The sequence below is a fragment of the Cyprinodon tularosa genome, unplaced genomic scaffold (assembly GCF_016077235.1).
Source record: "Cyprinodon tularosa strain WSP-4 unplaced genomic scaffold, ASM1607723v1 ctg9, whole genome shotgun sequence".
NCBI classification, from domain to species: domain Eukaryota; kingdom Metazoa; phylum Chordata; class Actinopteri; order Cyprinodontiformes; family Cyprinodontidae; genus Cyprinodon; species Cyprinodon tularosa.
In genome coordinates this window covers 70,944-125,562 of record NW_024039673.1, presented here as the reverse complement: position 1 = coordinate 125,562, position 54,619 = coordinate 70,944, and the positions used below count along the sequence as shown (strand labels likewise).

At 36.8% G+C, this 54,619-nt stretch overlaps 1 protein-coding gene across 2 annotated transcripts; it reads left to right on the top strand.

Annotated features, from left to right (window-relative positions):
* The first annotated feature begins 15,519 nt into the window (after nucleotides 1-15,519).
* Nucleotides 15,520-52,854, top strand: mtus2a (microtubule associated tumor suppressor candidate 2a). Of its 2 annotated transcripts, none has more exons than XM_038273966.1 (15): nucleotides 15,520-17,723; nucleotides 19,565-19,823; nucleotides 23,611-23,868; nucleotides 37,869-38,036; nucleotides 40,775-40,873; nucleotides 44,330-44,508; nucleotides 44,594-44,719; nucleotides 47,487-47,553; nucleotides 47,961-48,175; nucleotides 48,265-48,370; nucleotides 48,454-48,527; nucleotides 48,621-48,719; nucleotides 50,559-50,678; nucleotides 50,819-50,916; nucleotides 51,774-52,854. In XM_038273966.1, the coding sequence occupies exons 1-15, from the start codon at nucleotides 15,714-15,716 to the stop codon at nucleotides 52,195-52,197; spliced, it is 4,302 nt and encodes a 1,433-aa protein (XP_038129894.1). In that variant the 5' UTR covers nucleotides 15,520-15,713; the 3' UTR covers nucleotides 52,198-52,854. The 2 variants fall into 2 exon arrangements, with proteins under 2 accessions (XP_038129894.1, XP_038129893.1); XM_038273965.1 differs by having other exon boundaries at nucleotides 50,816-50,916.
* The last annotated feature ends 1,765 nt before the right edge of the window (nucleotides 52,855-54,619 follow it).

The following is a 54,619-nucleotide window of genomic DNA, read 5'->3' as shown; positions in this document are numbered from 1 at the left end:
AATAAATAGTTTCTTTTTTAGATTCTTAAATGTACACAAGTCTATCATGTTTTATGGGATAAAGGAATCCAGATATATCTATTGCTTTTTGGGTTATGGACTGATGATTGATAAGCAAGCAGAATTACTTGGATTACTGTTGTTGCTTTATTTGTTTAAAGCAAGAAATAAGAAATTTTATTTTAATAGCTTCTTATAATATTTTGTGTAGTTATTAGTATTAGTATAATTTAATTTTGTTAATGCTTACAGCAATGTTGCTTCTCAGAGGGCCCAGGAAATTGAGTTCAACTGGAAATACTGGAAAAATACCTTTGAGATGCTTTGAATCAGGATTTATGGTTCTTAGATGATCCTTATATCCAAATTTAAAATCTGCCTGTACCGATATGTTCCATCTATCCAGACAGTGTTTACTAAGAAATGATTGGTGTGCAAAGTATGAAATATTAAAAAAACTAATAATAAAATAGAGCGTACACCATCAGCTATGCTGTTGCAGTATGCAATCCTACATTTAGTTGCATAATTATTTAGAAGCCTTATAATTGTCTAATTAGCCCTCAGAACAACCATGACTCCCTTTAGTTTATTTCCTGCAGCTGTCTGAGATAGCTGAAAGTTAAAAACCTTTGCACATCAAAGTTTTTCGTTTTGATCAGAAAAAGCTCTGCTGTCTTTCTACTGTGCATCATAACAGCTTTTTTTTTCTCTGAAAACAATACTGGTTTAAAAGGGGTTCCTAACTGAAAAGATTTCAAAAACACAAACGTCTCTCTTCTGTGCAGAATAAATAATGTATTCTGCCTGTATTAAGAAGCCTTGACACATTTGGAGTAGAAATTGAACATAGAGCTTTTGCAGGAATGCATGTAGTGTAATAATATGTACCCGCTTCTAGAGACAAGACAGCAAGTTTATAAAAAAAAAAAAATAGTTTATACTTTTGTCTTGTGCATGGTGATCACAGAAATGGAAAAATAAATAATATCTTTGTTGCTTCTCTGCAGAACTGCAGGGCTTTCTGCTAATGTAAAAGAATACCATAATAGTTTGAGTTAAATTTTGACACTTACAATATTTAGTCAAAACACAAGCATTCTCTAAAAAGGTGAAACCGGGTTCCAGAGTACTCACTCTGCAACAGACTGGCTGATTCTGAATTGGGAACAGATAAGCTTCCCTTCTTCATAGCTCCTATCCCTTCAACTTGTAAGGGGTCAACAGTGAGAACACTATTATGGGTAGGAAAGGAGCTCGGTCCTGCTGTGCTGAATCCGGACAGCCCTAAACCTCCTAGATGTCATTACTAGACAAAAATGCCCTTGGAAGATGACAAAAGCCTTTTGAAAAAGAATTACAAAAAAAAAGTAACACAAATGTTTTGAAAGGGTGAAGCTCTTCATTATAAAACTCAAAACATTTGAAGTTATGTATATCTGCTTACACTGAACTACATATGAAGAAAAATTGTATTTATGTTCAACTCCATGAGGTGAGCTTTATCTTTATGTCCTGTAGCATAAAGTACTGTGGGAATGCGTGAAGCTCGTATGCGTCAGATTTGAATGTCAGGAGCTCCCTATGCTAAAGACACTATGGAAAGGAAGCATCCTGCTTCCTCTTCCTACCTCCTTCCTTACTGCTGGCACTATTCAGACTTTGTTTATTACGATGGAGTATTAGGGCCAGACTAGAGCCAGACTTTTTTTTTATTATTTTAAATTCTAGAATAAAGTCATAATATTATTAGAATAAAGTCACAATGTGAATAAAATCATAAAATTACAAGAAAGGGAGTCCTAACATTATGAGCATAAAGTCGCAACATTACAAGAATTAACTCTTAAAATTACCAGAATAATATCACAACAAGCACTAATATTACGAGAATAAAGTCTCGGTTGTATTTTATGACAACTCTTGCAAGAAGCACTTTCTTCCCTAAAATGAGGAATGTCGAGCATTATGTGAAGTTTTACTTTGGCATCAGTTTGACAAATAAGGAAATCTTTCAGCACACCAGCATTAAATTGTGCAGTATGTCAAAGTGAACTCAGTTTGCTGTTTGTGTGTGCTGGTCATGCGTCATATGCCGGTTGAAGCTCAAAGCTTTCTTTCTGAAACAGGTTGTGGTATGATGACTCTACTCTCATAAGTTTTCAACTTTGTTCTCGTAATTTTATTACTTCATTCTCGTAAATGTACGACTTTATTCTCATAATGTTATGACTCTATTCTCTTATTTTATAAAAAGTCTCTTGCCTGGCACTGATACTCGTAGTTCATCATGGCGACTGCTGACGCACTTAAAATTTGGCCTAAATGTCCTCACCGATTTGCCCATTTCAGATGAAGCCACTCTCAGTGGACATTCTTCCGTAAAAACATATGACCCATATTTAAATAGAAAAGTAAACCCAAGCTATCTGTCAGACCTAAAGATACACACCTATTGATGGTTCAAAGATCTATTTAAATTCAAATTAGAAGATAAACTGAATCACAATCAAATTATGACCTCTAGCGACATAAGATTGTGCTGTTTGGACTAGTGACCCAATTGAAGATATGTGTCGAAGCCGAGAGTACCTTTCTCTGTACAAAACTTTTATTATTTTGAAATTATGATGACAGAGTCAGGATTTTAATGTAATTAAATAATCTATGTTGCTTCTTTTATTCAAGTTATATTTTTATGCAGATTTAGCTATTAAATGGAGAGTATAAACAAAACAAAAAAATCAGAAAAAAACATGGATAATATCAACAGGAGAACAGTGGTGCTGTGATGCTTGATAGGTTTAACTGGAGCTGAACAAGATTCTGCCCGGGGCTTTATACAACCTTGGTCCAGCTCTGTTGGGAAATCGTTAATTAAGATGCTACCTTACTGTCGAATACGTTTTGCTTTTCCGTGCAGGGAAAGCCCAAGGCATTGATGCCCCATTTTTCTGTGTTACACACTTAAAGCAAACCTGTTTCAACCTGTCTATTGTGTTGCTTCAAAACATTGAGAGTCAAATGGGTTTGAGTTGAAGCATCGAAAAACGGCTGAGTGATTTTGTTTCACACTCCAAAGTCCCTCTAATGGTCGATTTGAGACTGATAATTATGTTGTCCTTGAAATCGTGAGGAGCACTATCAGACCCACTTGACCACAGTTCTTGTATCTTGCTCTGAGATTGCAGGTGTTTAAAGCCACTTCACTTCTGCAATATTAGCATCTTTTTAATAGAATGTGTTACTAATAAATCTAATTCTTAGAGTTTCACTGATTCCAGTTTTAAAAGTATATCATATTTTTGCGTCCTCTAGTACATATTAGCAATATGAAACCACAGCTATCCCTTCCTGTCATGTTAATGTGGAGCCTGACACCACGCTGCCTGTGACTGGTCTTTCAACTGTACGCCTGTCTACTGTCGTTGCCTTTTTGGACGCTGACACCTGCATGATTGATACATTCTGTCTGACCTCAGCTTTGTCTGAGCTGAGATCAATTCAGCAGGAACACCACTTACAGCTTGTGTGTCTGTGTGTGTTGTGCAGAAGCGATCTGATTCAGATATCATATAAACGTGTGTTTGTGTTTCTGAGGGGAAGAAAGCTGTGGGTAAAGCCCAGGACTATTGCACACTGCTGCAATCTTCAAGGATATTTGAAAGGGGAGTGCAAAACAAAGCAGAATGAAGAGAGGTCACCGTGCAAGTGTGACTCATTGTATGTAATAAAGTTTGTTTGGATTACACAAGAACCAAATCCTGTATGAGGAACCATGCTTGTGTTACTTTTCAGGTCTATAGTAGGGGGAATGGCAGATTTTAGTGTTGAGCTGTAAAACATATAAAGTGTATTTTTCTCTTAAAGATTCAACTTTTACACTACATCATGCACATTGTAATATCAAAGTTCTGTTTCTTATGTGAGTTCATGAGACATTATTGTCCTCCACTGGATTAACAATGGAGAACAATAATATCAAAATCAGAAAAAAATTTGTTATTTGCAAAGTAATATTTTACTCATTTAAGGAATTTGCTTTATTGATAATGTGCTACATGAATGCAGTTATACAGCTGTCCCAAGTAAATGTGGAAATACATAATGAGGATTTAGAAATGCAAGCTTTATAGGAATATAGATCGTTGCAAAATATGGAAATAAAAAAAAATAGAGAAAAGTATTAAAGACCAAAAATAATCCTGCATTCAATCTATATTTCTAATAATGCTCATTTAAGATATTTTAAAGAAGAATCCTCCAGCTGCCCAAGAGTTGTTCATATAAGAGTTTAAAAGCAGGCTATGAAATTGCTGATTGTTTGATGATTCCAACCAGGGCTGAGACTGTTTGTGAGACACTTATTTAGAAAAAAAAGGAACACGCTGTTAAACTAAAAGTTTTTGTGGCATTTTCTGGAATTGGAAATGTGTCCTTAATTGATGAAAGTAATTAAACTGACATCTGAGGATGGATTTGTGTTTGCGGTTGTTTTTTACCCTATTTGGATTCTTTTTTGAAACTATGAACTAATAATTATCTAATTGGCCAATACAGATTTCTTGCCTTTTTGTTTTTTGTTTTGTTTTTTTAAGTACTGTATAAAATTAAATAGCAGTTTTAGATCCAAAAGAAAATGAATCTAATACAAGATTATCCTCACCTACAGTATGCAACAAAGGACACAGAATGTCTCTTAACCTTTTAGAAATAAGCACTAAGTTAAACAGCAATTTTACTGATTTGTTTGCAATAAAGTTACTTATTCATTCAGCTTTAATGCACTGAATTAATAAATCAACAATGGTTACAGTTCATGTTTTATGCAATTCAAGAATAGAAAATAATTCAGACTTTACAGCATTTTCTTGCTAATTTCCTATTACAGTAAGAAATTGAATAATTGACCAACTGTGGCTGATTGATTCATGCATCTCTAGTTTCATTGTTTATGTTTTGTTCAAATACATCCTTTTCTTTAATAATTAAGATAAGGACAAAGATTTTCCCAGGTTTTTTATAATCACCTCCTAGCCCTCTTTTGTGAGTACAGGAATAAATCTGAGCATATGCTTGCATGTGATCATGTGCAAACTCAGACAAATCGACGTTTTCAAATTCACGCTGCTTTAGTCTGCGAGTCGGCAATGAGCCTGCTGTGGCTCCTCCCATGCAGTCATGGCTAAGACATGAGGGATGATCAGGGAGAGACACACCTCCTCACATACGCACATGCATGTCCCTGTCCTGTGGAGAGTCAGCATGAAAACCTTTGTTTCACTTGTGTGCAACCTTTAACAGAATCTCAGCAGTCAGTTCAAGGACATAGAGTCTTCTCTATACTACTATAGCAAGTGAACTGGAGCCTTTATTTAAACAGTTATTTAAATGTTTGGAGCTCCTTGAAATGATGTTTTATAAATCAGCAAAAAGAGCAGTAATCCTTATGATCAATATTTAAAAAGCCCTCTTCAAATTCGTCATCCATCCTTCTCTGTTTTTTTTAGCTTTGTTGCCAAAAATAAAATCCTTCATCAGAACAGTGCTGCATGTGAAATGCCCCCCCCCTCCTCCAAGGAGTTCATTGGTGTGTTCAGCACTCTTTCCTCTAACACATTTTCCCTCCATCCTTCCTGAACTCTAATTTAACCGATTTCTTTCACTAACCTCTCACCAGTCTTCCCTCCCCCACACCTCAAGGGTTTTCACATTACACGTTCACATTTACACATAACAGTGCTAACTAGAATCCTCTCTCACCCCCACTTCTTTCCATCAAACCTCTTTCCTCTCTGCAGCATCCTCAAATCTATATTTTCTTAAAATAAAACAAAGGTGACTCAGCCTTCCAGCTTTATGTCTGCAGCCTCCTCAGACTCCAACAAAGAATGCAGCTCCCTTTGTTTGTAACCTTCAAAGCTTCGATATAAAGCACTTTTGTCCACTCTTTGTCCATTGCAAACAGTCTCAGGCATGCAAGAGTTAACGTTTCTCTCTCTGCGACAGGCATTAGGGTGGTGGGCGGAGGGGCTTTGTTAATAATAATGCAGTGTTACCAGCGACCGGTGTGGACAGACACTCTTGTTTCTCACCTCCTGCATGTCACCACAAGTGCATTTGATGTTAGTCTGTGTTTTGACTGGCTTGTTACTACCTCCTCTTTCACCATTTTCTCTGACAAACTGTGAGAATATGCTTATTTGTAACCACGCCGGTCTCTTGGCAAATATTGCTTTGTCCCACTCCCACCTTAATAACTTATCCCCCGTTTGATTTTCTCCTCACACTCTTTTAGTTCTATATGTATTTCATCACCTTGCAAAGTGTGTGTTCCATCAAAATGATGCAGCAATGCTTATAAACAGGAAATTGACACTCAGCATTGCCATAGGCAAGACTGAAAGCAAAAACCATGAAGCACAGAGGACCGTTTTTGGATTCATGGCTTTCAAGCTTTCTAGATGGGAAGCAAAATGTCTTCAGACTTGGAAAACAAAGTCCAGTGGTTTGTTTTTTATTTAACTGTTTTGTAATGACTATGACCTGGATTACTGAGAATTTTCCCCAGCATTTTGGCTTCAAGCCATTAACTTCTAGGTAGTGATGGTTTTTTGGGTCAACTACAGCTGTAGGGATGTAGTGACATGTCCAGGTAGTTTAAACCTTAACATAAACTTTAATGTGTTTCATTATAATAGTCTGTGGCAGTCTAACATAAATCAGAACTTTATTGTAAACTTTGAGAAAAAGAAGCGTTGTTCTTTAAGGCTTTTAATACTAATGACCTGAAAAGTGTGGTGTGCAAATTCATTTACCCTTTTAAATCTGATCTATCACAATAACCAAAACAAAACAGTGACACCAACTGTCTTTAGGAGATACTGGGATTATCAAACTGACCTATCCCTCTTACTTTAGCATAGATACAGTTGGTCAGTGAATATATTCTGTCATTTATGTGTATGAAAACACGGCACCCATGAACACATGAGTCCCAAAGGGAAACCTTGTGATGGCAGGATCAGGCAATAGGGAACCCTTTCTTCCAGAGGGACAGAGAAGCTGAGCGAATTTGATGTTAAAATGACTTAACCTGAATATAATGGTAAACCAAATCCCCCAAAAAAGGCTGCAAAAGCTTGAGACTGAGACAAATGTTTACCTTCCAGGAAGACACCACCGGTGTTGTTCTTTTTTATGAATACGTCGTTTAAAAAAAAAAAAAAAAGAATATATAAAAACTGAATTGGATCACTTGCATGAACTGATTCTTAACTTTCTCAGTTTAAAGTCAATGCAAAATTAAAGTTCATGAGACCTCCTGTGTTCTGTAACTCGCAGAATCTACCTCTAACAGCTAACTCCAAGCTAATATTTGCTAAGACTGATTTCAAGATTTTCTCATAACCTACTGGGCAGACTAAGAAATAACACCAGTAAATGATTTGAATCAATCAGGGTGTGATAGGGACTGTGTTTCACTTACTTATTTAGAAAAGACTCAGGGCAGGATTTGTTCACTCTTTGTGTCAAAATTAGCTGCTTAGCGAATAATGCGCTAATTCAATCACTTAGTGTGTGAATCAGGCAGTGATTTGTTTACACTCTGCCCACGCTTTGCTAGGGAGTGAATTATTCACCACATTTCTAATTCATATCATGAACCAATAATGCCTTGAATCATGCCCTGAAAAAAAAAAGTTTGCACATACTGTTTGCTAAATTCTAAAGCAAATAACTTTGCACCTTCTTTAATAATGTGCTCTGTGCATAAAAACATGTTTGCACATGTTTTAAAATGTGTAAACCTTCTGAAGATTACTTAACACTTAAGTTACTTAATTGTACTGCTAGTGGAACTTTATCCTACAAACATAGTATACCAGCAGACTGAGGTAAGGAGACATGATTTGGAATAGATAAGGGGATTTATGTAATACTTGTGTGACCAATTGTGCATTTTTAAGTGTGAATTAAGAGAAAATATGGTTAAATGTTTGATTTTAATGCAACCAAATTCATGCAGGTTTCCCAATTTAATTATAAAACTGAAAATGTTGTTGTATGAACTGAATGATTCAATGAAGCCTTTGAACAAATCAATTAAACAAATTCATTCTAGTAATCAACTTCACTTAAAAAAATTGTTCCCATTACTACCTTAAAATCTATAAGAAAATAAAGTTTTTCAAGGTTTATTAATAATTTGGATTTAAAATTAGAAATGTAAAAAATACAAATGGAACAATTTTGGGGGATTTAAATAAGAAAAAAAAATTTACAATTAGGGAAATTTTTTAAAAGGCCTTATTTTCATAAGAAAGACAAGGGAAAGTATCATCAATACTTGATCATTCTTATTTGCAGTTAAATATTTTCCTCCAAAAACACATTCATGCCCTACCATTGTTCTGTCTCAAGGAAAATGCATTAAAGTTTGTGGTTAAAATATGAAACATTTGTAGAAAGAAAAAGTGAAAGTTGCCACAAACAGAGCTATGAGTGGTTTTATGATAAAGCTGGAAATATTTACTGTTATTGTTTTCTCCGAATAGAAACAAATTGAGAAAACAATACTTCTGATTTTTCCTGTTGCTGTTTCAGAATCTCTCTTCAGATTGCATCGTAATAAACTCTTAGTATTGTGAGCTGAAATGAGACAAAGCATGTGCATGAACATGTGTTAATGTGTGAAAGTGTTTTTACATTCAGCCATTTCTGAATCGTCTGAAAAAATCCCATTTTTAGCATTTTGTGAGTTTCAGTCAAATTTAGACTAGGTAGAAAACAGCATGCCTGCACACAGTGAGGAGATAAATTGGCCTTTATTGCAGATGATCTGATTTCCTTATCCACCCTTTATTCACTTAAATGTGACCACCCACTCTGACCCAGGATTCTCCATAAATCCTGTTACTGTCCCCCCCTGCGATGTGGGAATCTGGTTAGATAGATATAGTAGCTGCAGTTTGCTGATGTGTCACCATCTGATGATGGATAAAAGATTGAGTGCCTCACTCTGCCCCTATAAACACTTCGTTATTAACATAGAAGTAATGGAAGAACAGGAGCAAGGAGGAAACCAAATTATCGTATAAGGAAAGCATAACGCTGCAGAGCCAACGCTCTGAAAATGTTTCAACCATCCTTAGATGAGCAAATTGTAATATTAGATTTTTTTTATGTAAAACAGAAAACCATTTTAAATCTACAAAGAAAATAAAAGCAGAAAGACTATTGATATATCTTTTCCTGCACTGTTTCGGTGATCTTTTGTATATGATGGTAAATCCCTTGAGTTATTCCTTGACTCAACCTGAGAATGCTCAGCAACAACGCAGTGAATCATCTTGTGAGATTCTGCCGACGGGGTGTCTATTGTGCAGTGATAATGAAGCATTTAGTTCGTTCCACTGCTATTTCTGTCTGTATTGTGTTGCAGACAGATATAGGAGGAGCAGTAGGTGATTGTCTGATGATTTTCTGAACCTGTTGGATAATTTTAAAGAAAATTCAGCATTTATTTATTATGTCGAAGTCTGTCTCGTATGCTGAGCATGAAAGTACAAGATTTATCATGTCAATGCAATAAACCCTGTGTAGTGTCCAAAGGAGCCACTTTCACCTTTTAGGAAAGCAATGCATTAAAATATTTGCATGGTTTGCATTCAAGCAATTTAATGCAAACCAGTTCCTAAATCAGATTATGTCATTGATAAATACAAACACACACACACTCACACACACAGACGTCATTGTTCTGTGTCATTTCTTTCGCTTCTATTTTAAGTGCTGGAATTCACATCTCAGCAGAAGTGTGGATGAAAGAGAAGGGAAGGGGGAATACATGTGTCAGAGTTTTGCTGGTGTCCCCCCCCCCCCCCTGGGACCACAGAGCTATAAAACCTGTCTGCTAGCCAGTGGGGGGAGGAGAGGAGTAAAGCAAAGTGCCAAAGACAAATGGCTTTCCTGAAAACGGCTTTCGCTGCTGGATGAACAACAAAGATGCTGGGGAGATGTATGTTGAACACCAGTGTGTGTCTGGGCATTTGACTGGCTTTGTATTGTCATGGTGTTTATATGTCTGAAAATGGAACAAAACATGCTGTGAAATGACAAAATAGGAAACAGAGCATTGCAGTTCCTTGGTGGGGCTCAAAGAATGTGTTGTTTTATGTTGCAAATTGTATATGAAAGATCTTTTTTTATCTCTCTAAAAACAAAACATCTTTAAACTTTCCACATTTGCATTAAACTTCATTTAATTTGGATTTTATTTAAACGTATCATAACAGCATGATGGTGCCACCATGTCTTTAAGAATTCAATTTTTGATTTATAGTTTTATGAACTAACCCATCAATAGACTTTGCTTTAGCTTTACGTTTGATCTGTCTCTTCACAATTCTTTTTGTTCACTAATGTTCACGATCAAACCTCTAAGACCTTCTTAGAGGTGTATTTACACTAAAAATACAGTCAATGAGTTCTTCTTGATTTTATTAATAGGTATTATGACAAACACTATTTCTGCATTACTCATCTTAAAAATCTCAGTTTAAATAAACTGCATATCATAATCCCTCTGTTGCAGTGACTAATTTTTGCAATGCACAGAACAGTTATTTTACACTATCAAAAAAGAAAGAATAAAATAAAAAAAAAACAGATTGAATCATTTAGAATGTTTTTTCAAAGGAACCAACCTATTAAATCCCAGTAATGTTTGACACCTTAAACTGAAAGATGAAATAAATCCCATCATGACTTTTTCAGTAGTAGTTTGAATAGAAAAATTTGTTTTGCAAAACTTATCTATCTTCTGGATAATTTTTTTTCTCATCTCGAGATTTACTCCTATCTGTCTGGAGAAAATAATTTCATTAAATTGCAAGTACAAGTTCCCAGTTTCATCAATCTGAGCACTTCATTACTAATGAGCCTTATTTGTGGTCAGGGATTTCCAATAATCACTCTGCTATTCCCTCTTGGGCTTGAGCCAGTCAGCCACATCATAAATGGGGCTGTACAGCTCATATAAAGGACCTCAACAAGTATTTCCCACCACAGCACTAATTAGAAATTTACAGGAACTTTTTTTTCTTTCACCCATCTCCAAGTCCCATCCCTCCCACGATCGGGTGCGTCTCAGTTTCTCACCCACTCAAGCTGATTCCTGCTAGATAAATTAAGTCTTTTCTCCGTTCTTTTTGGTTTTCAACTCGTCTTTCATTGACACCCCATTCGGAAAAAAATAGGCTTGTAACAAAGATAAAAAATAAAAGTTAACAACTAAAATTATCCTTAAAAGAAATTGATTAACATCAATGTACCAGCTCCTCCTGGGGCAATTTTTCACTTTGTAATGAGTGCAACTATTTCCGATAAGAGGGTTGTTCCACCCCCATTCATTAGTTTCTAATGAATCCTGCATGTGCGTTCACATTGAAGGTGATGCACAGAAGAACTGAATGCCTGTTGTGAGCTGTCAAAGGTTGAGGCTGACCTTCAGATCGCCGTGCTCTCTGATCCATTTCAACGATCAGAGGGAGGGGGTTTCATTTGTGCTCTCCAATTCTCATGACATTGCCGATATTATAAGTGATTGGCTGTTCCTGAATTAAATTGGATTTTTTTTTTAAAGGGGTTGTCATGTTGAGCAAGACTAAGGCTTAAAATATAACATTTCAGTGAAATATTAAAACACTATCATCAGAAAAAATACTTGCTAAGATAAAATGCTCATCTTTTCTCAGAAAATGAATTGTTAAAATGACAATAAAACTATGATATTGTCATGTTAGAAAATCCAAAAATATCAGGAATTTGTGCCTTTTTCTTTTTGCTTTTTTATTTAACCTTTATTTAACCAAGAAAAAAATCCAATTGAGATTTAAAAACCTCTTTTTCAAGGGAATCCTGGCCAATAGACAGCAAAGTTACATAAAATACATTAAACATAGATACATTAAAATAAATGACAGGTACATAAAAAAAACATATCAATTAGAGTAATCTCAATTACAGATCATTGAGGCTGCTTTAAATTCCAGTTACAAAAATACAGAAATACAGTTTGTGATAAACTTTAATGAAGAATGGTAAACAGAGTCCAATATTTGAAGACATTAAGGAAAAGGAAGAAGTGAATATATTTTAAATCTAATGTGAATCAAAGACATAGTTTCTTTAAAAATCTGATGGTTTATCATATATCATGAGCATTCTATTGATGTCAAGTTTGGATGTCACAGGGTTAAGTACTCAAACTGCTTGCCAAGGAGAAGAGCATACTTTGCAATTAAGTGGCAAGAAGAAAAGCTTAGGCTGCACACTGACCTAATGTGGTTTGAACAAAACAGCTGTCACACATTTACTCTCAGACTAGACTGATATCTGAAAAATTTGGTACATTTTCCATTATGAGTCATATTTCTAATGAAATAGAGATATATAGTAATGAAGCCTTATAAGTATCCTTTGTTTTAAGAAAAAGAGGAAGTCAAATGCTTTTTTTTAAATGTTTTTTTTACTGAATTAAATATTTGCATCCTGATTTTTAAACATGTTCATTGATTCTTCTCTCTCTCCTGGTTTGTTCCAAACTGATGTTGTCAGACTAGCAGTTTGTTTAAATGTGGTTTATTTCACTGAATGCTCAGCCTGCCTCAGATCGCTGTCATCAGCACAAGCCTTGGTACTACATCAGTGCTGTAATCGATCTGACACCGTGTCCTCTCTCAGAATTCTGCCGCCTCCTACTTTCCCCACCACTTTTAATTTTCCATGTGTGTTTTGCAACCATCTCGTAGTGAGAAACAGATTGGAGTGAGGCAGGCTGTGGTTCTAATTTTTATGTTAATTGTATGTAACACAATTAGGGTTTTCTCTAATGATTTAAGCAGAAAATTGCTGAGGAAACAATATGTATTTAACCCCAATCTGAACAGATTTAAAATGAATTACTTTTGGTTTTGTAATCTCACAAAACCCTTCGGTCATCCTGATTAATATAATGTATGAAAGCTTTACTTTCTATTGAATTTGTGATAGCCTACATTTTATATTAAAGCCACAGGCAGATTGAGCTGCCATCTTAGCAGTGACTTTGCTAAAATGCCAACCATCAAATACATGGCGAAAGGACCTGCTAATAAAAACAGACGCCTCAACTGCAATAATAATTAGGTGAGTCAACATTTTGGATTGTTAAATACAATCTAACAGTCAGAAGAAATGGTCTACAAAGACAAAACTAACATAGAAATAAAAGATTGAAGAAATCCCTCAAAAACAATACAGTGCCTGAACCCATCAGTAGCTTTAGTTTTAATGTCCATTTATCAATATGGAAAAGTAAAGAATTAGAATCATTAGTCAAAGTAATTATTTTTCTTTTTAGCTCTCCTTTTGTGTGAATTTTATGTCACACTTATTTTCATCCAGTGCTGAAAATGTTTTTTCACCATCTTTGTTTCAGCCGAGTCTTTTAATCATGCAGCATGACACAGATGTGGGCTTTGCACAAAGTACATTTTCTGTGGTCAATAATTATATGACGGAATGTAAGCAATAATCAACTCTAACAGCAAAACAAAAACAAAGCAGCCCTCCAATATCAGTACTATTGTTGTGTCAGTAGCTTCTTTGTTAACCCTTTATTGGACAACTATTCCAGAAACACATCCTTCCAAAGTCACCCGCTGCCCCCTCAATCCTTTCATTAAATCCATGCACAAACACAGCTCGCACAATCAAATCACATGGCTTTATCTGCTCCCACAGCCCCACTGCTCATAAAAAATTACATACTCCAAGGCATAACATGCTATAACTCGTGTAAAGATTGAAACTAAACGGGGCTCCCAGCCCTGCCTTATTTTTACTTACTTTTTGTTTCATTTTATACTCCATACAAGATTATTCATCCCAAAGGAGCAGAAGAATCTAGGGATGTGACTTTAAGATATGCACACTTTGTTGTTCTGTTTGTAAACCAGACAACCTGCTCATATCATTTGATTTGTGTTGCATTCATAAGGAGTGTTGATTATAGATCTATTGCAATGCAGGCGCTCCATTTCCCCCAGAACATTTTCTAGTTTCAGCAAACAACCTTATTGGAACATTGACAATGTTTGCAAAATGTTCTGCATATTTGTATTTAGACCCCCAGAGTCAATACTTTTTAGGAAAATACTTTGATAAAAACAAAAGCATTTTATGTTTTTAAATCACAGTAAAGGAGAAGAACACATAGGATCATAATATTAGTCTGACATTTGTCAATAAAAAAATATAAAACAATGAAAGATCTTTCTGCATTTTATGCTACTTTTTGTTTTTCTGTTATATAAACTCCCTATTAATATCATGACTCACAACAGAGGGACCCAGTATTCAGGCCAGACAGACAGTGGGATAACTTCAAAAAAGCATTAATTCAAAATAACAGGAAATATCATATCAGCTGCTGCAGCAGCTAGGTGTACGAAGCAGGAACGTCTATGGAAGAGAAACACAGGTTAGCAACTGCGATAATCAGCCGGAGGATGATTATGAACACGCTAGTCACTAACCTGGTTTGTCAGTTCAGTCCGGTAGCCAAAGACTGAGGATGAGGGATGAGGGAGATCCAGATACGGAAGGCTACAAGAGCTGACAGGAGATCTGATCAGGGCTGACCAAGGCAGAAAGAATAATCTAAAGGGTGAAGTCAAGGGACAGGTCTAGGTTAAATACACAAAAAAGTCAGACAGGGGACTGAAGACAGGCAGGCAACTAATTAGACAGGGTCAGGCAGGCTCAAAAGTCCAAAGGCAGAAACATATCAGGATCAGACAATCATAACACTAAAGTACGCTAGAAAAGCTATCTAGGTAGCTTAAATAGGAAACGGGAACAGTTGGATCTGATGAGGAACAAGGCAGAGCTAGACAGGGGAAGGAAGTGAGCAATCAAACCAGCCTCCTTAGACTGGTCTATGAACTTATGCGGCATCCCATTCTTAATCCATAGGGTTCAGTGTGACATTGGTCCACCCTTTACAGTTAAAACAACTTTAAGTGTTCTTGGAAGGCTTCCACAATTCTTACAAGCTTGTTTATGGGAATGTTTGACCATTTTACCAAAAGCAGGGACCAAAATATTAGTTATTGTGTTTAAATTTCATAGTATGAATAAATTAATTTGCTATTTATCAGTGTTTCACCTTATAGTTGACCTATAAACTGTGTGTTGCCACGAATCTGCATTCTATTTTTTAGAGAAACTGTTAATGTCAATTTTTTCACCATAAATTAATAGCGAAGAATGATTGCTTTGCAAAAATATATTTTTATGTCAATCATCATTGCAATAAATACCAGAAAATATTCATTTATAGGCGCTTTCTTATAAAAGTACAATGTACTGAATATGGACTATTTTTGTGACTTTGGGAAAAAGATAATGATCATCAAAAATAATAGCTTTCTTACTCTGTCTTTCTCTGTGTTTTTTTTCTTTCAGATTCAACAAACTTCATCTCGTTTTAAAATCAATAAACAGTAACATAAGTAACTCAGTGTAAATGCAAGTTTGAAGTTGACCTGGAAGCAAGAGGATAAATTAGCTTAAGGATTTAATTCATACAGACCTTGAAAGCGATTAGCAGATATTGAGGTAACTTCTAAAACTCGATAAATGGCCTAAAGTACTGAGTGTGCTTGATGCAACAGTCAAAGATGAGCATTCCAACTAATTTTCAAGGGCTGAGAGTCAGTGTCGAAAGAGGAGAAAAGGTTGGAAACAAAACCAATTTCCACTCGTCCGGAGATGATAACGCCAATCAAATAACCTCAGTCTCTGACATAGAAGAAGCGGGTCTGATTCAGGTCACAAGGTACAACACAGGCTCTATTCCTCCATTGGTGTGTCAGAGTGAATCTCCAGACAAAATTGTGATCTGGGGTTCAGAGCAGCAATGTGTGGTGCCTGAGCTCAGAGAGTTCGAGATCCACACATTCTTGGGAAGTCAGGAGGAGAATAATGAAGAGGAAGATGACGGAGAGAGCATGAGAGATGGAAAGGATGAGGGTCCAATGTCCATATCCTCAAGTTCAACAGCCAGTTCAGCTTCCACTGGTGTAAAGAGAAATGAAGACCAAAGCAGGGAAGAGAGCAGTAAGAGGAAGGAGAAACGCATTGCCTGTCACAGTGTTGAGGAGCTTGACACATATTTGTCAGGTTCAGAAGAGAAAAATGACACTAGATCAGGCAGGGCGAGACTGACGGGGTGTCTGAAGGAGTCGAAGTCTGAGACAAATGTGTTTGTCTCCAGTCTGTCAACTGTTGCTCTTAGTGGAAGTCTGTCATCTGCTCTGGATTCCAGTGGTGAAACATGTCTTATATCTCTATCTAGCCCCACAACCAACCCTTTTCCTAACACCAACAATCCTACCTCAGCCCAGTCCAGCAAAAGGGAAGCTTCCTTAGACACCAATCAGAACTCCCCACCACTCCATCCTCAAGAATATGACTGTCCACAATACTATGGTCAGGAGCAGAGACAGGAGGAAAGGGGTCATCATAGAAATGGAGTTTCCTATGAAGGAGGCCTTGGCCAAAGGAGAAGAGCTGGATTTGAAGAGAGGGTGCTGCCACCTCGACGTCAGCAGCTCGTCAGACCCCTCTGCCAGACAGAGATGATCAGAGAAAGAAGCTTGCCAGAACCAAAAACTCAGCAAACTAAAACAGTACTGCCTTCCTCTATTGATGCATCTCCAGAGTCACACAGCAGTAGGTCAAACAAAAAGTTTACAAAATCTGCTTTAAGGGAACCATCAGATCTTTCCCACCTTTACAACTTGAGTAGTGTTTCTCATCTTAGGCAGCCCAACCAAGCATTCCAGAGGGAGACACCACCCATGGAAAAACAGCCAACTACACAACATTTGTCTGGTCCCTCTAACACACCCATAATAGACAAGAAACCCCAGGCTCAGCTCACTTATAGAAGGAATAGCTCTAGTCCCAGCAAGACTGGGATTGAATCAAGGTCATCAACCCCTCCTCAATCCCCCCTCAGGACACCACAGGGCTCACCATGTCAGCAGCCCTCAATGTACCTCATTTCCAGGAATGTCTTTGGAGCTTCTAGGCACGTCCCATCAGGATGCAACCCAGCTGTACCAACCTCAGCTCAGGGCTATCGCAACAGTTGCTTAAGAGCTCCGGTGAAAACTAATATAAGCACAAGTGGAATCCCAAAAGCGCCTCTTTGCATCCAACAGAGCTCCACAAACTGTAACCCAAAAGAGAACTCCCCATCACCTAAACTTAAACCTAAAGGAGTCCGTCCCAAAATAATAACTTCTGTTCGAAAGAATCCTCAATTGAAGCTCCAGGCTGCTGATGGACCTTATCAGGTCTCCTCTCTGCCATCCAGGCTCTCAACCTACACCCACAGCCAACCAACAGTGGCCTTAAAAGATCCATCTAAAGACCCCTCCAAGCCTGAGACAGAAACCCAAGGAGCCAGAGTACTTAGTGCCTCCAATCCTCTATATGATAAATACCGCCAAGGGATGCAGGTGAACAGTTTCCAACCAGGGATGCAAAACAGGAGCCTCAGGGCTCCTGGGCACACAAACACAGTTCCTCCTGCACATGCACACAGCCACAATATATCCCCGAAACTGAGTGGCCGGGCAGAAAACTACTATGGAACATTAACTGAGGTGAGTTTAATTTACATAGTGTACTCTAAATGTATTTATTATTTCAGGTAATCAAGTACAGCTATAAGCACCCCAAATGCTATTACTATTTTAAATGGTTTTTAGTGATTTGCTTACAATGACAAAAGTACTGTATGACACAACTTCTGTATACAGTAATATTAAATTAATCAGCATATTATTGAAAAGTGTCATTTTTTCAAGTAACTGATTTCACTATGTGAAAAAAATATAAATAAATGAATGAATGACCTTATCTTGTGTTGAATATAATGTATTGTTTCCAGCTAATGAAAGCACAACATTTATGATTAGAATATATTGGCCTAATTAAAAAAGAAGCCAAATATTTTCTTAAAGATAATTTTATGAAGGTGCTGACTCTTTGTATATATATATATATATATATATATATATATATATATATATTTTTTTTTGTATGTTTTATGTTTTTATAATTAAGAAATTCAAACTTTAATTTTTTTGTTTTGTTTTTCTTTATGCCTCTTATTACTTTTTTATATTCCTGTTACCGGTAAGTTTTACTTACAGTATATGTGCGTAAACCACAGGCAATTTTGTGGTTTCCTGGGCAGTAAAGAAAATGTTCAGTTCTGTTTGATTTTACCTTTACTCTGACCATTTGTATTTCAGAAACATTATGCACAATGATTAGCCATATTTACACTATATACAGTATGTACATGATTTCAGCCCATGCATATTTGATGACTGATGTTTTGTATCTTTTTCCTAGTCCAAGGCGAGCTGCACAACATTGCCTCTACACACATCAGCCTTTTTGTAGATACACATAAAAAAGTCCCCTGGTATTTATGTTCCCCTATCACTAAACAAAAATAAATAAATAAATATTCATTCCGGTCATGAAAATCCTTCAGGCTAAAGTAAATTCTTAGTTCCTCTCATTCTCATTCACTGACAGAATTTGCACATCAGTATTATCTATGTGAATATTTTACCTCATTTAATCAGAAATCAAACGATAAGGAAATGGGGAAAAAGTTTAACTGCATCTTTTCCTAAGTTAAAAAAAAAACAGCCATATTGGATTTTTGCATCCACTTTCATAAGAAATCTTTAAATTTTCGATTTGTATTTCAGACTGCAGGGCATCTTGTTAAAAGTTTACATTTTAACTTTTGATTTTACCGTTTGTGACTTCTATTGCGGCAATTCAAAATATGTTATCTCAAGGCAATTTAATTTTCATACAGTCAAACTGGTTAAAAGTTTCTTTATTCATGAATATCTTTTATGTTAGAAAAGACTAGGCGACTCTCTATAGGAGAGAAACAGATAAGGAGCTGCACTATGAGCCAGTTTTATGTCAAAAGTAAGAGAGCCCAACAGTTTGCCACAGTAAAAGCTAAGCCCCTGGCTATTTCTTGGAGAGAAACAGGACTAAACACTGAAAAACAGGTCCAACGCTATCATCAATGTATAACTGAAGCTGTAGATGGTGGAGGCTCATCTTATGACTCCCTCCGCAAAGGTGTTACAGCCATGACAAGGAAAAGCAGAGCGAATATCACGTTATTGGTTGAACTAGTACAACAAAGCAGAATGATAAAAAGTGGTCCCTATGTCCTTCAGCATCCTAAGCCTATAACTAAGCTGCTAACTAAAAGATCTGCCTCCCATTGTAGTTGTAGAAATTCTAGAAACCACTAATAAACCTGCAGACTGAGACCAAAGTGCTGTGTTCACAATAAATCAACTTCATATTTGGATGTGCGCTACAGAACTGGAAAAAAAATGTCAGAGGTCTTTCATGTTGTAGTGCTTTAAAAAATTTTTATTGTCATTCTGATTTTTAGGGGGAGCGTTCCCACAGTTTCAAAGGCATCTCCTCTGAAGATGCAATGCAAGGCAGGACAGCTACACAGACCGGGGGAAGTGGCAGTCTCATTCGTTCAAGCAGAGGACTTCGTTTGGGTCTTGGAGCCGTTACCAGGACAACTGCAGGTTCAATCAAAGCCCGAGGACCCAGCCCAGGACAGAGGTCGACACCAGGCTTCAGCCAACCGATCCAAACTGTCAGCCCAGCAATCAATCACAAAAACCAAGACAACACAGGTAAATAAGAATCTATAGCACATTTTATCTTCTAGAAGGTCAACTGGAGATGCTAGTTTTGTCTTCCTGCTGCCATGAAACAATAAGCAGTGAGACCCATCCATCCCTCAGCTTCGCTCAAAATGAAAGAGGTTTATTAAAATGCATTCTTTCTGAGAATAATTATGGCAGACTTGATTGGACGGTTGTGGGAGGAGACTCATTCTGCACCAGAAGGCAGCAATCTACAAACTTAAGTTTAACAAAAACTAAATAGATAATAACCCACACACATATTCTCTTCAATGAATTTCTAATTTCGATGATACAAATAGCTCTTCTGATTGCTTAAATATGATTTCTGCTTCAGTCAATCTGTCTATGTAATATTACAGTAAGACATTTTGCCATTATCCTCCTGGAAAGAAGATTCATACGTCACTAACATACGCTATTGCATTTGTATTTTCCTTTTTTGTGATAGCTAAAACTAACCAAACAAGTGTAATACTCAGTAGCCATGTATACACATGGCAATAAAACTGCATCTAAAGAACTGATTTGGATGTTTTTATAATTTTTCTTTTAAGATTTCTTACTAATTCACAACCAAAGAATTCTCTTTCTTTTTATTTTCTAGAATTTATCCACTAAAATTATCTTTACTTTGTTCTCACTAGATCAGGGAACACTCACTGAAATTTGGTACATTTGTTATTTTACTTTGCCATAATAAAACCAAAAACCTCAATTGTTTCACTGGGAGTTGAAGTGACAAAATCAATTGAAGATGTACGTAATTGTAGAGTAAAGGGAAAAATAAATAATTATTCTCATTTAAAATAATTGTGAAATGTGTGACATGCATTATAATTCAGCTCCCCTAAATTATTCTATTTAAGACTCCTCTTTGTTGCAGCTTCAGCTCCTATTACTTTGGGGATTAGAGGATTATAATTGTTCAACATTTAAATCAAAATGTAAGATACTAACACATTATAACAGTTATAATACATTACTTTGTGGCCGTTGTGACACAGAGTTACGTTGAAAATTCTGCATTTTTGCGATTGTAAGCATACTTACCAGGCAAGGCAGTGATACACACTGAACCATTACAGAATGTAAATTCACTTATGCATGTTTCTTCATTCTTTCTTGCAGCAGTGATGCTTGGACTGTGTTGCAGGAATCACCTTTAATAACATACAGCTTAAAGCCTAGATGCGGAAATCTATACACACTGGACTTACTTTGAACTGTGATTGAAATCATTTGGGCTTATACCAGCTGCATGTCCTATTGATTGTTCCTGTCCTAATTTACATAACACATACAAAGAGAAAATGGCCTTGTTTCACTCAAAGAGTAACATACAAAAGATTTATTCAAAGAAATATATGGCATATTAAGCATTTTAACCGTTTACTGAATGGTAAGACGAATTGTATGCACATTTTATTAAAGATAAAGGATATCCATGCAAATTAACAAAAAAAAAAATCAGCACCATAGGCTGTGCTGATTTCTATATCTCAGGGATAAGTGATGTTTGTTAAACTAATTTCTAATTTCTCCTCCTTGTGTCTCAGAGGTGTTGAATAGGATAAGATGTGGGGGTGGGAAGGCTACAATGGAAATTAGGACATTTATCCCTAATGATCCTGACATTCTCATTCAAGAAGGGGAAGCTCCAAACTCATAAGCAGACTTCCTGACAAACAGGCAGACAGGGTGGAGGAAATATAAGATAAGCATGAGCTTCATCTCTAATGATACTGGAAGGGGTGGACTTTTCCACTTTGATTTTATTCCACTTTTTCCTCTCTCTACCATCAGGCGTCTGTTCCTTCCCTGGAAACATGTTTTTTCTCCTGATGCAGCAGTAATCCTCTACCTTCCACTGAGGTGCACAGCTGTGCCAAATGGAAAGGAAAGGAAAAAGAAAGCAGGGTCATCTACCTTATCTCTGCAGCCAGCAGGGGATAATGCTTTTCTTCTGTGCAGGATCTTGACCTCATATATGCAGGCTTAGGAAGCCAAGATGGGGATTTTTTTCCAAAGATTTTAGATTTTCCCCAGGGAATTCCATTTGTCTCTGTGTGAAGCCTTAATTGTCCATGTCGATACATCTTAAGTTTTATCTTGCTGTTGAGAATAATAGCTGCCAAAAAAAAAAAAAGATTCCAAACCATTGTTTTCTGACAAAAGCATTCTTACTGTTCCTCAAATTTGCTAGATTATTTTCAGTTTTCAGTTATTTATGTAATTCTATTTTGTTGGTCATTGGTTTCTTTTCAATTTTGTGTTAATATTTAAGCTGTGTCGCATTTTTTGAGTTACTCTCTGTATTCCCTCCTTTGCCAGTCTCCTTTACCCTAGCTCCCTTCAAGTTACTTGTATCCACACCTTCTCCAAATCAGCTGATAAGGCTATTCTTTGTTCTATCCCCCATATATATTCTTCCTCTTCAGTTTCCCCCTGATGTGTTCTGTATTTTGGCGTGTGTATTTCTTTCTGTTGCCTTTTTCATTAAATCAGCATCAATAATCTCTGTCTCCTCATCTCTGCAATTGAGTCCTTGTCACATCTTGGTTGTGGTTTAGAGGACCAAAATGCAGAGGCTAAGGTGATTTCTTGTAGTTTTAATGATGAAAGCAGTTAACAAAGGCAGGAATCCAAATAAAAATGTAACACATACCAGAACCATGGAGACATCAGGGAGCTAGGGAGAGACGAGGTGAGCAGACAACAGCGACAACAAGAACCAGCAGCAACAAGGAACCAACAAGGAGTGACAGCAGAGGGAGAGTATATGTTGCTGACTGAGACAATGGCAGGGCTAACGAGCTAACAAGGAGCAGGTGTGAGAGGAGAAAAACGAGGGAGCCAAGGGGAAAGGAACGCACACAAGAGGGCAACAGAGGAAAACAACAGAAAAACCTGAGAACTAACATAAATACAGAAACTGAGAAAATAAGAATTAGACCAATAAAACTAGGAAACATGGAGCAAAGTAAAGAACAACAGAAACAAAACCATGACAGTCCTCAACTGGAGGGGGGGGGGGGGGGGGGGGGGGGGGGGGGGGTAATCTCTGGGAGGAGGCAGAAAGTGTCCAGAGAGAATCCAGGAATGAACAGGGAGAACACACAAACTACCCACTGCCCCACTGTAAGCTATATTACATACAGATGGGCAGAAAACACCAAATTAGGGACCTGCAGCTATAAGTGCAGTGATTGGTGATCTTATTATGTATCAACTCTCCAGTGATGAAAATGAATGTCACACACTTCAAAATATTTGTGAAAAACATTGAGATGTTTGCACAACTCTCAATTTCACAGTTATAAGTATTTCATGTTGATCTAGTGATTAAATATTAACGTTTGATCTTGTATTTGTAAAATCTTAAGGTGACTGGATACTTTTTAAAAGAACCTTATCAGAAAAAGAAATTTGCCTGACAGTCTTTTGTGAGAGCCATTTTGAATGCCATAATTGATTTAGAGGAACCATCGGAAACTAGCCCAGTCTGTAAACACATGCAGAGCCAAACAAAACTATTTACTGGTTAATTATGCATAGTTACATGTTTACTTGCTGCAACAACCAGTCTCACCACAAAGACAACTTCCTGCTGTCTACTGGGAGCTTTGTCTACAACTCATCATGAGTAATCCTGCACTAGTGTAACTTAATTAGAACAATAGCTGTCATTCTTATCTAATTTTTACCACTGAATAAAGGCAGTTTTAAAGTGATTAATAAACTATTCAATTTTAATTTTCTTTTTCTTTGCTAGATGACCAGGTTATAAGCCACCAAGCTCCTGCTGTTCCTCCTGCTGCCACAACAACATCCCAGCCCCCATCCACAGCCTCCAGATCTCCGCTTTCCAAATTCAGTCAGTCAGGGTTGCGGCCTCCAGGTTTCTCCTCCAACCGTCTCCCAGCAGGTCGCCTGGCAGCCTTTGGTTTTGTCAGGAGCTCCAGCGTCTCCTCAGCCTCCTCAGCCCATTCCGCTGACAGTGCGCAGAGTGATCCCTGTAGGACAGCTCATGGTGAGTTGACTCTAAACAAAATGATGACACTATTTTACCAATTGTGAAATTGTATTCTGTCTTTAGTTTTTTTTAGTTTTGCTCCACTTTGACCAGATTTTGAAAAGTTTCCATTTAATCTTTATAGAATATTCTTTGTAGAATTAAGGGGTAAGGAGCCACATATCAGAACACTATAAGTTCTTGCTTTGCTATTAAACATTGGGGTTAGTTTGAAAAACAGATTGATTCTAAGGGTACTACACAAACTGTTTCAGTTAAAAAGAATGATAGTAATCTAAGGTTAAGAGTTTAACATGAATCACAAACCTTCCCTGCCAAGTAAATCTCTTTAACTCTTGTATTAAACAGGACATAAGTGGATAACATCACTCTCACAACTCTTTACTAATTTAGACGGCTCCTGACTAGGTCTTTTTCTTAGATCGTATCACTACTTGAAAAGACAAGAATATATCATATGTGCTATTTGGTGAACTCTGTAAATTGTCTCAATTTGCATTCATAGTGTGAATCTCTGATATTTTCCAGTTGTGATTCTAGGGCTGCTTGGTTACTTGGCTGAGTATTGAGGTAGCAACATGTCTATTTAATGTGACCTACATAGGAAGGCTTGCTCCTCTCCTCCCAGTTACAGCTGACGTAAGCTCCTGCGTTCTTTCCTCACGCACATCAGGCCCCCTGTTATGTCATCCTTGTTTCCCTCCCTTTGAATTATATTTTTTTTCATGTTTTTCTCTAATTTGTTTATAACGAGTTCATACTGTTGTTATGTTTATGAGGCATTGCCTCAGGTACAGTAAATCTAAGCGTAAGAATTTGCATACAAGTTTCTTTTACAGCAAGAAGTAGAACCAATGCTGAAAAATCTGTGTTCAAAATGTAAAATCATAAAAAAATCAGATTCGTCTGAAGTCCTAAATATTAAGAATATTAGAAACAAAGCAGAGAGACAAATACATTAATAGATAAACTTGCAAGACAAGGCAAGTTTATCTATATAGCACATTTCAACAAGAAATGTGCTATATAGATAAACTTGCCTTGCAGTGCCATAAATGCATATAAAAAAAGAAAGAATGGGGAAGAACTTAACTAATAAAGTTAAAATGACAATTTCAAGGGCAACTCTAAACAAATACATTATAAATGGGATTTCAGCAATTTAACAGTTTTCTTGGAATTTATTCCAGATAAGTAGAGAATAAGAACTAAAGGGTGCTTATCCATGTTTGGTTCTGGGTCAGGTTGTAAGAGGTCTGGGTTTTTGATAAACTGTCAACAAGGTTGTTATGTGCTAAGCAGTTCAATGATTAATAAACTAACAGAAGTAACTTAAAGTCTGTTAAAAGGTTTTAAATCTGGGTCAATGTGATGTGCTCCGATTGTTTCGTTTTAGTGAGGATGTGGGCGACAGCATTCTGGATCAATTGCAGGTGTCTGATCAACTGTGCAATATATTTTCAACACTCTTCCTTTTATCAAAAAACACATCAGTTTTGTTTTGGTTTAGCGGTAGAAATCTTTGAATGGGCCTATAGTCATATGCTGACATGACACCATAATGTATAGCCGCATATCTGCTGCATAGCTATTGTAAGTTATGTTATTGTTTATAAAGATTTGATTTAGGTGGAGCAGCAGAAATTGAATTGGAGGGACCCTAAGATGGCCCTGTATGAAACATCACATGTCAGTGGACTCTGATGTAAAGTCTCTTACTGACACAAAAAAAGGGAATTTCCTTCCAGCAGGATTTAAACCGGTAGCATATAAAAACTTTACTTGACATCATTGGTACTGGATGTATGGATGTAAGGATGTACAGATTAACCGTCTATTATTTTGGATTGGAAAGTGGTGAGTTCTTCAATAAGATTCTGTTAAAAATTCTAAGAACCATGAAATAAGAAATGCATACAAAAACATCACCATTATATTTTTTTTTTGAATTATTGTTTTATTTCTATTTTTTCCAGCCTGTTAGATATAGTCGAGGCCTGTTTTAGTAACAAAATACTAGTATAATCTTCCACTTATTTTTTTTATGCATTTTAGAAAAGCTGTTACCCAACCCTTTATCAAAGGTATCTGGAGGATAACACTCTCTATGATCTTAACCCTTCAGTAGAAATACAGATACCATCTGGTATCTGAGAGGGATTTCTTCTTTCTTTTGTTTTATCATAGAGCAAATCGACAGCCAGTTTTAAAGTAGAGCAAACTATATTAAAATATGGTGTCATCCGATAGAGGTGCACCTCTGCAGTAGACATATTCAAAGATACACATATAACCAAAAAGTCCTAGCAATGAACCATACTTCTCAGAGAATTTACTGTTGGTTTGCATGCAAAAACAGATTTGTTCTCTCTGATCCATGTAAACCACAATTATAGTCCCACACAAAATTCTCAATCTACCACATTCAATTCACTTTAATTCAGTTTATTTATATAGCGCCAACTTTGAACACGCCATCTCCAGGTAATTTACAAAGACAATACAATTAGATTGGTTAAAGTTTCTGTAGAGGAAAACAAGTTGATTACATCAACTCATGGATGAGCATTATCATTAGGGACGTGCAATTAATGCTCAAAAGATTTTAGAAATCATGGGAAGGAAATACACATTCATATAAGCTTTGCTTCAATGGATATTTTAATTTATTTTCAGTTAAAACTGGCAGGTTTATCTAATTCTTTAGATGAGTGCTCTCTACTGAACTCTGAAGAAAATGTATTTTGTTTAATTTTAGAGACAAATGAAACAATTGTTAAAAAAGGTTTAATTTTAAATGGTGGGATTATTACAGAGTGTGGGAAGCTGTAATCCATAAACCAATTGTTTAGATTTATCATTTCACATGTAAGCCTGCAAACATACACCCAGGAGGTCCTAAAGGCAACATCTGCACCAGTCTTCCTAATTTGCAATGAACTGGAGAAGCTCAGAGGAACATAAAAGGAGATCTAAGATGATAGCTATGAAAGGTAAAAGCGGTAATCCTTTGATGACAATATGGGTTGGTTTGCTTTGTATTTGAATTTGGTGTTTTTTGTGGCCTTTGTTTGAAAGGTGTTTGAACTCTTTTCTCAATTTGGATGAAAGTGAACCAGACTAGTTATTTTAATCCCCCTGTGTTAAACAAATTGGTGCCTGGATACTTTTTGTGTGCATAGGGAAAAGCCAATGTCTTTTTTGTGGCATAGACTGAACCTTTTTTACATTTATTTGATTGGGAAGACCTAAAGGAGACACAAAGGTTTATCTGTCATTGATCTGACTTTTTTTTTATGTGAAACACCAGGTAAGGCCATAAAGTTGGTTTAACAGTAAGCTGGATGAAATGTAGTATGAGCGTCAGTTAAACAAGAGACCTTAGAGATTATCTTCTCTATCAAAGATCTGCTGCTTCAGGTAGATTCAGCCATGATATTTTTCCTCTCCTTGGCTACAGAATAGCATCCATATCTAATTGGCACATCTAATTTGCTGCTCTATGGGTGTGAACTTGTGCGCATGTGTGCATGCATGCTTGTGTGGGTGCATGCATCACAGAAACCATCTGTTCGACGTGAGCTGGCAAGAGATTCAGATCTGAGCCTTGCGTGGCATCTGGGGTTTGACATCCTCTTTGCCATCTACTCTGATGCTTCTTTTTCTGCTCTTTTTTCCTGCTTATATCCCATTTCACTTCCTCTCTGTTTGCTGTTCATTTTGAATCAGAGAATTGATGTTTATGGTTGCATGGTTCTTCAGTTTTATCCTGTGCTCATTGGATTAATATGATTTCTCGAATTATTAGATTTTTTGGCCTAAAAAATGTATAATGCTTTGTTTTGCTTAGTAATCAGATTTCGCCATAGAGCTAAGACAGCTGAAGAGATGCCACACCAGTATCCTCCTTTTGCATTTGGCTCTCATCTCTTTAAATTGATCAGAGTGAATAACATGAACCATGATGCAATATATGAAAACCATCATCACCTGAGAAGGCATAGTGACAACACTTAAACCTGGATTTAGTCAATGCTTTATCGATTTGAAACAAACAAATCTAAATCTCCCAAGATGCCTGACTACTTCACTCTTACTTATCAATTAAGGCCACCTATGACACCTCTGAATCCATATAAATCTGTTCCAATATGTTTTGGGTTAAAAAGGTCTATAAATACAGTATATTACATAAGGGTTCACATCAGGATAATTGGGATACTGATATTTAGAATGTAATTATTGTCAAGTGGAAAAGAAAGGATTATTATGATTTTTTCAAACTAATAAAATCTAAAAAGTGAGGCTTGCTTATTTAATTAGCTCCCTCTAAGTCTGAAAGCGATGCAGATGTCGCCTCATGGCACACAATCCGGACTGTATGAAACAAATATAAATTGGAACGGAGAAAGGATCTAAACTTGGAGTTAAGAATAGCATTAATCATAGAGACAGCTGAAAAGACATTTGCAGCTATGAAAGAGCTGCAGAGATTTTGAGTTTAGGGTGTTAGAGCTTGTTGACAGATCAAGGATCTGCATTTAAGACTACTGCCTTAAACACAGGCCTAGAAAATTATAACAAACTTATTCATATTTGTTGGAAAATACCTAAATTCAATTAAAAAACTGCAGCAAAGCCTTCAAGCTGATATCTCCAGTTGATTTCCAACAACTGTGGCTGCATCTAAACTTTTCACTCTAAAAGACTTGCATCTATAAGTGAGTCAGGAAGGCTGAAAAAATAACATCCACCCATATTTCAACCTGAAAAACTGCCACAGAGAGAAAGTGTCATGGTTTTGGTTATATTGTGCTTTACTTTGCTCTTTGTTCCCTAGTTTTATTGGTTTAATTCCTTTTTTGTTATTTCTAGATTTGTTAGTTCTCATGTTTTTCTGTTGTCCTCTGTAGCCCTCTTGTGTATTCCTTTCCCCTTGGCTCCCTCGTTGTCTCCTCTCACACCTGCTCTTTGTCAGCTCGTTAGCCCTCCCTTTGTCTCAGTCAGCTATATATGCTCTCTCTCTGCTCTCACTCTTTGTTGGTTCCCTGTTGTTGCTGGTCCTGTCATCGCTGTCGCCGTCTCACCTCATCTCTCCTTGGGTTCTTGTACGTGTTTTCCCTTGAAAACGTAATACATGAGTATTCAAGATTGATGGTTATTATTAGAAATCAAAATATCTTTGCCATCTTTTTAATCTAGAATAAATTTGAACCTTTCTGAATTTTTAATATGCTCTCTTATTACACTCTAACCATGCAAAGGTGTTATAACTGTGCTATTATCATTAATGTATTATGATTTTTTTTGTTTAAGGTTTCACATAGACTATGAAAGTTTCCTTGTTTTATTGGCTTCCATTTAACATCACACTCATCTCTTTTTAAATTTGACATAATAATTCCTTCTTCATTAAAGATTGTTTGTAGGGTTTTTAATGGCCCTGCAGTTAACCTGGCAGTAGCCAGATTGATATGTGTAGAACTGACTTAAGTTCTACATTAGTTGGATTTGTTGTGAGATTGAAAACTCTGATCTCGCGACAATCCAGTTTGCAGCGCAAGGTTACTGCAGTTCAGCCCATGGAAAAAAATAAGATATCAATCAATCAATCAATCAATCAATCAATCAATCAATCAATCAATCAATCAATCAATTTATTGTCAACTACAATTTACATTGTAATCCAGATTTCTGTTTCTGTACAAATCATTCATCACATACAGGGGGAACGATTTAATGAGTTCCTATTTCTGTCAAGGGCCCAACCATAAGCCGGTTCCCTATAGTGCTGCCTTTATCTCTGTGGAAAGATAGGAGCCATACTAGGAGGAAGAGGGTAAAACAAAGCATATTTCACACTTTGTACTTTACAAGATACAGTTTGAGATATCAAAAAAAAAAACCTCAGCACAAGAAAAGTTCTTTAAGGAGTTCTTCTGGGCCCTTCTGTCATAACATCAAGGTTAGCTGTGATAAGGGGGGAGGCCGAATCTAAAATAACAGTTATTGTTTTGAGAGCAGGCTGCACAGGAATTTTTCAGGCTAGAGTCTTTTCTTGCTGGCTCTAAATTGCCAATCCTATATTCCAAATTTGTTGGGCTTTCCGCCTTAAAGCGAGTGTTCACATCCAAGATATCATCCCATCTCACCTTTGAGTTCAACCACCGCTGCCAGGCTGCGTTCAATCACACCCAGCATACGGCTCAGCTCACAGTCCTGCTCATTCACAGCCGTTGTGAGGGCGTCAAGCGATGCCAGCAGCCTGACCAATGCCCAAATTGCTTCCAACATCCTCTGTAATTGTAGATACATCAGGTATCCTCCAAATCCAAACAGGAGAAATCTGAGTATCATACATCTTCGATATCCTCCTCTGCCAAAATTGTAAAGCACGCCATCCTCCAAGCCTTCCAGGAGTCCATGGTGTATTCCACGAAGTATATACTGGCAGGAAAGAAAAAGTCATCTTTTCCCTGTCTTGCAGTTAAGAAAATTTGATCAATTGCATTGAGAGACCAGCTGACCAGATCCGTTGTTTGAATTTGGGTGCTATGAAGAGAGAGCTCAGAAAAGACAAGACATAGCAAAGCCGGGACAGAGCAGGGAGTTGCAGAGCTGCAGGAAAATGCATCCGGCTTCTTCAAGAGTCAGAACATAGCATTATGCTAGCATTATCCTTTTTCATTATCTTTCTTTACCAATCACTGGCTGTGCTTTGATCTACTAAGGAACAGTTTAAATGTTATGCCTAGAGCAATAGTAACTGAGCAGTTTCTTTATTTGCTGAAGTTCTATTGAACCTTCTTGAGTGAAAATGTGTGAAAGTCTGTAAACTGGAGGCACAAATTTATCAATGTATACTTCATCCTTAACCTCTGTGAAAAATTGGTCATATTTGCAGTTAGAGAAGGCGATACAAATACAAATGCAGACTTAAAGTTAACAACTATATATGAGACTGTCCTACCCAGAAAGATATTCGTTGTGTGCTGGGATGGTAAAACCAAAAAGTAGAAGAATTTGCCTTTTTTATATTATCATTTAGCGACGCTGAAAAGTAAAATGACACTTCAGCAAGGGATATTCTGGCTCTTACCTGTTTTTTGTATCCAGTGCAACTGACAGATGGTAATCTCCATAGGTCCTATGCTGCTCTGTCTATTATCACAGAATGTTTTTGTGTTTTTTTGTTTTTGTTTGCTTTTTTATTATTTTGAATAGTTATCTGGTCAAATGACACTACATTTTAAGATACTACTTCATGACCTGATTCTGCCTTATTTTACTTTTTAATATTAAATTAGATACAAAATCATGAGCAAAGGAATCTGGATGGTGCTTCTACTGCTGACATCTCCAGCAGTTTAGCATAACAATTCTAGATGGATGGATGGATGGATGGATGGATGGATGGATGGATGGATGGATGGATGGATGGATGGATGGATGGATGGATGGATGGATGGATGGATGGATGGATGGATGGATGGATGGATGGTTTGAGAATTTCAGAGATAGAGATGATGTCACTGAATAACATATGACAGGATTTTTGTTTATTGTAACTGAATAGATCATAATTAATACAAAACAAAACAACAAATATATATCAGTCACTGAAATCCTATTTATTCCATTATTTATATTATTGTTTTTCTTTAAAAGTATACTTGTGTATTCACTTCCATTCAAATAAACTTTGATTCTAGTTTATTTATATAGCTCTAATTCGCAACACAAGCCACCTCAAGAGACTATTTAGAGACAATTCAATCAGATCATACAGTCAGAATGTTAAAAAGATTTTAAAAATCTAAGGAAAAATCAGCTGTTTGCATCAGGTCATTGACTTGCAGCATATAAGCTTATGTATATTGTCATGGACTCATCAATCCCTCACACTGAGCATGCATATAGAACCAGGCTCAATATAAGCAGCCGTCTGCCGAAGCCAGCCAACAAGGATCTAAATCTGAGTACAAATGTCTGAAAATAAGTGTATTCACCCTTTATTTAAATAAGTAAATAAGTTGATCTGCCAATGGAATTAGTTTTTTTATCCTTAAAATAAAATAATCAGATATTATGCACTTGAAATAAAATCCTGATGTTGTTTTTGTTCTTATTTTAAATGTAAATTGTCATATTCCATCAGCATAGTGTGTCACTTACTTGCTCAATTCAAGAAATGTTTTTTGTTGTTTTTTTTGCAGTGACAGAGAGGCAGACATTCAAAAAGAAGCAGACATACAAAATGTAATGGTGAACAAACTCCACAGATGGTTCTGTTTAGGAAAAAACAATTAGCAGATGAGCTTTGAGACGGTTTTCAGGCCAAGGGATGAAAGAGGTCACATACTGAGCCCATAGGTTTATCTACTGTAGGAGAGAAACCGGACTAAAGACTAAAAACCATGCCCAACTCTATCATCTCTGCTCTCACTCTTTGTTGGTTCCCTGTTGTTGCTGGTCCTGTCATCGCTGTCACCGTCTCACCTCATCTCTCCTTGGGTTCTTGTACGTGTTTTCCCTTGAAAACGTAATACATGAGTATTCAAGATTGATGGTTATTATTAGAAATCAAAATATCTTTGCCATCTTTTTAATCTAGAATAAATTTGAACCTTTCTGAATTTTTAATATGCTCTCTTATTACACTCTAACCATGCAAAGGTGTTATAACTGTGCTATTATCATTAATGTATTATGATTTTTTTTGTTTAAGGTTTCACATAGACTTTGAAAGTTTCCTTGTTTTATTGGCATCCATTTAACATCACACTCATCTCTTTTCAAATTTGACATAATAATTCCTTCTTCATTTAAAAATTGTTTGTAGGGCTTTTAATGGCCCTGCAGTTAACCTGGCAGTAGCCAGATTGATATGTGTAGAACTGACTTAAGTTCTACATTAGTTGGATTTGTTGTGAGATTGAAAACTCTGATCTCGCGACAATCCAGTTTGCAGCGCAAGGTTATTGCTGTTCAGCCCATGGAAAAAAATAAGATATCAATCAATCAATCAATCAATCAATCAATCAATCAATCAATCTATCTATCTATCTATCTATCTATCTATCTATCTATCTATCTATCTATCTGTCTGTCTGTCTGTCTGTCTGTCTGTCTGTCTGTCTGTCTGTCTGTCTGTCTGTCTGTCTGTCTGTCTGTCTGTCTGTCTGTCTGTCTGTCTGTTTATCCTTAAAATAAAATAATCAGATATTATGCACTTGAAATAAAATCCTGATGTTGTTTTTGTTCTTATTTTAAATGTAAATTGTCATATTCCATCAGCAACTCTGTCATCTGTAATCAAAAGTGTTGATGGAAGTAGCCCAGCTGATATTTCTCTGTGGGGTGGGGTCACTGTCAAATAGGAACAGGACATATGAAGCTAAATTGAATAGAAAAAAACTAGAGCATCAAGTTTTAGGTTGTATTAACAAATACCATAGATTTTTTCGAATATTAATAGACTGAAACAATGATGAAAATGAAAATGGTACTCATGTCCTCAAGCAGCCTTAACCTATAGAAACTATTTTTGTAATTTAATGTTTGTCCTAAATGTGTATGAATGAATAAAAATATGGTAAAGTGTACTGACCAGTGACTGCTAGATTAAATAGTTTTTGCAAGATGCTTTTTGGTTTCAGTTATTTTCCAAAGGGATTATGGATCATTGAATAACATGTATTCCTTATTTATTCCTGAGGCAAGTCAGCAATACCAGCTGTGGAGCTTCCTTCCATGTCAACACATAATGTGTTTGGTTGTGCAAATGCAGAGGGCAGCTTTCTGTAAATTCAGCTTCAAGACAGCATTTGAGGATATTTTTGCTGATGAATGTTTTGATGAAGCTGAGCTCATCAAAAATAAATTAGATTTCAGGTCTTAGCACAATTCTGGATCATCTTAAATAATAATTGTTTTTTTTTCACACCAGGCCAACTGTGAGGCTTCATTCAGATACTGTAGCTTAATTTTGCTTTTTAAAATCTATTTGCATTTTGTTTGTTTTGACAGAAATAAAGTCAGCAGCATTCAGCATGTTTTGCTGGACTGAGCAAGAAACTGCTCTTAGAAAATGACCTCCTGCTGAGCTGGGAAAAGTGCCTCCCTTTTTTCCCCCAGCTGTTTCCCAATTGTCAGGTCTCTTTTAAATTTGTTCAACATTTTTCATACACCCTCAGAAAATGCCTGAATCTTCACTCTTCTTCTCTGTCATCCATTTCTTCCTCTTTGTCACTCTTTTCTGTTTTTGTTTTTTTTATTCCTATCAGCTTCCTCTTTAGGAAATTGTGCTTCTTCCTCTTTCTCGTATTTCATTGGCTGAAGTCCATTAGAATGTGGAAAAATGGCAGCAGAGGAAATTCGGTTGTTGTTTATGTCCTCTGAATATTTGTTTAAAACAAAAAAGAGCACCAGTAAGGACAGCACATTAGTGGTATTATTTTTTAACTGGTCTTTGTGCCAACTTCAGCAGAACATACCTTAGGCAACTGTCAAGTGACCTATTGAAGAGTTGACTGTGTGTAAAGATAAATGTAAAGCACAAGCAAAGTATTGTGACGAAGCAGTGTCAATGGTCCCATATAACTATAGGTCAACATTTTTACCCACATATACGGTAAAAAAAAAAAGCAAAATAATATAGCGGGATCTCTTCACATCCAGAGGATGATTCAAGTATCTTGGTGTCCTGTTTATTCTGACTTAGGGCCGGATTTATCAAGATCCAATTTTGCGTGCAGTAATTTGCGCTCGCAAACTGAAATTTTGCGCGAGGGGCTGAACCATGGTTTGCGGGTGATTTAACAAGAGCGATTGCGTAACTGGTGACAGGTGCAAAACTGTTGGAGACGCCCTATTTAAATGATGGTTTTGCGCGTTTTGTGGTTTGCGGCATGGCGAGTTTGGACAGCAGAAGGCGCAATAGGAAATTTGACCCCATGGAAATGGAGGTATTGGTGGATGAAGCCAACAAACATTTAAGTGAGCTACAGCAAAGAAGTGTGCCTGTCACACAGAGGAACGCTATATGTGAACAAATCAGTAATAAAGTAAACGCTGTTGGTGAAACCTTGCGAACAGTGGATGAAGTAAAAAGAAGATACCAGGATATTAGAAGGCGAACCAAAGAAAAACTGGCATATAACAAAACATCTGCGAACAAAAGAGGAGGGGGCACAGTAGATGAGATGCCTCTGACCAGCATTGAGGAAAAAGTACAGCTGACGCTCTGTGAGGAGCAAATCACTGGAATTGCAGCTCCAAAATGGCAATGCTGGATAAACGATATGTTTTGATGATCGTTTCCTCGTTCATTCCAAAAATATTCACACGGAGTGGAAAAATGTGTTCTCTGCGTCTCCTTGCTTCATTTCGATGTCTCCTTCTTGCGACAATAACCGCTGCCATGTGTGCGCAATTACGCATACAGACCATTTGCACCTTCTTTTGAAACGTGTTAAATATAGAGTCAGATACCGTTAGCAAAATTGCTTTCAGGTTTAATAAATCACTTTGCGAGTGCTAAATTAATATATTTACATGTTCTCCTCCCACAAGACGCACTTTTGCGTGTAAACGCCCCAAATTGCATATTCATAGCAGAAAAAGTACTAAATGGATAAGAGGCGCTATTTAGCACGTTTTAAAGACCAGATCCTTTTAGCACGTTGTTGATAGATCAATTTGTACATTTTTTAGCGTGCGCAGTGAAATAGCTCACGTTTTTATACACGCAAACCTTTGATAGATCCGGCCCTTAGTCAGGGTTGGTGGATGTTGTTGTGGACCCAAATGCAGAGTAAAAGAGGCAGAATTTGTTTTTGCAGTTTTAATACTGAAGTAGTACAAAAACATAAATTCAGAAATAACAGGCAGGGAAACCGAAAACTAGAGACGTGCAGGAGAAACAAGCTATGAAGAGGATCCGATCCAGCAATGACGAACTGCACACGAAGTGTATATATGGGGGAAAGAACAAAAAATGTCAGCATGGAGCAGGTGTATGGTGCTAGATCGGTCTCAATTTTCACAAATACACATATGTGATTCATACATGCACAGGACAAGTTCCACACACACAGCATCATTCACGTAAGCACAAAAAAATCCACACACACAGTACAAGATCCACACACACATAGTACGATTCATGCAAGCATACAAGATTCACACATGCACAGCACAAGGTTCCCCAAAGTATTTCTGGTCCATAAACAATTATAAATTAAATTACAAAGTACCAATAGTCTTTAAACTTCACTGCATTTGTGTTTGGATTTTTGAGATTCTCTTGATGTGCCTTAATACACAAATGCATTTTTTTAAACAGTGGATGGTTTGCAACCAATCACAGAGCTCCTTTGTATAAGCCAATCACAAGGCCAATCGTGCTGTGTGTGTGAATTTTTTGTACTTGCATTAATTGCGCTGTGTGTGTGTGGATCTTGTGCTGTGTGTGTATGAGTCACATATGTGTATTTGTGAAAATTGAGACCAATCTCCATACAGGTGTGGAGATTTGCACAAGGGGTTAACAAAGAGTAACTCAAAAAATAACACTGTTTAAATATAACACCAAATCGAAAAGTAATCAATGACCACCAATACAGAATGACATACATAACTGAAAATTCAAGAAGAAAGTTAAACAGAAACACATAAAGGGCAGAATGGAATTCTAAATTCAGCTCAGGTTACCTGAGTGCCTCACTAGAGATTTTAACATTAACACTTGAAATGTTTACAGACAGGTTAGTTGCTTTAACTTTTGTTATCTCAGATAACGGACATACAGTGCACATTTTTATTTGTAAAACTTTTCCTCTTAGTGAATTCAAACTTATAGCTCCTTATGTTCTATTTATTTCAATGACTGAAATCTCAAACTAATCATTAAAAGTTAAAGTGGAAAATTCTTTGCAAAAAGTTATTATGTGTGTATTAACGTGTTGTTTTTTATTGTTGGAGCAGACAAGATTTAATTCTTATTATTTCGAACTTCAATCTTTTTCACAAACATCATGTTTACAATGTGGTGAACAAAAGGCAGACTTAGAGTCTTTCTTTCCTTCTGTGTGGAGCCAACATTTTGCTTCTCCAAAGCTACTTTTCTCGTATCATTGTTTTAAATTAATTCTTGTAAATCCTAGCCATGTAAACCTTGAACATAAATTTAAGTTGGATACCACTATTGATGCTCTTTCCTTTTGCTGCCATTTTTTCAAGCTTTGATGCTGAATTATTAGGTTTCAAAAGTAATGGTACATTAGAAAAAACACTTTAGGAAAGCTACATTGATGAATTTCAATATTTTTGTTTGGAATATGCACTTGGTTAATGTTTAGTTATTTGTTGCTGTAATCTGGGAGAATTGTTTGGTCAGAGAGGCAATCTGTTCTCTTGCATAACTGCTCGGATAATATGAGGCACCCTGCAGTGAACTATTCTAATCCCAGAAACCTGAGGGGTGTTTGGCACAACATAAGAGAAACCTTCATTCTTCTAGTAGCTTAGAAAGTCGAACTACTTTTCTAAATACTAATACTTCAATAAACAAGCCATCATCTTGTTACTTTATTTGCAAGATAAAGTGGCTAAAGATTGCATTGAGCAGTACATGAGTGAGTGGAGGTGAGTTTGTTTGTGTACATCAGCAGAAGAGATAGTCTGATCCTGGTTAGAAAAAGAAGATTGGGGGCAGCACCAAGACCCACAAGTAACAAACCATTTCGTGGTCCAGTGAGTCTAATTTTAAACAGAACAGGGTCACCCACCTGTGAAAGGTGGGAAAATAAATTATATATTCATGGTAAGCAGGGATAGATGAGTGTTCAGGAAAAAAAAGAAAAAAACATATTTGTGGCTGAATATTTATGGAAAAATGATTCAATTTAATTGAATTAAAACATACTTTATTAATTCCAAAGGGAAATTAAATAAATATACCTCAGAGATGAAAGGTTATATTTGATGTTTTCCAGGTGTGAATGTGAGTGAGGAGCTTCCGCTTCACAGAGTGACAAAGAGCCCTCCGCTGATAGATCAACATAGAGGGCCGCCATGTCGCAGCAGCAGCGGCCTCCAACCTCCTTCTACCCCGGTGTTGCCACGGCGTTACCTGCCACCCCCGCCAAAAAGCTCCCCTGGAGGTGAGTAGATGTTTGTGAACAGAAACCATTCAAAACACTATCTTTACTCTTCTTATTGGGGTTTATGAGGAGCAGAGCTGTATTTAAGTGTTGATGTTACATGTAGATGACTTATGCTAAAAAATAGAATAAGGAAAAATATAACTTAGTGACAGCACTGAATGCTGTAGTGCTGTCACTACATTATTTTTTTCAGTTATTGTTTTGCAAATTATTACTGTTTAAATGGCAGCTTTTTTGTGGGGTGGAGTTGTACTTTTCTCCTGAAATATAAAACCTTTAGAGCTGAAAGCTGAGAAAAAGTGAAATTCTTGCTAGATCTCACCTGACTTTGCAAAAGTAACACCAGTTGTGTGAGAAGCTGGGACACTTTTCACACACAGCACTATTTTTCACTTGTAGAGTGAGATTTAGAATAAATCCATATAGAATAAAATGTGAAATGTCTAATTTTTATTCTTTATAGCGTCATATTCATTATCATATATATTTTCTGGTTTGTCTGACTAACATACATGTTTGGAAGAAAAACAGCAAACCAGAGATCCAGACACTGCTGTTGATTCATTTTCTTTTACCTGGTTTTATCCTCATGTTTGGTTACATATGGTGCTTATTTTTTGACAAGATATGTCCCTGTCAAAATCAACAAACATCCACTACGTTATGTCATCAATATAGCAATGTTTTCTTTATGTTGCTTAAAAAAGGCTCCGTTGACAGATATACAGGGATCTTATACCTTGAACTGCCACTGTCAAACTGTTGCTCACATTGTTTCTTTTTTTATGTTGTTTTCTTTCCATTGTTTCTTGATCTCATTTATTGTTATGATATTTTATGTATCCTGAACAAATCATGACTGCTAAATATCACACCGTACCTTTAAAGACTTTTAACCTCTGGAATTTATTACTATCAGATTTTAGGATCCTTTCAGAGTTGTTTATTTCTAGGCTTAAGAATCGACTATAGATGAACAAGAATTTCTAGATATTATAATCGATTTGAAGGCATAGTTTTATATCACTTTCTGGTCATTTATTGTATTCTGTTCATTTTAACTTTGCATTCAACTGTTAAAGGTTGTTCTTAGAACAGGTGTTGCAAATTAGCCATGGCTATAAACATTATTAAACAATTTTGTAGACATATTTCAGCACTTTTTATATTGGCATGATTTGATTTTTGATCTGCACACCTGCAGCATGAGCCACTCTGAGAGCAGCTTATGAATGACAACAGATTAAGTAGATGGAACACACATAATAGTTAACCCATAAAAAATGTCTTTGGAGCCATGATGTATCTCTCCAGGGTTATAAAGGGATTTTTTGGGGGAACAGAGGCCTCTCTTATATAACAGCTTTAATTAGTTTCCTTTCAAAGCCACTATTTTCCCTCTTCTCTCTGCCTCCTGACAGGCTCTCTGCGAACCTCTTGAAACCCTTCTCACTTTTTTCTCTTCACACAGTTTCATCCTCAGCTCTTGGAGCTTCAGCGCGACACATCTAGCATTGTTCTGTAAAACCTGCTGCTTGCTTTACACCAGCACATTTCTCCAGCTGTGTAAAATATATTAGGTAGCATAAAAGTAAACACACGAGCGCAACATAAAATAAAACATACTTAAATGTCTAAAATAGGACTAGATGTCCTGTTCATGGTCGACACATGGTCCTGATGAACTCTTATATAGCACACAGCAGGGGGGGATAAAAAAGGAAGAGTAATAAAAAAATATGAAAAACATGAAATATGAAGGTTTCTGGTTTAATGATTGAAGGTATGAGACATTTCACAACTGGAGCTCTTCAGAAAGTGACTATACAGTGAACATTAAGACGTCTTTCTGCATAGATTTAACCTATTTTACTTGCATATGTGTGAGTTCTCTCTGGGTACTCCGGTTTCCTATAATGGATGAAAAACATGACTACTAGGTTGTTTAATCTCTCTAAATTTATCTTTGGTATTGGTATCTGTTTTGTCTGTTTGGTATTTTTCTAAATGGGTTCTCTGTCCATTCTCTGCTGGATAATTATAGCAGCATGAGCTAACAAGGTTGAACATGTAAAGACAATCTAAGGAGGAATATACAATCATAATAAATACATTTGATTTTTTTTAAAGAGCATCAATTTTAATGCCTCTAGTATAATTTTATTTAAAACAAATGCTTTTATAACATTTATCCCTGTTAATTATTATGATTTTTCATCACTTGTTAATAAAAACCTTATACCTTGTTAATATATTATGTGAAGTGAAATAGTGAAAGCCCTTTGGGAAACTCCTCCAACTCCCATTGTCATTGTGACACAGCGCACACAAGTGAACACTGCACACCATGAAATTGCATTTATGCCTCACCCGTGCAAGGGGGCAGCCCTCAATGGCGCCCCAAGGGAGCAGTGTGGCAGGACGGTACCATGCTCAGGGTACCTCAGTCATGGAGGAGGATGGGGGAGAGCGCTGGTTAATTACTCCCCCCACCAACCTGGCGGGTCGGGAGTCGAACCGGTAACCTTTGGGATCCAAGTCTGACACCCTAACCGCTCACCCACGACTGCCTCCTTATTATTATTAATTTTTATTATTATTACCTTATAATAATATAATCTGATAGATACATATCGCAATTGCTTTTTCCAGATGTTTGATCTGTGGGAGCATTAGCAGATGTAGGACTGTCAGAGGATAAAACCCCTCATTGTTTTATTCCTTTGTGTTAACAGTTGGCAGGAAGGAGTTTCAGCGGAGTTTAGAGGTCACACGTTCTCTCCCTTCTTCCCCTAAGAGGCTAGCCGTTGTTCCCCCGAAGCTGCAGTCCCCAGGTAGGTAATCATTAAGTCACATTTTATACAGAAACTGATGAGAAAATGAATACACACAAAGTGGCTCTCCTGTACAACTATAAACTTTTTTTTTTCCAACAATATGAAACAGAATAAAAATTGAAGAGCTATTTTTTGGTTTACATTTCACAAATAAAATGAGAGGGTTTAACAAAGGTTATAAAAGTAAATTTCAATGTACTGTATAAGTTAGTCTCTATGGATTTATTAAACATTTGATTCTATGAAGGAATTTAATAGAAAACTGGCCAAAAAACAGAGGATGGTGTGTTTCCAACTTTTATATATATAGATTTTGCAGAGTTTAGCATACAGATAATAAAAAATACAAAGTCTTATTTCTCAGAAAGAAAAATATCACATTAATCACTTCAAAAATTGTTGATAACACTTCAGCAGGCTGATCACCTGAAAGCCATGCCACACTGCTGCAATAATTTATCCTTATACAGTACAGTACCCTTTTTTTAATTGGATGCATTTTTGTCTGGAAATATTTTTCATCTGCTAATATTTTCTGATAAGCTGAACTTATGATTCCAAAAATCATTAAAGTTAACATAAAAAATATTTGAAATTAATTAAATTGTATTTAATCAGCTTACTTAATGCTCATGTAATGTATACATTTCACTTTTTTATTGATTCAGTGAAATATCTAAACTTAATTGATAATTCTGTAATTTAATTTAATTTAGCGATGAACTTTCTCAAATACTTAAGTAGTTTGTAATTGTTATTATTAACCATAGCATTACTTTTAGCTTTGCATATCAAATGTGCATATAATGCAACAATAGTTTTTTTTTCTGGATCTTCAAAGTTATATTTTTAACACATGGTTAGTTGGATTCTTACCGTTCTCCTTCGTATGTAAATATTAGATCCTTGTGGTTTTTTCTCTGTTTGTTTATATTTCAAACTGTGAAATTCACCCACATCCAAAGGAAACTTGTGGTTTTTCCAAGTGTGTCACGCTGAGTGTTCAGTTTCAGCTAGAATTTGATTCAGCAAACAAAAAGCAAGGCTTTTCTTTTTCCCATTTCTGCAGTGGTAAAAACATTTTGTCAAGGGATTGCAGCAAACTTTCAGCTGTATACCTACAGAAGAAAGCCTTTCCGAGCTGCGCGTTTTCCTTCTGTCAAAAATATTCACCGCAATGCTACTACCTACCTCCTTTCTTTCCTGCACCTTGCTTAATTGTACTATTAACTATATTATCTGACATAAAAAAATCCTTCTATACTCTGATAAAGAAGAAATTATTTTTTTTCCCCATCCACTCCTTTTTCCAACCAATCACAAAATCCAGGATGCTAAAAAAGCTATATTTTACCATTGATTGCAGTTACAGGAATATTTCAGCTCCAATCCAATAAAACAACTATGTATTGCCTCCCCTCTCAGCTAGGCCGGACCTTATTGTTCTCACATAGTTGCTTGTGTTAATATTCTAAAGCCTTCCTCCCTACCCCATCTGCATCACAATCATTTAGTATTCAGTATCCTCTCTGTAACCTTTCAGATAGAACCTATTGATGTCTTCAAGTATGTGTTCACATGTGTGTTTGTCAGAAAATATGGGGTGGAAATGATTAAGAGAGATACTTAAAACAGAGAGTATGGATGTGGTTAAATGCTGCAAGATGTATGGGTTTTAAAAAGCAAAAATTTGCTTGCCCTTTAAGGGGAGTATTCTTACACTTTTCTTATCAGTTTTCTTTTTTTTTCTTTTTTTACTTATCTTAATGGGTTTTGGACATTTTTCATCATTATGGTCATTCAGTGTCTTTTCCCCACCCCCTCCTACTCAATATCACCTTGCAATTCTTTTCTCTCTTTTATCTCACAGCTTTCTCTCTTATTTTATCCCCCATCCCACCCACCTTCCTCTAACCAATTCTTTCCCATTACCTGGGACCCTGCACCCCAATCTCTGCCTCATGTTGTCATGGAAACCACTCACACTTGCTTCAGTAGGTTCAGCTGATATGGCTTCGGCTGGGGATGGAAAAGGGGACAGTTCTTGGGTCACAGTTGATGGACTTAAAAAATGTTCCAACTTTAGGCTATAAGATTTTGTACATTTTTGTTATAAACCTTTGAAATCTGACATAAACACGGGTTAATGGGCTTATCTGTATGTTAGCTTCAATGTAGGTAAGCATGTTTGCCTAGCTTTCAAATTACCCTCATCATTAATGGGTGCAACAATTTCATAGGCTAATTGTTAAAAAACATTTACATAAGTACCAATAAACCCTGATATGTTTACCGTAATGTGCTCTTTGAATTAATTCTAATGCAGCACAGATATTATTCTCATTTGTCATAAAATTAGAGGAAGGAATATCAGATTAACAACGACCACTAAGCGTCCTCTGCAGAAAAGATTTCATTAACCTGCAATCATTTATCTCATGAAGCTGATCATTAGCAGCAGGTCCAGCCATAGCTCTCTTCATTTAACAGCTGTTGGTTTCATTAGTACATCAAAATAGAAATCATGAAGATATATGCAGTGTCATGTTTCTGGGCTGACCGACACAAAGTAGTCCATAACTGAAGAAGAAAAGAAAGATAATGCATGAAATCTAAAAAAGTTTGGGGAGCTTTTATTATTTAGTAGTTTGTTGAACCCCTTAGATGCACTTTGAATTGGATTCTAACTCTGACTGTTCGCTTAGTTTTATTGCCCTGCTAAAATATGAAATATGATAACCTCCTATATTTTAATTCAATCCACTTTCCTATGAAGTCTGAACAGCTTTTATTGTCTCCGATTATACAATGCATCTCCACTATACTGCTGCCACGACCAACTGGCACCACAGGGATTTTGAATTCAGTGTGATATACAGTTATTTTTTGCATGAAGTTAAACATTTTCTACTTCTACATAGTTGAACTTTTTTTTGGCAAGATGGCAGTCCTTTCATGCTCTTTTATGTTCAGATGAGTAATTAAACAAAGGTGTAGGATGTTCAAATATTTTGATATTTTCTATACTAACACATTTCTGAGGCTTTTTGCAAAAACGCTGGATTTATGACGAGGTTATGTAAATTTGGACTCCATTTCACTGTGTGATATGACTTGTGAATGATATAGGACTTAATTTAGGAGTATAAAGATACGGAGGTGTGAAACTAAACACAGAATACTCCTTTCATATTTTTATTAAAACAAAGAAAACTTTATATCACTACTTTTCCATACCACTAGTATGTTCTACTATCTTTAAGAATTCCTGTTGTATACGTTGGACCTTTGCATATGAATATATTTTCAGTGTGTTGGATCAGATCTCAGGGAAAGCAGATAAAATAAAAAATTCTCTATTTTGAATTCCAATTTCCTCTTTCCTGTAATACACATAATTCCTCCCATTTTCTACCCGACATAATTTCCTCTGTTTTCTGTTTCTCCCTGAAGTCCAGCCCGGGCAGCGACCTGCAGCTGCAGTGAGGGGTTCCACTCCTACAGGGTCACCACGCCGTGTGGCCCCCCTGAAACCTCAGCAGGAGAGCCTGCAGAGAGAGAAAGAAGAGGCTCAGAAGAAAGAGCAAGAAAAGCAAGCAGATGAGAAGAAAAAGATGGAGCAAAGGGAGGAGGTCAGTAAAGAGAAAGTTTCCCTCAGTATTTGAAGCTTGCATTCTTCTGCTTTATTCTAAATTCCCTTTTTTTTGTCACTGAAAGGTTCAAAGGCTGCAGAGGCACTGTGAGCTCCAGGAGAGGCAGCTGAAGGCTCTGAGAAATGAGCTGAGTAGAGCTTCTCTTGGTCTAGATGCCTTCATAATCACTACTCAGCATTACTGCCTTAAGGTAACAAACTGAAGTCAAAAAATGCAAGTAAGGGCCTCTTGCTATTAAAGAAAGCTTGACATTTTATTAAGCATCCAAATATTTTTGTGGAGGGTAAAAAAAGTTAACATTTATGCAAGCATTATCATTCCCTCTGATTTTCTATGAAGTAACTTTTCACAACAGAATCCCCCTGTGAACAATATTTCTCTCTTTATTGTTTTTTCTGGTACTTGATTGATTCAAACACACGTGTAACATTTACATAAATGAACTCGAGGACAGATGCATTTTGTAGCCCCACAAGGTCGATGTGTTGATGTGAAAAGACTGGCTGTCTGAAGAACGGATCTATGATGGTGAATCTGAGCTGGTTTGACTCTGCTGTGTCTGATGGTGTGAGTTAGGCTCCGAGACAGGAAAGCAATGGTACTGTCTGTGTCTGTCTGACTCCTTTATGGTCATTGTCTGAGCACTGCATTCCCTCAGCTTGCAGTAAAGTGATGCAGGAAAAGAGACCTGGAGGACAGTATAAATGGTTTAAGCTCCCCCTGTTGGTAAAAACTACATATGACAGCTGTAGTAACATTTTGCTTTTGCTGCTTGTGTTGGTCTTAAACCCAAGTTGTTTCATCTGACTTTCAGACCTGTTTATTATGGATATGAGATTTATTTTCTTTGAGAATGTGGATGGTTAGCAACTGGTTAAAACAAGCATGTGCTACAACATGTGTGCAAATTATTACCAAATGTTATATTTTCTTTGTTCATTGGTTGGGAGCAAAACTTTTCACTTCCAACTTGTTTTCATTATGCGAACCAAAGAACAGCAGCTTTGTCTGCACAAAGAAGAAATAGTAAGAAAATAAATGATAAGACCAGTACTGCCTTTGCCAGCCAAGATAAAGATAACCAGAGAGATGACCCAGAAAGAGACTTGGAGAGAGGAAGTCCCAGATCTCAATAGAAGAAAAAGTGGATCCTCCCATACATGGGCGAAACATTTCTTTTATAAGTGAGGTGTGATGCAAGTTTTTATTTTTTATATAAAACTAACTTCAGCGTGTTTGACCATCCAATCACAGACCAGGTTCAGTGGCGCCTCAGATGTTTGTAAACTGAGCTTCTCAGGAGTGACAGTGGTGACAGTCGATCACACAAGAAAAGATGGTGGGCCAATCAGGAGTTGTAGGCAGACTAAACTTAAGGAAGCAGGCTTCAGTTTGAGCTGCAGTTTTCCGCTTAGTCCTAGTGCTAGGTGAATGTATGTGTACTGTAGCGTAATATTGTTTTCGGACAGTAAAACTTGTAGGCAACAAAAACGGAGGTTTGAAAAGTGTAGGGGACATTTCCCCCTTGTCTTCCCTCCAAATTACGTCCATGCTCCCATAGCTCCATAAATAGTTGTAATATCTCTAATAAATAGCAGAAAGGGCAAAGACTAAGGGAAGCAATAAACAATCAAACCTAACAGACCTTACATTTTTCAGGTTAAAGCAAACACAGAGATACTATCAGGCACCAAGTCATGTAAATTGGTTTGATTGAATGGTAGATCTCTGTCATACTTAGCAAACAATAACCTCAGTAATGACCATAATTTAGATGTTAAGTTTGAACAGAAACATTGTTACATTTATGGGGTTGTCAGTGTTACATTTAATTGAATGTAGATTAATGTAATGTCTGATAAAGTTGAAGTCTCCAAACAACAATTTTCTTTAAAAGATCAGACAGCAAAGTAGAAATGTTTTTCTCTACAGCAAACCCAGCAAACAGTGACATATCATCAAAAAGGGTCTAAATATTTTAAAGATGTCTTTAACTGATATTGTTCCATCGAATACATTTTCTTTAATCTTTGAAAGGATCATTGCCAGTGACTTAGTGAGCCTATTCCCACTTTATCCTGGAACTGCGTAGATGAGAAGAATCTCAAAGGACAAGTGCACCAACTGATATAAACTACAGAAGTTAAAATAAGTTGTATCTTCCTTATTCTAAAGTCTGCTGCAGCCTTTTGCAGATTTTATTCCAGGCCTAAACCTCACCCACCTCCCATCAATATTGATCATATTCCCTGCTTCTACTTCAAAACATGATTGTATTGTGATCAGGTTGATCTCAAGTGTTATTTTCCATAACATGTAACATTAATATGTAAGTCAAATACTTTTAATTGCGGTCAAATCAAACCAGGTTACCTTTGTCCCCAACTTTCCTCTTTCTCCTTTATGGCCTATAGTAAACTTGAAATGATACTTCATATGAATATGTAATAAGGTTACTTTTTTTTTGCAAAGCACCTTTAACTCATAAAATCAAGTGGGGTTTATTTAAACATTTAAAATTATATTTCTTAAAATCCTATCTGAATAAATATATAAATGCTTTGAAAAAGCTTTAATGGAGTCAACACAACACCAAAGTAAATCAGGGAGAATTCCAATGATCAGGGTTGAAAAGCCTTAAATGAAAACCCTCAATCAATTTAAACTGCATAGTTGATGTTGAAGCTAACAGCCAAACATCAGTTGTTTGTTGTCTTGACATAAAAATATTCAAGGAATATTATTGCACATTCAACTCTATAATTTAGTCTCAACATCACTTTCAATAACAGCTCGAAAGTCTGACAGCGGTATCCAAAACCTGCTATATAGTGTATCTATGAAACTGTTGATTTTATTATAAACCATACAAACATAGTACCGGTAATTATAATTGTTTTCAAAAGATTTGAAACCATCTCAGAAATATGTTTTGTTGTTTTTCTTTTAATTTACAGAATGAAGCTGCTGAGAAAGGTCAAAGAAAATTATCCCTGGAGTTACAGAAGGCTAAAGAGGAGATGAGTAAGTTGGAAAAAACATTAGGCTACCAGATAATAATTCAGCTCCTTTCCATCTTTTTATTTTGCTACACCACAATTAAAAATCTGATACTGTAGTTATTTCTACTTACATTACAAAGTAATTTGCTTAAGATTGAAAATATAGTAGTTCTCATTTTTAGTTTGATGTTTCTTGCTGGGAGCATCTGAAAAACTGGTTCTGGTAAAATTATTTCACAGATTCAGTGATTGCATGTGAATAAGAATAAGCATGTAATACAAAAAAAACCTCTGAACTATTTTCATACCTGATTCACCGTAAACATCTAATAGGTTTAAAAAAAAAAAGATTATAGGAACACCTCAAAATCACCTCAAAATGGAAAAGTTTGACATTTTCGTTCCCTTTTTAATCTGCTTAATGCACAGCCTTCCAGTCAGTGCGCTGGGAGAGACTCCAGCAGGACAAAACAGCCCTGGAGGTGGCCTTTGAACGCGAGCTGCAGCAGCTCCAGGTGCAGCAGGAGGCAGAGCTGGCTGCTGTAGAGGAGAGCCTCAGGAAGTGTCACGCTGCTGAGCTGGAGCACCTAAAGGAGGAACACCGGTTGGAGATGGAGGAGCTGACGACTCAGCAGCAGGAGCAGGTGACAGAGAGGAATTAAATGATTCACATCAAATATAACAAGCTGTTTGCACATATATATCTATTTATATATATTTGTTGATGTGTTAGATGGAGGAGGTGACAGTTAATCATCAAGCAGCCATGCAGGAGCTCAGAGACATGCATAATATTACCATGGCAACACTGCACGAGGAACATGCCCGTACCATGAGAGGTACGTTGGATTAAAAAAACTAATTGTGATGCAGAAACTACTAGGAGTGACTTCTGTTTATGTGTTGCCATGTTTGTGTGCAGACTTGAGAAAAGCTCATGAGCAACAGAAGCTCCTTCTAGAGGAGGATTTTGAAAAACTGAAGCTTTCTTTACAGGTATTATGTCACCTTAAGACAGGTCTTTACAGATATATTCATTTGTGACCATAGTTCTGAGATCTAACATTGCTACTCTTTGGCTTTGGTCAGGATCAAGTGGATACTCTCACATTTCAAAACCAGAGTCTAAAGGAAAAAGCCAAACGCTTCGAGGAGGCTTTGAGGAAGAGTACAGATGAACAAATCATTGTGAGTATAGATCTCAGTGTGTCTGAAAAAGAAAAATCTTTTTTACACATTAATACTGCAGGCCTTAAAGGGATATGAGGGACATGTCTCCCTCCGCCCAGCTAGGCGGAGGGAGACATGCATCTGGCTGTTGTTGAGCTCGCTGTCTGAATGACGGCGCGCACTGATACGAACAGAGAGAAAATAGGACCAATTGATAACGACGTGTGACTTTTTCCACTACAATGTTTTTGGGATGCAAAAATGTCGCTCTTTTGAACACATAATGTTTTGGGAAGAGAAACGTTTTATTTCGCTGTTCCTAAAAACCTGCCGGACTACTTTCGGCTTGACCAAAACTGGACGATAACTCTGCTCACAGGACGCTGCCAGGGGTAAGTCAGTGTGATTGCATGCCACTGGTGATGGGGATGCCATACAGATTCATGTCAAAAATACCGAACTATCCCTTTAATGCTCATTTCTGATTTATTTAGTGGAATACGATTATTTTGAATGGTCCTTCCCATTTCCAAATATATAGGACTTCTATGTGATCCCCTGTGTGAACAGCTTAACTGCCCCACATGCGCAGTAGAGGACACAATGGTGTCACAAGTAGTGAGGGTGAATGATAGTGCTTTATCAACGCAATCTTTTCAAGAAGATCAAAAAGAAAGGCTGCTCTCTGCATCATCATCATCCACTCTGGTTGTTTTTATTTTTTTCTTCCTGCTTCTGTGTTGCAAGACACAGAATATGGACCTTTTTTGAGTATTAATGACGTCCAGGTCAGATGAATGCGACCTGGATGTTCACACATTCCAGGCATTTGAAAAAATCAGATATGTATCAGATTTAGGACCATATAGTCAAGTGGCCTGTGTCACATTTGAAAAAAAAACTCTTATCTATAATGTTCAGACTGTCATGAATAGATCAGATACATATCGCATATGGGTAAAAAAAAAATCAGATTTATGTCACTTCCGCCTGCAGTGTGAATTTAACCAATGTCTCGAAATAAATTCTAATCCAGTGTGGCTAACAGGTGAATAAATGAAAAGTTTAAAGGAAAGAAAAGCGGGAGACGATGAGTACGAGTACGAGTTTAAAGGAAACATGTTTTACCTACTGCTTTTCTAAAGTATTCAGACTCTTTCCAAGCTTTTTCTAATTACAACTATAAGACAACGCTTATTTTTTTGTGACAGGCCAACATTTTATAATAGGAAGGGACACTACAGTATGCATCGTGTACATTTGCATAAAGCCCCACATACTCAGTACCTGCAATTACAGCTTAGAGTCTTTCAGGTTTTTCAAGGTCTATAGACTATAATTTCTAAGGAAATCACTTAAACTCAAACGAAGTGGACATTGTCTGAGAACATTAATCTTTATGTTTATACTCATATTTTTTATTAAGTATATCTATAGCTGCTGTTTTTGCAGATGTGTTGTTAACTTTTAGTATAGTGCAGGAAAAATTCAGTATTAGTATTTCAGATGGAGCTTAAAGATGGAAGAACAAGACACAAACAGATGTAATGCAACCTCTGACCATTAGAGGTCAGCAAAGTGCTTCTAATGGGACATTTGGTTGAAGTAAGCTTTATTGAAATTTGGATGCATGAAGTCCAGTATTTAAGAATAGTTTTTGTCAGACTTGTTTATATGTTCTTGGTTTTACATGAAAACCATGCATTTTAATTATTTAAATTTCAAAGTGATGCACTATGTTTTGTTAGTTTATCATTTATAATGCAAAGAAAGTGACCAGTGGTTTATACACAAAAAGCCCTTAATACATTTATATGGCCTTATATATATTTACACAATGTTTATTTTGTTTACCAGGATGCTTTAGCTCCATACCAGCACATTGAGAAAGATCTGAAGAGCCTGAAAGAGGTTGTTGAAATGAAAAACCAACAAATTCACCAGCAGGAAAGGAAGATCTCTGACCTGGAGAAAGTGGTAGGCTCAAATAATCTTTCTAAAGGCAAATTCTTTCAAACCTTGTATGCAAATTACAGATGCAAAGCTTTCTGGACTGATGATTATGAGTGTGCGGTGAATGAAAGATTGCTCCGTTGTTTTACTCTAAATTTGAGCAGGCTCAAAAGAACGTGTTCCTGGAAGAGAAGATCCAAGTTCTGCAGCAGCAGAATGAAGATATGAAGGCTCGTATAGAGATGAACGTCGCTATGTCTAGGTAGGACACGTCCAAAGGTTTATTCATAGAGATTCACTAAATTGGTCTCTGAGGCCTGTGTATAAAATTTTATGCAAATGCAAGTTGGGTCAGAAGCTGTAGAGATATCAGGAGTTATCGTGTTTCAGGATTTGCTGGTATTGAATGCTAAAATGTTTCTCAAATAAATGGTGTCTGTCTTATGAGGTGCCGTCTAACTGCTAAAAGCTTGACACCGTTTGAGCTACTATTATAAAATCTTAATGGTAAAGGTGAGTTCTATTAGTTTATGAAAACTAAAGCAGCTTTTTAAATAGATATTTTGCATATGAGCCAATTATAAATCTCTAGGTGGGACACCATTGTCATAAACAATAACTGGATAAAATATAAAATAAACTGAAAATGTTGTGAAATACATAGCCAATGCATAATTTGATGCTGCATTGAACTTTCTTTAGAAAAAGAAGCTGCGTTTGTCAGATATTTTTTTTGGTCTACAGACATTGCTCAACATCCCAACTAGTGGTAAAATTTCTTTATCGCTCCTTTAGCCAACAATATCTATGGTGTGATTTTAAATACCATTTAACAAAGTCTTCAACATATAAACTCACTAGAAACGGGTGCAGAAATCAGGCATTTATATTAAGAAGTACGTTTATCTTAGTGGAAAACCTATTAAAAAAAAATGACCCCCTTTTTACATTCTGATAGGACATGGGCTGGAGCTATTAGGTCCTAAAGATGAAGATATGGATCTTTATGTCAATTTTACAGAGATTTTATGTAATTGTAACTTTTTTTCTAAATATTTTAAGGGGTTGATTTTGGGGTCTGGTTTTTTTATCTGTATGTTTTACTACTTTCCACTCAAGGCAACTGTCAGAGAAGAACGCCAACCTGCAGGAGTCGGTGGAAAAGGAGAGCACAGAGAAGAAGCGCCTGAGCCGCAACAATGAAGAGCTGCTGTGGCTTCTCCAGACCAGCCCCCTCATGTCCCCGGCTTCATCCCCACTCCACCGCTCCTCCTTCTCCACCTCCCCCGTTCCCTCCTCCCCACTATTCTCCTCATCGCCCTTGGCAGGATGCGACTCGCCCACCCACTGTCACGGCTGTCCCAGACAGGCGCAGCACTGCTCACCGTCCCACAGAAGTGTCATCAATCAGAACCTCTCTCCCGGACCAGCCACCCCCACTCATAGGGCCGCTGTCAATTACAACTACTCCTCTGGGCCGAACACACCCACTCACAGGGCGCTGTCAGGTCGCTGTAATTCAAACACCTCTTTGCAAAACTAAAATCAGCTTTCAAAACACACATTCCTTCCTCAGTACTCCAATTCTTTACTTTCTGACAGGAATGGTATGTAAAAGTAACTTAAACCGGTTACCAGAATACTGTACACACACTGTGAACCACCAGTCTTGTGGTGCTCATTATACAGAGATTCTATAAGATGGACATACACACAACACAAAAATGGCTGGCTGCAGCTACACCTTTCTGTCAGAGATCCATGTTTGTCTTCATGTATTTTCAAATACACTGTAAGTACTATTAAATATTAGAGTAGTTGTTGTTGATAGTTAAAGCTCTCTTGCATGTGTTCTGTGCAGCGTGAGATAGAAATAGCACATTCTGATCACCGGAAAATGATGCTCTGGTGTAGTAAAAAGATGCACATAGTCACACACACACATATCCCCAGTTAAATAAGCTGTTCTCCGTCAGAATAATCTGTCAATCAAATTTCTGTTCTCAGTTCTCTCTTTGCATCTGGACAAAAACAAAGCGCCTTAAACTTGGTCCTTCCTCCTCACCAGCAGACAGCGACCAACGTTTTATTTATAAGGGACTTTTGATCAAAAATTGGTTTGTAAATTGAAGCAATTTGCCTCCTCGACTTATATTTGAGAGTTTCTAATTAGCTCAATGCTGATAGTGTAACCTCCTGGGAGCCGCCAGGTCTTCCTTTCTTAAAATGAGCTCCTCTCTATTTCAGGTCCCTCAGGTCAGCTTTCAAAATCTCTGTTTGCTGTTTTCTATGTACCTCAGTGGGAATGTGCATTCTGTTGTGTCACAACAGCAGAAGCAAAAACGCAACCTAACAGTTAACGGAGAGCTCAGAGCTAAGGAAAGCCTAGCACAGGATTTACTGTTTTAATTGTTGTCTGTGTCTTTATAGTACAACGTTTATATCTGATTTATTTATTACATCGGATTTGCTAATTAAGCAAGCATGTACAGTGGAAGTCTTCCAGTTTTAGTGTAAAACACATTATTGCTGTAATTTGTTTATTGACGCTGATATGTTTAGAAAATAATTGTGTTTGTAATATGTCTTATGGGACTAAAGTGGAATACAGCATGCGATATTGGACCCTAGAGTGCGGATAACCTGGGTATCCTGAGCATAAGAAATAGTGCAGTGGCTTGTATGTGCAAAAATATTCAAATCCCTTTTAGATTTATTGCATCTATAAGTGAAATTTGTTTTTTATTGGGATTGCTTGTGATAGAGCAGCACCAAGAATTCAGATTTAACCTGATACCTCTAAATAAACATTCAGTGAAAGTAGTGTAGAAGTTACCCTTTACAGAGTTGCTTAAAGTTATTGTCCTGCTAGAAGGTCAATGCCATCTCAACAACCAAGTTTGTGTGCAGCCTGCAGTGCATTTTACTCCCATTAGTATGTCCATAAACTTGGTCCATCCTGAAGAAAAGTATTTCCCAGCATGATGCTGCCACCATCATGTTTCACTGTGGAGACATTGGCTATCTCGCTACACTCAAAAACGTCGGCCCTATCCCCCCTTTACAGAGCAGGGACTATATAGTGAAATTTATGGTGAACCCAGACAGAGGATCACTACTTTTCACTCCACATTGGTCATGAGACTCCAGCTCCCAACATGGTGCCTATGCAATCTTTGTACTCTCTCACCCCCCCTAAAAAACCATGATGTTTTGTGAGCAGAGCTCTTGCAAAGCATTCTGGGATATATATCTGTTCGTCTAGTGACCATTGATGGACACTACCTTTCAAGGTGCATCGTGGGAAATTTTGAGTCCACTACCTTTTCATCCACTAGACATTTGGACACATAAAATAGCATAACCCCTACTTATAGCTCTTGGCTCTTTCTGTTTGCTTTATCCTTTAAAAGTTGGCTTTCTTATTGCTTTTCCTAAACATTAACCTCCATCTTACCACTTTTTTATAAAAGCTAGATTTATGGATTGAGTGAATGACAGATTTCTATATATTCTCGCACTTGAGCTGTAGGTCTCTACAGCTCCTCCAAAGTTGTGCCACACTCTTCATTTTAAGATGATGGCGAAAACAGTGATGTGTGCAAAGCTTTTCTGATTTTTGGATTCCATTTTATAATTATGTTCTTCTTTGTGTTGTTCTATCACATAAATCCCAAATAGATATAATAAAATTGATAGCTTTATTTGACAAAGAGTTAAACGGGCCTGGATATCTTTTGCAAAGTACAGTAGCCATAAAACATGAATGCACAGAGTGTTATTTCGTAAATGAAACAGATTCGCCTACAGACTCTGCAAATCACTGTTCTTAGATAATGCTCTGAGGAGTCTTTTAATGAAGTGTGTCTCTAAATTATGTAGGTAAAACATAGAACCCTGTTTATCTTTTTGTCATGTGCTTAATTAGGCTTGTAGAACATTATTTATTGTACCTCTTCTCAATC

Excerpts from the sequence above, each read along its gene's own strand:
- mtus2a (XM_038273965.1), top strand. The coding sequence starts at position 15,714 with ATGCAACAGTCAAAGATGAGCATTCCAACTAATTTTCAAGGGCTGAGA. Across the intron at positions 23,869-37,868 it reads TCCCTGTAGGACAGCTCATG|GTGTGAATGTGAGTGAGGAG; the intron begins GTGAGTTGACTC and ends GATGTTTTCCAG. Across the intron at positions 48,720-50,558 it reads GTACAGATGAACAAATCATT|GATGCTTTAGCTCCATACCA; the intron begins GTGAGTATAGAT and ends TTTGTTTACCAG.